Below are 72,089 nucleotides of genomic sequence, written 5' to 3'. Positions count from 1 at the left end.
GCCAGCGTGATCTTTATAGATGTAGGTGTCCAAAAACTGTATTTTTGTTTGATTGTATGTCATGGTGAAATACATGTTGAATTGATTTCGATTAATTTGGTTTAAGCATTCTAATAAGAGTGTCTCTGATCCGGTCCATATGAGGAAAACATCATCGATGTATCTTTGCCATAAAATGATGTAACTAGTGTATTTGTTGTAGTGTTCTGATGATAGGAAGTCCTCTTCCCATTCGCCTAGGTAGATATTGGCGTATGTGGGCGCACAACTTGTGCCCATGGCAACTCCGCATGTTTGTGCGTAATACGTACCACAGAAAGAAAAGATGTTGTGATTTAATATAAACTTCAGCATCTGTAAGATAAAAGTGCTGAAGTTGGCATCATATCTGCTTTCTTGTTGAAGTATTTTCTCGACTACTTTTAGGCCTTTGGGATGAGGGATGTTATTATAGAGCGTTTCAACATCAATGGTGACAAGGAAGGCATCTGTTGGTATGGAGATGTTGTCCAGTATTTGAAGTAGATGTCCAGTGTCTTTGACATATGAAGCCAATTTGGTAACGAAAGGTTTGAGGTGAGCATCAATCACCTGACTGATGTATTCCGTGATACTCCCGTTTCCAGAGATAATGGGTCGTCCGGGCGGATTTAGTGGATCTTTGTGCACTTTGGGGAGTGCATAAAATGTTGGCACTCGTGGATGTTTCGTTCGAATGAATTCCCAAAGGGGTTGTGTAATAGTTCTGTTGTTGTATGCTTTGTCAACGAGGGTATAAAACTCCTCATTAAAGCTGTGTACCATTAGGGGGGAAATTTGTTTGTAGTATTTTTTGTTTTGCAAAATGTTGAAGCACATTTCTTTATATTTTTCGTTGCTCATTAAAACAACATTGCCCCCTTTGTCTGAGGGTTTTATTATAATGGATTCGTTATCTTGTAATTCTTTTAGTGCTTGTCTATGTTCCCGTGTAAGATTGGTTGGGTATGAGGTTTGGCGTAATTTTTCAATATCTTTTGTGGTTTGACGCACGAAGAGTGCGATGGCAGGGTTTGTGTTGAGCGAAGGGAAGATATGTGATTTTTTCTTGAATTGTATCTCTGTGGCGGGTCCTGTATTAGTGTCTTCTTCTTCGCTGTCTGTAAGTGGTTCCACTTCTTCCAAATCATCTAGTCCTCCTTCCTCTAACAGTAGATTGAGGTCTCTGATTGCTCGGAATTCGGCCGCTGTTAATGGTGTGGTTGTCGGTTCCGTTATAGGTTTTTTACTGTATGTAACTTTTAGAAGTAAATTCCGGGCGAATAAATTGATGTCTTTTATGACTTCAAATTTATCCATGCCTTGGTTAGGGCAGAATGAGAGTCCGAGGGAGAGTACTTCTTTTTGTGCTTTTGTTAAAATGTGTGAGGAAAGGTTAATGACGTTCAGTCCTTCTTGTCCTCCGGTCTCGTTTCCGTTGGGTCTTGATTCGGTGGGTTTTTGGTTTTGTTGTTGGGTTTCCCTAAAAAACCCCCTTTACTTTGGATCGGGTGAACATTTCATGAGGTTTAAGATTTTTATTGATTGCTGTGGTATCAGATATCTCAGTGTCGGAGGCGTGTGCGCCTCCTTGATCTTGGGGTGTTTCGCGTTCACGTCTGTCAAGGGGTTTCTGGGGGTGACTTCTGTCTCTCCCCCTGTTGGTTTCTGCGCCGGAATTATATGAAGACGAGTCAGAGGATTGTTGGTAGTACGGATTTCTTGGTGTGCGATTCCTGTTGCGATTTGGTCTAGTTTGGTTGGTCCATTTGTAAGCGCGGCCTTGTGTGAATGCGTTTTTGTCTCGCCAGTACTTTTTTTCTTTTTTAACAAGGATTTCTTTACTGTACTCTTCGAGATGGTCTTTCAGCTTTTTTTCTTGTTCACTGTATAAAGCGGCTGTTTTTAATGGAGCGAGTTGGTCATATATTTTTTTAATTTCTCCTTCCAAACTTTTGCTTTGTTTCAGGTATTCTTCTTGCAGTAATAGCATAAGATTTTTTGAACATTGGTTAAGTATTTCTTCCCAATCTTGTTTTAGCTGGGATGTAATGTTCTCAATTGTGGGAAATATTTGGACCCTTAGGCCGGCCAGGTTGATGTTTTCCTTAATATATCTATCGAACGTGCGGACATGCCAATGTAGGGCTGATTTCCTTTCCAGGTGCTTTTTGAGAGTAGCAAAAAGTGCAAATATATCTGAGTTTAGTTGTTCTTTTTCCTTGAAAGTAGACTGTATGTTTAACATGAGGGAGTCCCATTCAGTGCCCACAAGGTCCCCCATGGTGTCCCTCTTTTCTCTTGGAGGTGCCTCCAGCTTGAGTTTAAGTGACAAAGGTAGCTGGAGAGAAGGAGTGAAGATCCTGCAGCTGCTTGGCTGTGAGTGTCAGCTCTCAGTCAAGGGAGGCTGGGATTTATACTAATCACGAAATAATGATGTGTTTTTGCCTTGCTGTTCAGCAGAAACAGGACAGTATATGAAGGTATTAGGTCAGGGGTCTGGGAGGACGCGGATGTGTTATCCATCCAAAACTGATGAGTAATAGGTTTGAGAGGTGAGAGAGGGCAGCCTTGTCTGACCCCAGAGAGTACAGGGAAAGGGTCAGTTTTTCAGCCACTCACCAACATCGTACTACAAATGTCATGGTACATTACATTCACATACGAACAAAACATTTCCCCAAGACCAAACCTGCGCAGAGCTCTGCACATAAACTCATGGGAGACACAGTCAAAGGTCTTTTCCTGGTTAAGACTGACCAGGGCCACGTGTACACGGTGGCCTTGAATGTACTGGACCGTGTCCCGGACAAGCGCGAGGCTGTCCGCAATCCTGCGGCCAGGAATGCCACAAGTCTGATCCGGGTGGATGATCTGTCCGATGACAGATTTCAGCCTGTTGGCCAGAACCTTGGTGAGGATTTTGTAGTCCACGTTCAAGAGAGAGATGGGACGCCAATTTTTCAGATCCCATCTCTCCCCCTTCCGCTTATACAAAATCGTGATCATCCCCTCCCTCAACGAAGGAGGCATTGTGCCCTCCACCACCATCTCCTCGTACAGCTCGAGCAGGTCCGGGCCAAGGAGATCCCACAGCGCTACATAGAGCTCTGCTGGGAGACCAGCACAGCCCGGGGTCCTGCCTTGCCTAAAGGATCTGACGGCAGAGTGCAGCTCCTCCAATGCCAACGGGGCGTTGATGGCCGACGAACCTGCAGGATCAATTTGGTTAGTGATACCTGACAAGAACCTGTCGGCCTCAGCCGTGTCTGTTTCTTTCGGGGAGTACAGGTTGGTCCCTTCTGGAGTGTTCCGGACTCGTTGCGTAGCTGTGACAAGGGTGTGTGTCCTGAGTGGAGTTTCCTGAAAAAGAAAGAATTACACTTCTCACCTTTCTCAAGATTCTCCACCTTGGCATGGAAGACAAGGTGCCTGGATTCTTCCTCGAAGTGTCCTTTCAGGCTCTTCTTGGTGTCCTCCAGGTCCTGCCTAACGTCCCAGCCGCAGTGGTGAAGGTCCTGCAGGGACTGCAACTGACGTTGCAGTCTCCTGTGTTCCCTCTTCCTGGCACACACTTGCTGGCGTCCCCTTGCCTGAAAGAAGCTATGCAGCTTAACTTTCACAAACTCCCAATAATCGCTTACCTTTCCGAAGAACCTCTTGTCCTCCTTCCAGGTAGTGTAGGCCTCCCTGAGTTTCTCCAGCAGTTCCTCATTTTCCAGTAGGGTACTATTCAGCTTCCAGGACCCCGGGCGGGGGCAAAGCCCTCGCCCAGGTCACCCAGAAAGTGAATGGCCCTGTGGTCAGAGAAAAAGCAGGGGAACATGGAGAACCCGTGGTGTCTGACTGCCTTGGAGGTGAGCACGAAGTCTATCCTGGAACGCACAGATCCATCAGGACGGCACCACGAATAGTTCACGGAACCTTTCCCTATGGATCCCACGGCGTCCTGCAAGGAAGTCTCCGCGATCATCTCCCTGAGCAGCCTAGACGTGATGTCGAGCTTTGCGTACATGCTGGAGCTGCGCCCATCCTCAATCTGACAGTTAAAATCACCGCCGATTACTACTACCCTGGTGGTGACGAGTTGGGTCCGCAGGGTCTGGAAAAGCTCCAGTCGCTCATTCTTATCTGGGGAGGCATACACATTGATGAGCCTAACTGGCTCTCCCGCCCACGAGCCGTCCACAACCAAAAGACGGCCACAGACGAGCTCCTGGATGGAGTCAACCGTGAAACGACCACCCCTGACAAGAATGGCTACCCCTGCAGACTTACAATCAACACCCCGGACCAGTAGGAGGGACCAAGGATCCACTGGGAGGACAGATGAGTGTACCTCCTTGAGAAGGGTAGGGCACACTCCTGGAGCATGTAGACGTCACTCTGCTGGGTGGAAAGAAAGGTCAGCGCCGCCTGCCTTCTAGACGCATCCTTGATGCTCCTAACATTAATGGAAAAGATGGAGATCTCTGCCATCATGTAAAGGAGATGAAGGGCTAGTTAGCAGGGGGGCCGAACTTACCTCCCCTGAGGGGGGGGGGGGTGGATCCTCCACTGCCTCCGGTGCCTGTCCGGTGTCCTGGTTCAGACCGTACTCCTCGAGGACACTTTCCATCAGGTCTATGGTGAGGGCAGTCCCTGGGTGGGTCATATCCTTACCTTCCTGCACTTCTCCTTCGTCTTCCTCTTCCCTGGCAGACTCGAGGTCCTCCACCACTGGGTCCAGTCCAGCGATGTCATTTTGCTGGGCCACGGTGGGCCGCTTGGTGGGTTCTTCTGCTGTCGGACTGTCTGGCTTCCGTTTCCGGCCTTTGCTGGTGGGGGTGGCGGAAGGCAGGGCGGGGAAGTCCTCCATGGAGGACAGGTCGGGGAGGGGCTGGCAGGGGGGGAGGGGCAGGTGAGGTCACCTCCAACTCAGACAGAGTGGGGTGGGACGGGTCGGAGGTGGGGGTGGGGACCTGGGGAGCGGGCGGGGAGGGGGGACTCACCAGTGGCCTTCTGGGGTTCCTTCTGTGTCTTTTCCTCCGGCTTCCTTGGTCAAGGCTCCAGCGTAGGACCGGGATCTCTGGGGGCAGTCTCTGTAGATGTGCTCCGCCAATCCGCAGAGGTTGCAGGCCTTGGACCTTGGGCAATCCTTGGTCTGGTGGCCTGCAACCCGACAGAACCTACAGGCAGGTTCTTGACATCCGAAACTTACGTGACCATGCTTGCCACACCTGCGACAGGTCTGGGGCATGTCAGTGTAGTAAAGGAGTCCTGCGGAGGCTCCCAGAGAGAAGCAGGGCTGCAGGTGCTGGAGATCCAGATGTAAAACTTCTGGCGGTAGGTAGCGATGTCTTTTCCTGGGGTATGGGGGTTCCGTTACCCGCCTTTCATCCTGTTGAATGGGAGTGTTCGCAACAAAGTTGCGGAAAGGGGATTCCGGGCCACAATTCCTCACCATCTCCCTATATCTTCTGCAGACCTGTAGAGACATAAAGGTGATAAAAAATATACCTTTCATGAAGGTCTGTACGGACAGTGTCTCCGCCTTGCTGAACCCCTGATCAAGGATCATCTTCTTGCCAAAGATCTCCGGGGTCATGTCGGGGACTCTTCCGTCCACCTCCTTCAGCTGCAGCATCACTGTCTGCTTTATCCAGGGTAGGAAGCCCGTCTGCGGACCTGGTTGGTCTTGCTGAGCCCGACTGGCTGACGTCGGCCGGTGTTCCGTGAAAAATCCATACCCGTGAGAAAACCATACCCTCGTCACTTCCGGTTCAGCTACGGAGGGTATGGATTTCTCACGGTAGTTAAACTTGCGGCGCTTACATTAAAACAGCTCCTCTGAAACGTAAATCATCTCCGCTCTTCGCCCTGTCACTGCCCTCATCTCCGGTAATAAATATAAAAGCGGATCACGGAGCCGCGATCGCCGTCACATTTACATCTCATACACCCGCCGCCGCTTTTATATTTATTACCGGAGATGAGGGCAGTGACAGGGCGAAGAGCGGAGATGATTTACGTTTCAGAGGAGCTGTTTTAATGTAAGCGCCGCAAGTTTTACATTAGACACAGTGCCGTGAGAATTTCATGCCCACCGAGCATGCGCACTTGTCTAATTCTTTAATGTTCAATCACGTATCCGGGGCTCTGAGCATGCGCACTGCTGCGCTGCTCAGCTGTTTCAGCCCGGAAGTGACGAGGGTATGGTTTCTCCACGGGGTATGGTTTTTTAACGTTACACCGGGTTGGGGGTGGAAGTTGAGGCGACTTCCCTCTGAGTCTTGGCTGAAGTGGCGGGGTCGTTGTTTTTTTTTCCGGTGCTCTTCCCCATGACGGAGGAGTTTGTCGGGAGTCGCTTCAGGTGAGCTTCGGCGGCTTCCTTCTTGCTCCTCTGCGTCTTCATTCTCTTGTAGCCTTTAAAAAGGCCCTTTTTGCGCCTACTGCCCGAGAGTAGTAGCGCGGAGTGGGGGGGAGGACGGATGATCGCAGTCTCGTTCCCCGTGGGGGCTAAGCCTCTAACCCAATAGGTAGGTGAAGCCGAACTTAATCGACGATCCTACAAGGCCGAGCAGAGGGTACCCCACAAGGACCAAATGGCTTGGATAGAAACAAGTGGCTCTCAATGTCCTAGCTGTAAAGCAGAGACACCCCTAAGAGCTAAAGTCGATACTACACTTGATCTTAGCCAAAAGGCCGAGAAGTGGCTGATCACTGTGATAGCCAATGAGAGGATATCACAGCAATCAGGTGATGGGGAACCAGACCTCCCGTTTCCTGATTGTTAGTACAAGATCTGTGGATCTTGGAAGGAGGAGGAGGAGGAGTTATATGCCCTGTCATGGTTGGCAGGTGTAGCACCTGCAAGCATGACCCATTCAAGTGAATGAGGCCACTCTGCAAGTGCCCTAGAACCTTGTGCAGCACAGCAAACAAGGGGTAAAGTAGGCAGCGTTGTGTTTCTTTCTCACCACCTACTTTAACCCTTTTGGACCCCACAGAAGCATGCAGTCGCAGGGCGCTTGCAGAGTGACCCAATTTACTTGATTTGCAGGTGGTAGCACCCACCAAAAGAAACAAGGTTCATGCTGCAGCATGTGTACACCTTTGGCTGCTGCCTCAGCAGCTAAAGGGGGTAGGGATTAAGGGTGGTAAAACCATGACTCAACTCCCCAACTTTGCATATGAAGGAGCCTCAAGGTTGCCGCTGCCAAATGCAACTAAGGGTTCATTCATAAGTGCAGCAGGCACAGCTGCTCCTCTGAAGAGTGATCCAAGTGTGTTTGACAGGTGGTGACGGGGAGATATGTTGCCTCCTTACCACCTGATTTAAAGCCATGATTGCCGTGCAATGCACGTGATTGCGACACGGTAGTACGCCAATTCGAGGTTTAAATCAGGTGAGGGGGCGACACTGGCCAGTGATCTTTGGCTTCTCCCATGTTGTTCAGGTAGATCTCCACCTCTTTAAGGTTGTCTGCCCCTGGTCTATCTAACTTGCTACAGTTTCTACTGCACTCTGTGAGAAGCCTACTGTATGCAGTGAAATCAAAGTAAGCAACTTCAATGCCTTGCAGATACACTTGAGCAAGACTGATGATAAGGCTAGAGTTTGGCTTGAACAGTAACTTTTATTACTCCCTTAACTTTGCAGCTTCTGCATTCTATTTCTTCTGCATGATTTAGAACTTTGACCGAGGGCTGTTGGCGACAGCTTGGTTTGTTGGCTGTAAGTGTACTCTCAGCATACAAACCATGGACACATACACTATGTTGTAAAAAGTATTGGGACACCTGCCTTTACACGCACATGAACTTTAAGGGCATCCCAATCTTAGTCCATAGGGTTCAATATTGAGTTGGCCCACCCTTTGCAGCTATAACAGCTTCAACTCTTCTGGTTTGTTACAGTGTCTATGAGAATGTTTGACCATTCTTCCAGGAGCGCATTTGTGAGGTCAGGCACTGATATAGACGGGAAGAGCTGGTTTGCAGTCTCCGCTCTAACTTATCCCAAAGGTATTCTATCGGGTTGAGATCAGGACTCTGTGCAGGCCAGTCAAGTTCTTCCACCCCAAACTCTCTCATCCATGTCTTTATGGACCTTGCTTTGTGCACCTGTGCGCAGTCATGTTGGGACAGGAAGGGGCCATCCCCAAACTGTTCCCATAAAGTTAGGAGCATTAAATTGTCCAAAATGTCTTGGTATGCTGACACCTTAAGAGTTCCCTTCACTGGAACTAAGGGGCCAAGCCCAACTCCTGAAAAACAACCCCACACCATAATCCCCCCTTTACCAAATGATCTGGACCAGTGCACAAAGCAAAGTCCATAAAGACATGGATGAGCAAGTTTGGGGTGAAGAAAATTGACTCGGCTGCACAGGATCCTGAGCTCAACCCGATAAAACACGGGTGAAGTCTGCAAGCCAGGCCTTCTTATCCACATCAGTGCCTGACCTCACAAATGCGCTTCTGGAAGAATGATCAAGCATTCCCTTAGACACACTCCTAAACCTTGTGGACAGCCTTTCCAGATGTGTTAAAGCTGTTATAGCTGCAAAGGGTGGGCCAACTCAATATTGAACCCTACGGACTAAGACTGGGATGCCATTAAAGTTCATGTGTGTGTAAAGGCAGGCGTCCCATTACTTTTTACAATATAGTGTATGTTAAAACACACTTTTTTTCAGGGGCGTAACTACAGGGGTTGCAGGGGTTGCAATTGCTACCGGGCCCCATGCTCCAGGGGGCCCGGTAGCAAACCAGTGGGTGAACTTCTAGGATCTCAAAGGTCACACTTGCGACCAGGCCCTGGCATTTCACCACTGTGGGGAGGCCCCAAGATTGCAGGAAGGGGGCCCACTGCAGAACTTGTGAAAGGATCCTGATGCGGGACCATAATAAAAGGCCATGCAATGAGATTAAAGAGCCCCAGGATTAGTGGGAAGAGCCCCGGGCTTGAAGGCAAGGGCCCCCGGCCAGGGGTCTGGGGGGCCCTTCATGGTTTCTTGCATCGGGGCCCTGAAGGTTCTAGTTACGCCTCTGCTTTTTTTGATGCTGCATAATGCCTTACACTGTCAGCAGGTTAAATACCTTTGAAACGTACAGCAACATTTGAAGATCTGCACATAGCAATCAGTCAGGTTTCACTCCATCTTTATATAAAAGTTTTAGTCAGATTAGGCAACGTCTTCACTTTTCCTATGGCCTTCTTTGCTCTGGTTATTTTTAAGCATCTCTGTGATTTTTCATTTTACAAAACAAAACAGAAAAACTGTCCCAACTAACCATTTCTGAAAAAAGGGAACCGTAAAGTTCTGAGTTCTATGCAATTATGAATCAGCAAATTGTAAATGCAAGAAATATGCTTTACATCCAGATAATAATTTGCAGTTTTCTGCAGCTGATCTTCACATTTACAAATGTTTTATGTACATTCACAAACCAGTTTCATGTTTTTTGCGGTACCTGTGTGTTTTGGAATGATCTGGATGATCATGCCTTGTCTTATCAGACAATAGATATATGGTATGCTTGTAAACACTGCTGAGGTTATTCCCTTGTGTGACCTTACAGGATGGGTTGTGGTGTGACTGTACAGAAGTAGAAAACATTACAATCCACTTAGCACGAACAGCTCAGCTTTGAAGAAGACATACTGTATATACAGTATATTACAATTTTCAACAACACAGTTTATTCATAAAGTAATTTTCAGTGGAGACAATTGAGTTGAGTCTGGTGTGTAAACACCACTCACCTTATTAGCAAAATGACACGTTAGTTAAAAGTTAAATACACCTTAAGCCTAATACACGTGCCCGGAATGTCCTCGGGCATCAGCCAGTTCAGAAGAAACCGTCTAACATTTGGGCCGTGTGTATGGCAGTCGGTCCGACAGTAGCTGGCCATTCGCCATCTTCTGTCGAACGTTAATGACCGAAAAAGGTCTGCCAACTGACTTCCGATCAGCTTTCTCAGCCAATGGCTGAGACCGCTGACCAGAGTTTCCTGGCGAGGGGGCTGTTACCTTCAGAATACAATAGCAGAGCAGGCGAGATCGGTGCACTAACATCGGATTGTTAGTACAGCGTGTCCGACCTGAGCTGTCAGTTTTTTTTCCGTTCAACCTTCTGGGTGTGTACTAGGCTGAAGGGTTCGTTTACACTTGCTTAAAAACATGGCTTCGGACACACTTTGTAAAAGATCTGTGAACATGAGTCAAAGCACCTGTCACTAAATAGAATGGTTAGTTTACAGTCCTGTTTACACCTTGCGTTTGCTTTTCTTCAGCTTCCATTCAAAAATTGTACCCCATGTCGCTTTAGCAGTGCTTCAAAACGCCTTCAAAGCCTCTATAGAAGTCTATGGCAAAGCTCACTTGAAGCACCAGAGGCTTTAATTTAGCTTTAGCTTCACTTTGTTTTTGGTAAAATTGCAGGTATGAGATATCAGCACACACATAGGGCATCTCCCAAGCTTCATTGGGGCTAGTTTACACTTGTTTCCAAACAAGGCTTCGGACATGCTTTGTTAAAGCTCTCTGAATGCCAGTCGCTTTAGTGGTGCTTCAAAGCCTCCATAGAAGTCTATGACAAAGCTCGCTTAAAGCACCACCGAAACATCATCGAAGCACCTCTGAAGCATCATCGAAGTCCCACCGAAGCATCAAAAACACATAAAAAAAGCATGTTGAAGGGTTAAGCGCTTTAATGGTGTTGAAACCAAAGCAAGTAAATGAGCCCTTAAAGCTTCAATAAAGTACCAGAAGCATCATCGAAGTACCACCGTAGCATCGCAGAAGCATCAAAAACACATCAAAAAAGCATGTTGAAGTGGTAAGCGCTTTAATGTGTGTTGAAGTTGAAGAGTAAATGAGACCTTAGAGTCCTATCATGCTACAGCATTTTCCCTGAAAGTGTCCTGTCCAGGACAGTTCCAAACCTGAAGAGGTGGTAGAGCACAGGACTCTGGAGTTAGAAAGTATTCCAATCTGGTGCGAAAGTTTTTTTTTTTTTTTTTTAACCACTTTCCACCCAAGGGCGTGCCCGTATGTCCTTGAGTTTCAGTGGGTAAACCGGGATGATGCCGGCGATTCTCTGCAAATCAGAAGTGATATGAGTGGCTAATTAGCCACTCAATCACTTCTGTGGGTGGTGGAAGGGGGTCCCACCCCCCTCTCGCCGTCGCTGCCTCTCCTGGGCTCTCCAGTCCCATCGCTGAGGCCGGGAGCAATGCAGCCGGCAGCGATGGCTGCCTGGGACAGAGAGAGAGGAACTGACCTCATTCCCCTCTGGACTGGAACCCTGGAAACCGGAAGCGAAAGTATTCATCTCTTCTGGTTCCTCCTCTTTTTTTACCTTGCCACTAGTGGCCAGAGAACCAGCTGATCGGACTAATTTCCATCCGATCAGCTGCATAGGGGGCCAGAGGGGACCCCAAATCTCTCCATAAAGAAGACCAACCCATGTTACAAACCATGCTATCACAAGAGATGTTGTTTATCCCTTGTGATAGCAATAACATTTGTACAAAAAAAAAATATATAAAAAACATTTTTTTTAATATAAAATAAATAATAAAATAATAATAATAAAGCGCCCGTCCCACCATGCTTACGCTCAAATGCGAACGCATACGTTACTCCCGCACGCATATGTAAACGATAATCGCTCCACACATGTGAGGTATTGTCACGAGCGTCAGAGCGAGAGAAATAACTCTAGCACCAGACCTCCTGTGCCACTCTAAACTGGTAAACTGTAAAGGCATTTAAAGTGTTGCCTATGGGGAATTTTAAGCATCGTAGTTTGCTGCTATTACACAGGCAGACACAATTTTAAAGCGTGACATGTTAGATCTCTATTTATTTGATGTAACATCATCTTTCACATTATACAAAAAATTTGGGCTAACTTTACTGTATTGTTTTTTTTTTTATTCATTAATGTGTTTTTTTTTCCAAAAAAATTGCGTGTGAAAAACCACCATGCAAATACCATGTGACATAAAAAATTGCAATACACCCCATTGCATTCTCTGGGGTCTCTGATAAAAAAAATAAAATATAATGTTTGGGGGTTCAAAGTTATTTTCTAGGAAAATAAAATAGATTTTTACATGTAGGAGCAAAGTGTCCAAATAGGCTTGGGAAGGAGGTGGTTAAATTGATTCCTCAGCACAAAATGGGCTTTGACGTGGCCCTTAGGGAAATGTCTCAAAGTTCATAGAAAAAGAGAACAGCCAGGTTTTGTTGACAGTCTATATCAGCCTTTCTCAACCTTTTCAACACAGAGGAACCCTTGAAATAAATGTCTGGTTTTGGGAAACCCGTGCTAAATATTACAAATCTACAACTCATGACACAATAATGTGACAGTCTGTGGAAAGAATGCTCCTTACTCTTGTCATCATTGGGAGGAATTACCCCCTTACAGATAGCTAAACAGAACAATGGTGTCATTGGGAACTTATCCGAGAGGCAGAAATTGCCCATTGCTCAAGGAACCCCTAGCAACCTCAGGAGGAACCCTAGGGTTCCACGGAACCCTTGTTGAGAAACCCTGGTCTATATGAAGTTTATTTATCACAGTAATTTAAAAGCAGCCAATGCATTTTGGAGGTTCCCAGGAGTTATGGCTGCTGCTACAACAGCAATTAAAGCTGACTTTTTTTCTGTTTTCAAAACGATTTCAAGGATTCCCAACCTTTTTTGCAGACCTTCCTTCCCAACCCTCTATTACCAAGCCTTGTTAAAGGGGCTGCTTGAAAATCATGAAATGCATTAGAGTTTTTAAATTATTACAGTGGCAAAACAAATCTTTATTTGGGTTGTCAACCTTATCTTGGCACTCTTTTGCAAGTTTCTAGAAGTTTCAACTCTGTGTCAAATGTCAGTGGTGCATAGGAATGGATTAAAACCATATTGGTAGGGTAAATGGATCCAGTCCAAATTGGCCCTACTATGTGTATGTATGAATGTGAGTTAGCGACGTTAGATTGTAAGCTCCTTGAGGGCAGGGACTGATGTGAATGTACAATGTATATGTAAAGCGCTGCATAAACTGACAACGCAATATAAGTACCTGAAATAAATGAGTAAATATTCTGTTGGACATATTGGAAACAGTGAATCTAAGCTGGTGGTGCCAAGTGAAAGCTCAGCTCCCTAAAGCAATAGTCAGAACTCCACAAGTTCATCTAACACTACCTTCCCCCCAGATCACCAATGCTGCTGTCCACTGTGCTCCTTCATCCAGAGTTGGGGCACTCTAATACAGGAAGTGTGTTACTGGCCGGATCTCCTGGTAAAAACAGAGGGAAAAAACCTAAAAAGAAAAAAAAACGAATGCAGCCACCACATATGATACAATATAATACATTTTTTGTTTTTGGTTTATTATCACCCCTAAGGCTACATTCAGATGGATGATTAGCACAGGAACCTGCAGATTCCTGTGTTTGGAATGACAGGTTTGTGAAAATAGCATAAATGTTTGCACGGCCAGCAACTAACTGCAGTGATGGTGGTTGGACGCACGCAAAAGGCAGCTTTTCACATACAGATTCCTGCCGCTGAAAATTGCAGGGTATGCTAATCACCCCTTTTGAATGTATCCTGACTATTAGCTATTGCTGTTTGCACCTTTTTTTTTTTTTTATACAGTTGCTATAATTAGTTTATAATAAACAATAGATCAAAGTGGACATTATATATCACACTTATGACACTGATCCATACAGCAAAGCCTGCAGGCACGGTACATTGTTCTGCCATCAAGATTTATTGCTTTGCCTTCTGCTTTACTTAAATATTGCTTTGCAGTGCTCTTTATGTTTTCTTAGGAAAATAAACCAGTTGCATGCTTTGATAGGCATGAACACAAATTTCAGTCTGATAATGACCTCTGTTTTCTGGAAGGCATATGCTTGAACAAGGAAAGCTATTCAATGAATTGTGCAAAAGTTCACATAAGTGCTCATCTTGGTTAAAGCTAAGGAATTATGCAGAGATATGAATTATAGCATATAGTATGACAAAATCATTTTTATGCAGTATAAACAGTAAAATCTCAAGTAAAATAAGAATCTCAGTAAGAACGTCTGTCTGATCAATGCCATATGCTTTTCTATGTAGATCAGATGAGGTCAGGACCTTCTAAAGAAAAGCAGGTGACAAGATCTGATCTCTGAGAATCGAGCCATCACCTTCTTCATCAACTGGAAGCCTGGACTGCCAATTCTTCCATTTTGACATCTGTCCAAGAAGCTGGGGTGGTTTCTTGAATGTCTGTGGAGAATCATGGACTGTTTAGCCTCTTTATTTGGCAGGCCATAGATGATGCAATTTTCTTTCTCAGGTTGCAGGAAAGAAAGTCGCTTGATTCCCCCATCAACACTGGCTGAAATCCCTCTCATGGAGCTATTGTGTTCTCCTAGTGGGGAAACGGGTGATGAGAAGCCATCCCTGCAAGGACAACACAGTGATTATTGCTAACATGCTTGTTCTACCCAAGTTGATTGGTTGATCGACTTGGGGTTCAATCTGCCTGCCCATATATGGTTCAGATCTTGGCCAGTCCCTGCTGAACTGGCCAAGATTTGAAGTGTCTATGTCCGGCGTTAGTGAGGACCCAATTTAACAACTGCATGTAAGAATTACGTTAACTATGTCTATAGTTGCCATTTACACATACTGAATATACGATTGTAGCACAACCCCCTCGAGGGCTGCTGAGTATGTTCATTTCCTCCGCACTCCCTGGATCCTGAGGTAGCTCCAACCCGCTAGGCACTATTGGTTCTGACATTTTAGTCCAAAGACACCAATGACACTTAAGTTTCAGTATATTAGTTTACTGAATTCAAACAGAAAATGAACATTAATTCTTTCAACACAACTGGAAAAGCAATTAAAAGATATAGTGAGGTTTTGAATCTTTAGGTCCGAAATACAGATATGAGACCCGAGGCCCAAAATCTAGCAACAACAATATGACAGAAAAATGAATAGATATGGAATAAGTGCACATGCAAATAGGTCATATACCTTACTCAAAGACTTGTGAGAGTGACTATCAGACAAACTTGTCTACACTAACTGTGTGCAGAATAGATGGATCTAATAAACTCAACTGTATATGTGCATATGTGTATATATATATATACTGTATATATATATATATATATTTGATTGAATTGCCTCTTAACCTTTAACTTGTCATCTAAAAGAATACACTCTAACACCTATAGGGGGCCCCCTTTAGCAGTGAATTACTAGAGTCCCTTTCCTAGCAAGGCCTTGCAATTCTTCGCCGGCAGCTGGAGCTCTGGTCATTTAAATAAATGACATTTGTAATCCACAGGGAAGGGGATATCAGTAAATCCAGATTCTGCTTTAAATATGATCAGTGTATGGGTGAATATCACTTTTAATATACTTGCGGTTCTCCGGCTCACCATGCACTGCAGAGTTTCAGGAGTGTCCAATGGCGACCATCTCATCTATTCAGGACTCTTTCTTTTTCTATGCTGCGTCACAGGCTCTCCCTCGATCTTCCACTCCGAACAATTAGGCCTCTCCCACCCAACTCTCCGTCACTTCTGTCATCAGGCCTTCGCACAGGGCTAGTCACCTCACCGCAACCTCCGGTGTCTCCCCTCCTGGCTCAGGCCTCAGCCTCCGATCGCTCCACTCTTGGTAGTGGCTCCGCTCTCCTCTCTGACCCTCTGCTCTTCACGAGGTCCCCGAAGCAAGAGCGCACATCCGACTCCGCCCCCTATTTATCTTCTCTCTCACAATCCTCCGCGGATCCATCGGCTCCCTGGAAATGTAGTTCAGTAAAGTCCATCCTGCACAGTCTTTTATCCTTCCTCCAACTACATCTCCCATAATCCAATTCGCCGCTCTTGCAGAAGAACCCACACTGATCGCCAGTCTAAAAGGAACAATACATCAGCCTAAATTATACCGTATACCATTTTTTCATTTGGCTACACAATATTTGTGCTGGCAGGTAGCCCCCTTCTCAGCACTTTATACTTGAAATCTAGGCAGATTTAGTCTACATTCACACCAGTGATTAAAGTGTTATTAAACCCAGGAGCCTGCATTCACTATATCTGATCTCCCACAGTACACAGAACACAGAACATGGAAATGCAATTATTTTAGTAAATATAAACTGCTAAATACCTTTTCTCATCAGCTGTATGTAGCAGTCTTGTAACTTCTATCAGTGTCTGGTTAAAACTTGTAGGAGGAGTTTTCATTCTCTTATGACTGTCCTATGACCCCTGACCCTCTGTCTAGACAGTGCTGATCACATGCACTCTCCCAAGAAAAAAAAATCTCTAGCAATACACACAAAAGTGAGCATGTGCAGCTTGACCCCAAGGATCTGTTTGTGGCAGGCGCAGCACTACAAAGTGCCTTATGCGCTGTGGCATTAGAAGAATTGGATCTCTCTGACTTCAGTCTAACCAGACTGTCTGTTACTCTATAAATTCCTCTAATACCGTTCTATGGAAAGCAGTAAGTTTAAAGAGCACACCAAACGCTTAAAGTGGAGTTCCACCCTATTTTTATACTTACCTCCATCTTCTCGCTCCGGGTCACCTGAAAAAGAAATGGATAATCGCATATTTTTTTTTTTTTTACTTACCTCGTAGCGAAGAAAATATACTTACCTTACTTCCTTCTTCCTCCTTCCTCGGCCGCGGCCCGTCGTCACTTCCTGGCTCTGCAATGATTCCTGGGAGCTGGACGTCATAGCTCCCAGGAATCATTGCGCCTGCACCGGCCCGACATCAGTTCCGGGTCGCGCGCGTCATCCCCTTCTAAACAGCTTCTGGGCATGCCTAGAAGCTGTGGAGGGATGACGCGCGCGACCCGGAAGTGACGTCGGGGCCGGCGCAGAGCATCGTGGGACCAAAGAAGGCGGAAGAAGACGCCGAAGAGGACGCGCTGGCTTCAAGCTGCCCACATCTGAGATGGCAGCGCTGGACAAGACGTTTGCAAGGTAAGTATTTGTCCTAACAGGTAAGTGCAACCCGGGACAGATCAGAGGCTAGCCATTGTGGAATGCACTAGCCCTGACTGTCCCGGGGGTATTAAAAAAAAAAAAAAAAAATCCAGGGTGGAACTCCGCTTTAAGATATCTTCTTTATTAACTTCAACATTTCTTCATAGATAACAGTGACACTTTTGCAGCAGACAGTCCATGTACAACATGTGCTGAATACAGTATAACAAATGGTGGATATATTTCTCTCTCTATTGCTGTTTGCTGTTTGTTTGTTTGCTTGGGTTTGGTTTTGAGTTGTTAGAGTTGTTTGGGTTTGTTCGATAGTTTGAATTCGATATAACTTTTGAAGTTTGATAGTTTGTTTGTTTGGTGGAACTACAAGTGAACACATAACTAGTTCACTATACGGCTCTAATCACATTACTAACAATAGGAACATGTATAACTGTTAATTACCTATTTTTGGCCACTTGCTTCCATAAAACTGCTCTGTGGGTCTGTGTGTCTATTCAGTTCTCTTGCTCTGTAGTGGAATGAGAAGGTTGGCTGAAAGCATGAGGCTTCAGAGAAAAAATGGGTATAAGGCTGGCTGTGATTGGCCAAGACTGTTGCTGAGTGTGAGATTGGCTGTGATTGACCACAAACTCCTTATGGGTAATAAAGTTTAACTCTGTGCTTTCTGGTTTAAATTCTGCTGTGTCTGAGCTTACCTTACAGGCATATAAATGAATCTTACAGGCAAATTTCCTTTTGCTTCTGTGAACACAATATATAACTGTTATATGACATCCAAACATGAAATCACAGTAAATAACTCTGCTTTTGTCTCTCACATATAAACATATGCACCGTATTGAGGTTATTAACAGGTCTAGCTGTATATGCATGTAGGTCATATTAGCAACCCAGGACAGGTTCTAGCTGGCCAGCTACACTGTTCTATAAGGAGATGGGTTGGGGACAGTTGAAGAAGGGGAGGATCAGAGAAGACAGGATCAAACTGCCTTTTTACACAATGCAGAGGATTACCCCTTAGTTCACATAGTGAGTATAACAAGAGTGCTTTACTGCATATGCAGACTGATTTTACCGTTGTAGGTTTAGTAACACTTTAAGGCTGGTGCAAATTGTAGCAGGAGGAATCTTCTGACTCCTACTATGGCTCTCAGCGGCTATGTGAGGCCGCTGGCCCTGTTTACTATAATGACAGGTTGCCGGTGGCCGCAGGTATTCGCAGCTTTGGAGCATGACTCAGCAGAACCTGTTAACTCTCTACATACCAGGGGCAACCACGTGTAGTATATAAGCAATACAAAAAAAGCATTACTTTTATAACATACAACAGAGACATATGCCACATTACTGTGTAATCACCTGTCTAAACATAGAAGAGTGAACTTTGGTCTACAAGGGATTTAATGTTCCATAAGTATAGTAAAAAGTGAGAAGATATCAGTCCAGTATTGCTAGGCCACCAGGCAGGTCTTCCAAATATAATAAAAGGTTCAAAATTGTCTACATCCCTGAAGGTATAAAGAAGAATAACTATGTATGTAGCAGTGATACCAACTGGAACCAGACACCATCTATCGAGTGCCAAGTTTCTTCACACATTTTAGGAACTGGATTACACTGTGTCCCAAACTTGGTTCCATTCATCGTCATTCGTCATCTATAGCTGTCCTTTTTTCGTTTGTCGATTGTTGAGTGTATGCTGGAATCTGGGATATCGAGGGAGAAGACAGTAATGTATATATGAGTGATATCAGGCCAGGCAAGTGTGGGTTATCTCCACATAGTTGCTCAAAGGGTCAGCTTATTTTCAAACTCTGTCTTGGACTGAGGTTTGCTTGTAGTTGTTGCCGTTTAGGAACAAGACTTTCAGGTTTAGTAAAAAGTTTATTTAGATGGAAACAATAATGGAGAAGGCACAATACTTCTTTCCGATTAGTTTGTTTACTGTAGTTCTTAAAGGAAATCTGTCCAATAAAAAACTTTGGAAAGATGCCTCAGGTGGAAGCTGCCAATATTTACCTGTTCCAGAACAATGAAGCCAATTATTTTATCACCAAGGAGATCTCTCACACAAATGAGGCCTAAATTGAGTCTTTGATTTCTACAACACATTGCTCAGTTCTTATAACTATGAAGGGCAAATCTGAAATAAATAAAAAAAAGTCAAGTTCTCCAGGCCATTGAAGCAGGGTTCTCTGGGGAAAAATGGTGGATAATCCCCTCCTGTTGTTTGGTAATAGTACAAAGCTGGTCTTTAACCTCCCTGGCGGTATGATTATGTCAGGAATTCTGTACCAAAAGCGGTACAATTTTTTGCATGGAAATTTGGCGTTATGTATTATAGGCCTACAATTCTTAGTAATTACTGACTTAAACCTGACCAAAACAAGAGTCTAGTAGACATCCCAGATGTGATAAATTTGAAACACAAACGCATGAATTATAATCTAATCAACAATATAATTTTATTATATAATATAATATATATATATATATATATATATATATATATATATATATTATATTATATAATAAAATTATATTATTGATTAGATTATAATTCATGCGTTATATATTATAATTATAAATGTTGTGTGTTTGTGTTTTGTGCAACGTTTGAATTTCCCTCCCAGTTCCGCTCCCATGCAGCATTGCTGCTGCAGGGAACGGAACCAGGAAGTCATCACACCGACAGAGGAGCGGCGGGGTTCTCGGCTGGCGATCACAGCAATGGGAGATCATCGCTGGATCGCCAGGAGAAGGTAAGGGACAGCGCTGCAGGCTCTGCTCATCTACCCCGAGCGTGACTCAGGGATACTGATAGTAGCATGAAAAATCCACCCCGAGTCACGCTCGGGGATACCGATAAGGGGTTTAAGGCCTCATGCACACATGGACTTTAGAAAAACACCAGCAGAAAGCTGTGGCTGTGGAGGAAGTTTTTTTGCAGTAGCCTTTTTTTACATTTTTTTTTTTTAGCTGCAGTGTTTTTAGATTTTTTCAGCAAAATTATACTCCCACAAAAGCTTATGGCTCAAAAATGTTGATAAACGCCGAATAGCTGCGTTTTTTGGCGTTTTTCAGCTTTTATCAGAGTTAGAGCGTTTTTACAGCTGAAAAGCTCCTCTCAAAACCCACTAGTTCTGGGTTTTTTTTCCAGCCAGAAAACACCCCTGCTAAAAACTGCTGATAACAGCCTATGGGTCCTTTCACACAGGCTCTCCGCCCGACGGACTCCGTTTTTCTCAGTGGGGATCGACCCGCCGATCCCCCCTGAGCAGGCGGATGACAAGCCCTGTCTCCGCTTACTTTGCAGAGACAGACCTGTCAGATCCCCGCTCCCCTCTATGGGAGATCGGATGAAAACAGACCGCCTTTCCTGATCCTATCCTCCAGACGGATGGAAAATAGGGTTTCAATCCGTCTGGATTTCATGGACCACATCAGATTAGAGGTGCATGGAGCATCCGATCAGGTCAGGTGAAAAACTCACAGGCTGACCTGATCGGAAAGCCCGTGTGAAAGGGGCCTATGTGTGCATGAACACATAGGATAACATGCTGGAGAGTTTACTGGCTGCAGAAAAAAACGCCTGACGGTAAATCCAGTAGCTGTAAAAATGTCCAGTGTGCATGAGGCCTAAAAGTTTAGGAAAGGACACATAATTCCAATCCTTAGTTTGAATTTTATTAATTAAAATCTATATTCTCTGAGGAGGACAATAGAAGGGACAATGGTGAAGTTTAAGGCTGGGTGCACACTGATGCAAATTGGATGCGGGTTTCCACACATCCAATTCGCATGACAGGAGAATGTGACTGGCTCTCAATGAAGCCAGCTCACAAATCTCTGGGGAGGCCGCGGAGCGCATTGCACAAGGGTCCTGTGCATCTTTGGCTCTGATTCAGGAACGATTCAGGCCTGATTCGTCCCTGTAATGGAGAACAGGGACGCACAGGACCCCTGCTGTGAGCCGCGGCTGCACACAACGTGAACCCAGTCTTAAACAAAAGCCACAGAGAGAGTTATCCATTTCCAAACCTACTGGAGATCTTCCAGGATCCAATACAATGTATTTTCTGACTTGGCTGAAGTACACATGCAGTTACATGTTACTACATAAAAAAGAGATTGATTAGCATTCATTCTTCTGTACTGTAGATGTTCAGTGCTTTCCTGGGGTCTTTTTCATTAGGTGCTCCATATGGCTGATTCTGCTAGACAAAAGACAGGCCACCGGCTTTGCATCCTGGCACAAGTTGCTTTTCATTTTGTCTGCTTGTTGCCTCAAGTGATATACACTACCTCCTTATAAGAAAGGAATGCAGCGTGACTGCTACATCATTGTCCAGGAATAAACTGGGAATGAAATCCACAAATACCATGACTATTTGCTTCTAGATTAAAAGAGTGAGGTGGGAGAAACACAGGGTATATGGGGAGATCCGTATTAAAGTGAACTTGTTGCTTTAGTCAAATAACAGATTCTCTGTAAGTATACTTGGAAACAGTTCGTCTATGGCCACCCTTTTAGGGTAAATGTAGATGGCCATTTCAAAGTTGATGCAAAATTCACCTGCACTTGGCTGCCTAAGTGCACTCATAGAAGCCCCCATGTGTTGTTTGTAGGGTTCATCTAACTGCATTAGCAGTGGTCCCGCAGTGTGCACAAGTGTTTGGCTGTTTTACCAAGCACTGTACAAGGCATCTTAATATTTATACATTTTGTACTACTTTCAGAAAAACAGCCAAGTGCAGGCATGTGTAGCCTGGCTACAGGATTCATCTAAATCTGTTCGGGGTTGTTCGGTCTCTTTATTATTAAAGCTTCTGTAAAGTAGTGAAACAATGGACTGTGGGAAACGTAGTCCTGGAGAGAATGGAAACTGTGGATCACCTGTTTGATTGGACTATCCTCCCAGGGAGCATTGAAATTTGCGGAGGCAGATTGGAAGTGTCTATAAAAAGGGGGTAGGAACAAGATCCGCTCTCTGCCTCGAGGACAGCACACTGTGAGGAGGAAAAGAGCTGCTGCGGAGTGCAGAGAGAATAGGCCGGAGGCCTAGCGGAGAGACACCGGAGTGAGAGAGCGATGTGCGGATGCAGCTCGATGACGGACCGGGTGGAAGGACACTGAGAGAGATTGTGGGTGCCCCTGAGGAGAGCTGGATGCTGGTGACATGGACAGCGGGACACAGATTTCATCATATTGGGTGTGAGAGATCCAGTTGAAGTGGATATGGCAGTTATTGGACGGAGTCAGAGCAAGCCTGTGACACAGATTAGTTTGAACAGAGAACTGCACTGGTCATAGAACGGTTGCCACAGGACACTGTAGTGCTGATTTGTACATGGCAGATTATAAAGCCTCACCTCATATCTTCGGTTTCCCTAGATCTATACTATTTAGTCAGAAGCCTATTCTTCCCTCTAGTTGGATTACAGTTAATCGTTACCTTACAGTGGATTACAAGTGATTGTTACCTTTACAGTGGATTACAAATACTATTCCTTGGATGACTAAGGATCCCTTTGCCGGCGAAGACTAGCAAGGCCATGCTCATTCAGGAGACTCTTGCAATCTAAAGTAAAGGGGGCCCCCATAGATAGATAGTCTATAGTGTTGAGCGAACACGGACTGTATTATTCGTGTTCGTACCGAATAATTGGATTTTTTTTACCCGAACACGGACACGGACACTTTACTGTATGTTCGGGTAAAAATCCGTGTTCGGTCGTTTTATTTCCGGGTTTTGCATGCTTTGGCGCTCTTTTCATGGCGGGCTTTCAACAGCCAATCAACAATCGTTTAACTGGTGTGCCTTAAGCCATCCCAGCCATGCCTGCAAATGTCTTAGTAGCTGTGATTGGCCGTCTGAAGCATGTGACCAAGTCTTTATAAGTTCGAGGCAGCCGCCGCAGCAGCGTCATTCTGCTGCTTAGCTAAGGGACAGAGCACACATCAATGTGCTGGCTGCTGATTAGGGAAAGATAGGCAGGAAAAAACCATTTGTGTCCGGATAGAATTGAGGGACAGGTCGGAGTGTTTAGGCAGGGCGAGTTGTAGGCATTTTAGGGATAGAGTCTGCTGAATTATAGGGTCAGTGTCTTCTACAAACTACAATCGATATTGCTGTGTGGGGGGTGGGGTGAATCTGCACTCAATCCTGATCTACGATCTCTTCTCAATCCTGTTAGGGACAGAGTCTGCTGAATTTTAGGGAAACTGTGTTCTACAAACTACAATCGATATTGCTGTGTGGTGTGGGATTGGAGATAGGCAGGTGTCAGTGATCCACATCCATTTTTCTGTGTGTGAGCTGCAGTGAACACAATCTTTTTGGGCTGCAGTGAACACAATCTTTTTGGGCTGCAGTGAACACAATCTTTTTGGGCTGCAGTGAACACAATCTTTTTGGGCTGCAGTGAACACAATCTTTTTGGGGTGCAGTGAACAAAATCTTTTTGGGGTGCAGTGAACACAATCCTTTTTGGTGTGCAGTGAACACAATCTTTGTGGGGTGCAGTGAACAAAATCCTTTGTGGGGTGCAGTGAACACAATCTTTTTGGGGTGCAGTGAACAAAATCCTTTTTGGGGTGCAGTGAACAACATCCTTTTTGGGGTGCAGTGAACACAATCTTTTTGGGGTGCAGTGAACAAAATCCTTTGTGGGGTGCAGTGAACACAATCTTTTTGGGGTGCAGTGAACACAATCTTTTTGGGGTGGAGTGAACAACATCCTTTTTGGGGTGCAGTGAACAAAATCCTTTTTGGGGTGCAGTGAACAAAATCATTTTTGGGGTGCAGTGAACACAATCTTTTTGGGGTGCAGTGAACACAATCTTTGTGGGGTGCAGTGAACACAATCTTTTTGGGGTGGAGTGAACAACATCCTTTTTGGGGTGCAGTGAACAACATCCTTTTTGGGGTGCAGTGAACACAATCTTTTTGGGGTGCAGTGAACACAATCTTTGTGGGGTACAGTGAACAGAATCTTTGTGGGGTGCAGTGAACACAATCTTTGGGGGGTACAGTGAACACAATCTTTTTGGGGTGCAGTGAACACAATCTTTGTGGGGTGCAGTGAACACAATCTTTTTGGGGTGGAGTGAACAAAATCATTTTTGGGGTGCAGTGAACAACATCCTTTTTGGGGTGCAGTGATCAAAATCCTTTTTGGGGTGCAGTGAACACAATCTTTTTGGGGTGCAGTGAACAAAATCCTTTGTGGGGTGCAGTGAACAGAATCTTTGTGGGGTGCAGTGAACACAATCTTTGGGGGGGTACAGTGAACACAATCTTTTTGGGGTGCAGTGAACACAATCTTTGTGGGGTACAGTGAACAGAATCTTTGTGGGGTGCAGTGAACACAATCTTTGGGGGGTACAGTGAACACAATCTTTTTGGGGTGCAGTGAACACAATCTTTGGGGGGTACAGTGAACACAATCTTTTTGGGGTGCAGTGAACACAATCTTTGTGGGGTGCAGTGAACACAATCTTTGGGGGGGTACAGTGAACACAATCTTTTTGGGGTGCAGTGAACAACATCCTTTTAGGGTGCAGTGAACACAATCTTTGTGGGGTGCAGTGAACAACATCCTTTTAGGGTGCAGTGAACACAATCTTTGTGGGGTACAGTGAACAGAATCTTTGTGGGGTGCAGTGAACACAATCTTTGGGGGGTACAGTGAACACAATCTTTGTGAGGTGCAGTGAACACAATCTTTGTGGGGTGCAGTGAACACAATCATTGTGGGGTGCAGTGAACTCAATCTTTGTGGGGTACAGTGAACACAATCTCATACTTCTGAAGATTTGAGGGTGCTGCCTGTTCCATACTCCCCCTACTCCTCATCTAGCCTTTTAGGGGTACAAACAATAGTAATTGGGGCCTAGTGTGGTTGTGTACGTGTGATATACATACACTTTTTTTGGATCATATTTTCTATTCCGCTATTTAATCAAAAACCTTTGGGGATCAGTTAAATTGGGGGATAGTCTGTGTTGGTACGTGTGAGAGAGATCCACCTTTCCAAGTTGTTGGGGTTCATCTCATACTTCTGAAGGTTTGAGGGTGCTGCCTGTTCCATACTCCCCCTACTCCTAGCCTTTTAGGGGTACAAACAATAGTAATTGGGGCCTAGTGTGGTTGTGCACGTGTGATATACATACACTTTTTTTGGATCATATTTTCTATTCCGCTATTTAATCAAAAACCTTTGGGGATCAGTTAAATTGGGGGATAGTCTGTGTTGGTACGTGTGAGAGAGATCCACCTTTCCAAGTTGTTGGGGTTCATCTCATACTTCTGAAGGTTTGAGGGTGCTGCCTGTTCCATACCCCCCCTACTCCTCATCTAGCCTTTTAGGGGTACAAACAATAGTAATTGGGGCCTAGTGTGGTTGTGTACGTGTGATATACATACACTTTTTTTGGATCATATTTTCTATTCCGCTATTTAATCAAAAACCTTTGGGGATCAGTTAAATTGGGGGATAGTCTGTGTTGGTACGTGTGAGAGAGATCCACCTTTCCAAGTTGTTGGGGTTCATCTCATACTTCTGAAGGTTTGAGGGTGCTGCCTGTTCCATACTCCCCCTACTCCTCATCTAGCCTTTTAGGGGTACAAACAATAGTAATTGGGGCCCAGTGTGGTTGTGTACGTGTGATATACATACACTTTTTTTGGATCATATTTTCTATTCCGCTATTTAATCAAAAACCTTTGGGGATCAGTTAAATTGGGGGATAGTCTGTGTTGGTACGTGTGAGAGAGATCCACCTTTCCAAGTTGTTGGGGTTCATCTCATACTTCTGAAGGTTTGAGGGTGCTGCCTGTTCCATACTCCCCCTACTCCTCATCTAGCCTTTTAGGGGTACAAACAATAGTAATTGGGGCCTAGTGTGGTTGTGTACGTGTGATATACATACACTTTTTTTGGATCATATTTTCTATTCCGCTATTTAATCAAAAACCTTTGGGGATCAGTTAAATTGGGGGATAGTCTGTGTTGGTACGTGTGAGAGAGATCCACCTTTCCAAGTTGTTGGGGTTCATCTCATACTTCTGAAGGTTTGAGGGTGCTGCCTGTTCCATACCCCCCCTACTCCTCATCTAGCCTTTTAGGGGTACAAACAATAGTAATTGGGGCCTAGTGTGGTTGTGTACGTGTGATATACATACACTTTTTTTGGATCATATTTTCTATTCCGCTATTTAATCAAAAACCTTTGGGGATCAGTTAAATTGGGGGATAGTCTGTGTTGGTACGTGTGAGAGAGATCCACCTTTCCAAGTTGTTGGGGTTCATCTCATACTTCTGAAGGTTTGAGGGTGCTGCCTGTTCCATACCCCCCCTACTCCTCATCTAGCCTTTTAGGGGTACAAACAATAGTAATTGGGGCCTAGTGTGGTTGTGTACGTGTGATATACATACACTTTTTTTGGATCATATTTTCTATTCCGCTATTTAATCAAAAACCTTTGGGGATCAGTTAAATTGGGGGATAGTCTGTGTTGGTACGTGTGAGAGAGATCCACCTTTCCAAGTTGTTGGGGTTCATCTCATACTTCTGAAGGTTTGAGGGTGCTGCCTGTTCCATACCCCCCCTACTCCTCATCTAGCCTTTTAGGGGTACAAACAATAGTAATTGGGGCCTAGTGTGGTTGTGTACGTGTGATATACATACACTTTTTTTGGATCATATTTTCTATTCCGCTATTTAATCAAAAACCTTTGGGGATCAGTTAAATTGGGGGATAGTCTGTGTTGGTACGTGTGAGAGAGATCCACCTTTCCAAGTTGTTGGGGTTCATCTCATACTTCTGAAGGTTTGAGGGTGCTGCCTGTTCCATACTCCCCCTACTCCTCATCTAGCCTTTTAGGGGTACAAACAATAGTAATTGGGGCCTAGTGTGGTTGTGTACGTGTGATATACATACACTTTTTTTGGATCATATTTTCTATTCCGCTATTTAATCAAAAACCTTTGGGGATCAGTTAAATTGGGGGATAGTCTGTGTTGGTACGTGTGAGAGAGATCCACCTTTCCAAGTTGTTGGGGTTCATCTCATACTTCTGAAGGTTTGAGGGTGCTGCCTGTTCCATACTCCCCCTACTCCTAGCCTTTTAGGGGTACAAACAATAGTAATTGGGGCCTAGTGTGGTTGTGTACGTGTGATATACATACACTTTTTTTGGATCATATTTTCTATTCCGCTATTTAATCAAAAACCTTTGGGGATCAGTTAAATTGGGGGATAGTCTGTGTTGGTACGTGTGAGAGAGATCCACCTTTCCAAGTTGTTGGGGTTCATCTCATACTTCTGAAGGTTTGAGGGTGCTGCCTGTTCCATACTCCCCCTACTCCTAGCCTTTTAGGGGTACAAACAATAGTAATTGGGGCCTAGTGTGGTTGTGTACGTGTGATATACATACACTTTTTTTGGATCATATTTTCTATTCCGCTATTTAATCAAAAACCTTTGGGGATCAGTTAAATTGGGGGATAGTCTGTGTTGGTACGTGTGAGAGAGATCCACCTTTCCAAGTTGTTGGGGTTCATCTCATACTTCTGAAGGTTTGAGGGTGCTGCCTGTTCCATACCCCCCCTACTCCTCATCTAGCCTTTTAGGGGTACAAACAATAGTAATTGGGGCCTAGTGTGGTTGTGTACGTGTGATATACATACACTTTTTTTGGATCATATTTTCTATTCCGCTATTTAATCAAAAACCTTTGGGGATCAGTTAAATTGGGGGATAGTCTGTGTTGGTACGTGTGAGAGAGATCCACCTTTCCAAGTTGTTGGGGTTCATCTCATACTTCTGAAGGTTTGAGGGTGCTGCCTGTTCCATACTCCCCCTACTCCTCATCTAGCCTTTTAGGGGTACAAACAATAGTAATTGGGGCCCAGTGTGGTTGTGTACGTGTGATATACATACACTTTTTTTGGATCATATTTTCTATTCCGCTATTTAATCAAAAACCTTTGGGGATCAGTTAAATTGGGGGATAGTCTGTGTTGGTACGTGTGAGAGAGATCCACCTTTCCAAGTTGTTGGGGTTCATCTCATACTTCTGAAGGTTTGAGGGTGCTGCCTGTTCCATACTCCCCCTACTCCTCATCTAGCCTTTTAGGGGTACAAACAATAGTAATTGGGGCCTAGTGTGGTTGTGTACGTGTGATATACATACACTTTTTTTGGATCATATTTTCTATTCCGCTATTTAATCAAAAACCTTTGGGGATCAGTTAAATTGGGGGATAGTCTGTGTTGGTACGTGTGAGAGAGATCCACCTTTCCAAGTTTTTGGGGTTCATCTCATACTTCTGAAGGTTTGAGGGTGCTGCCTGTTCCATACCCCCCCTACTCCTCATCTAGCCTTTTAGGGGTACAAACAATAGTAATTGGGGCCTAGTGTGGTTGTGTACGTGTGATATACATACACTTTTTTTGGATCATATTTTCTATTCCGCTATTTAATCAAAAACCTTTGGGGATCAGTTAAATTGGGGGATAGTCTGTGTTGGTACGTGTGAGAGAGATCCACCTTTCCAAGTTGTTGGGGTTCATCTCATACTTCTGAAGGTTTGAGGGTGCTGCCTGTTCCATACCCCCCCTACTCCTCATCTAGCCTTTTAGGGGTACAAACAATAGTAATTGGGGCCTAGTGTGGTTGTGTACGTGTGATATACATACACTTTTTTTGGATCATATTTTCTATTCCGCTATTTAATCAAAAACCTTTGGGGATCAGTTAAATTGGGGGATAGTCTGTGTTGGTACGTGTGAGAGAGATCCACCTTTCCAAGTTGTTGGGGTTCATCTCATACTTCTGAAGGTTTGAGGGTGCTGCCTGTTCCATACCCCCCCTACTCCTCATCTAGCCTTTTAGGGGTACAAACAATAGTAATTGGGGCCTAGTGTGGTTGTGTACGTGTGATATACATACACTTTTTTTGGATCATATTTTCTATTCCGCTATTTAATCAAAAACCTTTGGGGATCAGTTAAATTGGGGGATAGTCTGTGTTGGTACGTGTGAGAGAGATCCACCTTTCCAAGTTGTTGGGGTTCATCTCATACTTCTGAAGGTTTGAGGGTGCTGCCTGTTCCATACTCCCCCTACTCCTCATCTAGCCTTTTAGGGGTACAAACAATAGTAATTGGGGCCTAGTGTGGTTGTGTACGTGTGATATACATACACTTTTTTTGGATCATATTTTCTATTCCGCTATTTAATCAAAAACCTTTGGGGATCAGTTAAATTGGGGGATAGTCTGTGTTGGTACGTGTGAGAGAGATCCACCTTTCCAAGTTGTTGGGGTTCATCTCATACTTCTGAAGGTTTGAGGGTGCTGCCTGTTCCATACTCCCCCTACTCCTAGCCTTTTAGGGGTACAAACAATAGTAATTGGGGCCTAGTGTGGTTGTGTACGTGTGATATACATACACTTTTTTTGGATCATATTTTCTATTCCGCTATTTAATCAAAAACCTTTGGGGATCAGTTAAATTGGGGGATAGTCTGTGTTGGTACGTGTGAGAGAGATCCACCTTTCCAAGTTGTTGGGGTTCATCTCATACTTCTGAAGGTTTGAGGGTGCTGCCTGTTCCATACTCCCCCTACTCCTCATCTAGCCTTTTAGGGGTACAAACAATAGTAATTGGGGCCCAGTGTGGTTGTGTACGTGTGATATACATACACTTTTTTTGGATCATATTTTCTATTCCGCTATTTAATCAAAAACCTTTGGGGATCAGTTAAATTGGGGGATAGTCTGTGTTGGTACGTGTGAGAGAGATCCACCTTTCCAAGTTGTTGGGGCTCATCTCATACTTCTGAAGGTTTGAGGGTGCTGCCTGTTCCATACCCCCCCTACTCCTCATCTAGCCTTTTAGGGGTACAAACAATAGTAATTGGGGCCTAGTGTGGTTGTGTACGTGTGATATACATACACTTTTTTTGGATCATATTTTCTATTCCGCTATTTAATCAAAAACCTTTGGGGATCAGTTAAATTGGGGGATAGTCTGTGTTGGTACGTGTGAGAGAGATCCACCTTTCCAAGTTGTTGGGGTTCATCTCATACTTCTGAAGGTTTGAGGGTGCTGCCTGTTCCATACCCCCCCTACTCCTCATCTAGCCTTTTAGGGGTACAAACAATAGTAATTGGGGCCTAGTGTGGTTGTGTACGTGTGATATACATACACTTTTTTTGGATCATATTTTCTATTCCGCTATTTAATCAAAAACCTTTGGGGATCAGTTAAATTGGGGGATAGTCTGTGTTGGTACGTGTGAGAGAGATCCACCTTTCCAAGTTGTTGGGGTTCATCTCATACTTCTGAAGGTTTGAGGGTGCTGCCTGTTCCATACTCCCCCTACTCCTCATCTAGCCTTTTAGGGGTACAAACAATAGTAATTGGGGCCTAGTGTGGTTGTGTACGTGTGATATACATACACTTTTTTTGGATCATATTTTCTATTCCGCTATTTAATCAAAAACCTTTGGGGATCAGTTAAATTGGGGGATAGTCTGTGTTGGTACGTGTGAGAGAGATCCACCTTTCCAAGTTGTTGGGGTTCATCTCATACTTCTGAAGGTTTGAGGGTGCTGCCTGTTCCATACTCCCCCTACTCCTAGCCTTTTAGGGGTACAAACAATAGTAATTGGGGCCTAGTGTGGTTGTGTACGTGTGATATACATACACTTTTTTTGGATCATATTTTCTATTCCGCTATTTAATCAAAAACCTTTGGGGATCAGTTAAATTGGGGGATAGTCTGTGTTGGTACGTGTGAGAGAGATCCACCTTTCCAAGTTGTTGGGGTTCATCTCATACTTCTGAAGGTTTGAGGGTGCTGCCTGTTCCATACCCCCCCTACTCCTCATCTAGCCTTTTAGGGGTACAAACAATAGTAATTGGGGCCTAGTGTGGTTGTGTACGTGTGATATACATACACTTTTTTTGGATCATATTTTCTATTCCGCTATTTAATCAAAAACCTTTGGGGATCAGTTAAATTGGGGGATAGTCTGTGTTGGTACGTGTGAGAGAGATCCACCTTTCCAAGTTGTTGGGGTTCATCTCATACTTCTGAAGGTTTGAGGGTGCTGCCTGTTCCATACCCCCCCTACTCCTCATCTAGCCTTTTAGGGGTACAAACAATAGTAATTGGGGCCTAGTGTGGTTGTGTACGTGTGATATACATACACTTTTTTTGGATCATATTTTCTATTCCGCTATTTAATCAAAAACCTTTGGGGATCAGTTAAATTGGGGGATAGTCTGTGTTGGTACGTGTGAGAGAGATCCACCTTTCCAAGTTGTTGGGGTTCATCTCATACTTCTGAAGGTTTGAGGGTGCTGCCTGTTCCATACTCCCCCTACTCCTCATCTAGCCTTTTAGGGGTACAAACAATAGTAATTGGGGCCTAGTGTGGTTGTGTACGTGTGATATACATACACTTTTTTTGGATCATATTTTCTATTCCGCTATTTAATCAAAAACCTTTGGGGATCAGTTAAATTGGGGGATAGTCTGTGTTGGTACGTGTGAGAGAGATCCACCTTTCCAAGTTTTTGGGGTTCATCTCATACTACTGAAGATTTGAGGGTGCTGCCTGTTCCATACTCCTCCTCCTACTGCTCAACCATCCTTTTAGGGGTACAAACAATAGTAGTTGGGGCCTAGTGTGGTGGTGTACGTGCGAGATACATACACTTTCTTTTTGATCATATTTTCTATTCCGCTATTCAATTAAAACCTTTGGGGATCAATTCAATTGCGAGATAGTCTGTGTCGGTACGTGTGAGATCCACCTTTCCAAGTTGTTGGGGTTCATCTCATACTTCTGAAGATTTGAGGGTGCTGCCTGTTCCATACTCCTGCTCCTACTGCTCAACCATCCTTTTAGGGGTACAAACAATAGTAATTGGGGCCTAGTGTGGTTGTGTACGTGCGAGATACATACACTTTTTTTGATCATATTTCCTATTCCGCTATTCAATAAAAACCTTTGAGGATCAATTGAATTGCGGGATAGTCTGTGTCGGTACGTGTGAGATCCACCTTTCCAAGTTTTTGGGGTTCATCTCATACTTCTGAAGATTTGAGGGTGCTGCCTGTTCCATACTCCTCCTCCTACTCCTCATCCATCCTTTTAGGGGTACAAACAATAGTAATTGGGGCCTAGTGTGGTTGTGTACGTGCGAGATACATACACTTTTTTTGATCATATTTCCTATTCCGCTATTCAATAAAAACCTTTGAGGATCAATTGAATTGCGGGATAGTCTGTGTCGGTACGTGTGAGATCCACCTTTCCAAGTTTTTGGGGTTCATCTCATACTTCTGAAGATTTGAGGGTGCTGCCTGTTCCATACTCCTCCTCCTACTCCTCATCCATCCTTTTAGGGGTACAAACAATAGTAATTGGGTTGCAAAGGTGTATAATGAAAACCAAAAGAGGATCACATACACTAGCAGCGCTAAATAAAAAACCCTAGTAGAATATGCAGAAATAATGCATCCAATGTTAATCCTCAAGGATGCAAACAAATGTCCATTTTGAGTGAGTGATAACCACAAAAGCTGTATAATGTTGAAAAGTTCGTATGGTATATTTGATCCTGGAATGAGAACCTATAAACCACCAGTGATGTTCACTGCCGAGATGGACCACCGTCACCACACCTCCAAACGTGTCCCCCTAGGTAGTAAAAACTCACCAAAACCTGGGAAAGAGACCGCCTTGAGAAGGATTTGAATCCAAATATGGTATACGGATCACAGGTAAACAATCTCCGGTTTCACCAGTAGCTGATACTTGCATAAAAACTTCAACGTGACATAAACAGCAATATAATCCTCGGAACATGAGAGGAAAAGAAAGGGGGAGGACCAATAGTGTAATTCCGTAAAATACACTTTATTTAAAATTCCCAATCCCCCATATAAATACACTCACAAAAATGCGACTTGATAGTAGCATGTAAAATATATAGGTTGTCTGTCGTGTGCCGGTCACTCACCGCTACCTCTAATAGCCAAGGGAACCCGAGCTCCGGAAACACCGACTCTGTGTGACAGCTAATGGATGCGTGCTCGCGCCCTTACATGTTTCGTCACACGGACTTCTACGGAGGGCGCGAGCACGCACCATCAAGCCTCTCTGATATACCTTAATGGGCCGGAAGGAGAGCGGGACATTGTCCAATCAACGGCCCGCGTCAGTGAACGCCCATTCCGGACCCGCGGACCAATCCTAGGCTTTACGCCAAGGCTCGGACCAACCCAGCTCACCTCCGACCCGGAAAGTAAACAAGCTTAACTCTTTGCATAGGATATGGCTCATACGCAAATTATGTGTCCTCTCCTCACTGGTGTAAACAATCCTCGGGAATGTATAAACCCCTCCCGCAATAATGCAGAAGCCAGATCAAAGGAGATTCATTCACATACATCAAATTTGTCCAAAAAATTATTATTTATTCCCACGGGACACCTTATCCAGGTTTTCCCGCTGGTATACATTCCTTTTGACAGAGAACTATATGGACACTGAGATCAATGCTGATACATTATTTCACATGCTACTTTACATTTTACAAATACAATTTAAGATACATATAAAATAATGATAAAAATCTGGAAAAGATAAGACTATGTAATCCTCTTATATAGGGGACATACATATCACAAAATTATTAAATACCAATTACAACGTCATAAAAAGAAGGCAAAAAGAAAATTACAAATGCAGGTAAATGAACGTAAAGAAAGGGGATTATAAAACACCACCTAAGGATGGCCCTCATCATCACAGTCCATTAAAGCCAGTTAGAAAAAACGCCCTAACAAAGGACAGTTTGCATTTACAAATACCTAAATGTAGACAATGGTGCAAAACACAAAGGCTCGCAGAAGTTAAATATTACCATTTATAAACTACTTTAGTAATTGCTAATGAAGCAGTTTATGTCTAACTCCACGTTTAACCCATTAGGGTGCAAAGCGTTCGTGAGGTAGATCCAGTGAGTCTCTCTCTTCGAGAGTTCTCGCACTCGATTAGAGCCCCTCCAAACTGGATCCACTCTCTCGATACCCCAAAATTTGAGATTTGTTGGGTCTTTGTTGTGGTGGCGTTTGAAGTGTAATGGAACACTGTGGTGTTTATACCCCTTTCTAATGTTAGTGAGGTGTTCAGCTATACGGACACACAATTTTCTCTTGGTGCGGCCTATGTAAATATAGCCGCATGGACACTCCATACCATAAACTACGTGTGTGGTATGGCACGTGATGAGATCTTTGATCTCAAAACTTTGGTTGTTGGCAGAAGAGAAGAAGGAGGTGAAATTACGTAGGTGTGTCCGTACTTGTCTGCAGGCCCTACAATGTCGGCATGCATAAAAGCCACTTCTTTCCTCCCAAAACATTCTTGGTTTAACTGGGGGATCCAACACCTTTTGGACTACCTGGTCCCCAAAGGTTGGACCCCTTCTGTAGATGAAAGAAGGGGATGCTGGTAAAACTTTACCCAAGATACGGACCGTATCTTGGGTAAAGTTTTACCAGCATCCCCTTCTTTCATCTACAGAAGGGGTCCAACCTTTGGGGACCAGGTAGTCCAAAAGGTGTTGGATCCCCCAGTTAAACCAAGAATGTTTTGGGAGGAAAGAAGTGGCTTTTATGCATGCCGACATTGTAGGGCCTGCAGACAAGTACGGACACACCTACGTAATTTCACCTCCTTCTTCTCTTCTGCCAACAACCAAAGTTTTGAGATCAAAGATCTCATCACGTGCCATACCACACACGTAGTTTATGGTATGGAGTGTCCATGCGGCTATATTTACATAGGCCGCACCAAGAGAAAATTGTGTGTCCGTATAGCTGAACACCTCACTAACATTAGAAAGGGGTATAAACACCACAGTGTTCCATTACACTTCAAACGCCACCACAACAAAGACCCAACAAATCTCAAATTTTGGGGTATCGAGAGAGTGGATCCAGTTTGGAGGGGCTCTAATCGAGTGCGAGAACTCTCGAAGAGAGAGACTCACTGGATCTACCTCACGAACGCTTTGCACCCTAATGGGTTAAACGTGGAGTTAGACATAAACTGCTTCATTAGCAATTACTAAAGTAGTTTATAAATGGTAATATTTAACTTCTGCGAGCCTTTGTGTTTTGCACCATTGTCTACATTTAGGTATTTGTAAATGCAAACTGTCCTTTGTTAGGGCGTTTTTTCTAACTGGCTTTAATGGACTGTGATGATGAGGGCCATCCTTAGGTGGTGTTTTATAATCCCCTTTCTTTACGTTCATTTACCTGCATTTGTAATTTTCTTTTTGCCTTCTTTTTATGACGTTGTAATTGGTATTTAATAATTTTGTGATATGTATGTCCCCTATATAAGAGGATTACATAGTCTTATCTTTTCCAGATTTTTATCATTATTTTATATGTATCTTAAATTGTATTTGTAAAATGTAAAGTAGCATGTGAAATAATGTATCAGCATTGATCTCAGTGTCCATATAGTTCTCTGTCAAAAGGAATGTATACCAGCGGGAAAACCTGGATAAGGTGTCCCGTGGGAATAAATAATAATTTTTTGGACAAATTTGATGTATGTGAATGAATCTCCTTTGATCTGGCTTCTGCATTATTGCGGGAGGGGTTTATACACTCCCGAGGATTGTTTACACCAGTGAGGAGAGGACACATAATTTGCGTATGAGCCATATCCTATGCAAAGAGTTAAGCTTGTTTACTTTCCGGGTCGGAGGTGAGCTGGGTTGGTCCGAGCCTTGGCGTAAAGCCTAGGATTGGTCCGCGGGTCCGGAATGGGCGGTCACTGACGCGGGCCGTTGATTGGACAATGTCCCGCTCTCCTTCCGGCCCATTAAGGTATATCAGAGAGGCTTGATGGTGCGTGCTCGCGCCCTCCGTAGAAGTCCGTGTGACGAAACATGTAAGGGCGCGAGCACGCATCCATTAGCTGTCACACAGAGTCGGTGTTTCCGGAGCTCGGGTTCCCTTGGCTATTAGAGGTAGCGGTGAGTGACCGGCACACGACAGACAACCTATATATTTTACATGCTACTATCAAGTCGCATTTTTGTGAGTGTATTTATATGGGGGATTGGGAATTTTAAATAAAGTGTATTTTACGGAATTACACTATTGGTCCTCCCCCTTTCTTTTCCTCTCATGTTCCGAGGATTATATTGCTGTTTATGTCACGTTGAAGTTTTTATGCAAGTATCAGCTACTGGTGAAACCGGAGATTGTTTACCTGTGATCCGTATACCATATTTGGATTCAAATCCTTCTCAAGGCGGTCTCTTTCCCAGGTTTTGGTGAGTTTTTACTACCTAGGGGGACACGTTTGGAGGTGTGGTGACGGTGGTCCATCTCGGCAGTGAACATCACTGGTGGTTTATAGGTTCTCATTCCAGGATCAAATATACCATACGAACTTTTCAACATTATACAGCTGTTCCATACTCCTCCTACTCCTCATCCATCCTTTTAGGGGTAGAAACAATAGTAATTGGGGCCTAGTGTGGTTTTGTACGTGCGAGATACATACACTTTTTTGGATCATATTTCCTATTCCGCTATTCAATAAAAACCTTTCTAGGGCAAGATCTTAAATTACAGAAATATGAGGAGACCGTCAAATAAGGGCCGTGGCCTGGGTCGTGGTGCTGCTGGTAGAGCTCCTGTTGCAAGGAGAGGACGTGGTCGATCTGTGCCAGCTACACGCACAAGTGAAACACCTTCCTCAAGTGTGAGTAGGCGACAGAACCTGCATCAGTATTTGGTAGGGCATCAAACGCCCCTAGAAGTGATGAGGCCAGAACAAGTTGAGGCGATAGTAGATTGGTTTGCTGCTGACAGTGCCTCCAGTTCCTTCACATTGTCTCCCACCCAGTCTACTGCAGAAAGGTCAGAGTTGGCACCTGCAGCCAATGTCCAACCGTCTTTCACCTCACCCCCTTGCAAATCAGGCCAGCAGTCTGAGCCCCAAGCCATACAGCAGTCTCTTATTCTTTTTGAGGACTCTGTCAGCAGGGTTTCCCAGGGCCATCCACCTAGTCCTGCCCCAGAAGTGGAAGAGATTGAGTGCAGCGATGCCCAACCACTTATTTCTCAAGATGAGTACATGCAAGGATCATCGCAGCACGTCTCCGATGATGACGAAACGCAGGTGCCAACTGCTGCGGCGTTCAGCATTGTGGAGACCGACAAGGAGGGCAGGGGTGAAGACTGGGTGGAAGATGATGTGGAGGACGATGAGGTCCTCGACCCCACATGGAATGAACGTCATGCAGGTGACCTGAGTAGTTTGGAGGAAGAGGCGGTGGTCGCACAGAGCCACCAGCACAGCAGAAGAGGGAGCAGGGTGCAGAAGCGGAGCGGCCGTGCCCTAGACACTACGCCCGCTACTGCCCAACGCAGCAAGGGAACGAGCGCACCAAAGTCAGCTCAAAGGAGTTCTCTAGCGTGGAAGTTCTTTAGAAAATGTGCTGATGACAGGACACGAGTGGTTTGCACCCTGTGCAATCAGAGCTTGAAGCGAGGCATAAACCTTCTCAACCTGAGCACAACCTGCATGATCAGGCATCTAAGTGCAAAGCACGAGCTGCAGTGGAGTACACACCTTCAAAACCAAGAAACGTCTCTGGCTCATCCTGCTTCCTCTTCTGCTGCAGTCTCGGCCGCTCCAGCCACATCTGTAGTGATACCGGCACCTGCCACCCCGCAAACAGACGATCTGTCAGCAACACCACCACCTGGGTCACCAACAACCATCTCCACAATGTCCCGTGGAAGCGTTCAGCTTTCCATCTCCCAAACACTTGAGAGGAAGAGGAAGTACCCCCCTACCCACCTGCGATCCCTGGCCCTGAATGCCAGCATTTCAAAATTATTGGCCTTTGAAATGCTGTCATTCCGTCTGGTGGAGACGCACAGTTTTAAAAACCTTATGTCGGTGGCTGTCCCACAGTACGTCGTGCCCAGCCGCCACTACTTTTCCAGGCAAGCCATCCCTTCCCTGCACAACCAAGTGGGGGAAAATATCAGGTGTGCACTGCGCAACGCCATCTGTGCCAAGGTCCACCTAACTACGGATACGTGGACCAGTAAGCACGGTCAGGGGCGTTATATCTCCCTAACGGCACACTGGGTAAATGCAGTGGCGGATGGGCCTGAGGCGGATAGCAATTTGGCGCATGTCCTTCCACCACCAAGGATTGCAGGGCGCTTCAGTTTGCCTCCTGTTCCTAACTCCTCCTACTCCGCTTCCTCATCCTCTACCGCCTCCTCATCCGGACAGCGTAACACCTTCACCACCAACTTCAGCACGGCCAGGGGTAAACGACAGCAGGCAGTTTTACAACTTGCCTGTTTGGGGGACAAACCACACACCGCGCAGGAGTTGTGGAGGAGCATGGAACAGCAGACAAATGAGTGGTTGCTGCCAGCGAGCCTCAAGCCCGGCCTGGTGGTGTGCGATAACGGGCGAAATCTCATAGCAGCTCTGGGCCTAGCCAGTTTGACGCACATCCCTTGCCTGGCGCATGTGCTGAATTTGGTGGTGCAGAGGTTCCTTAAAAACTACCCCGATATGTCAGAGCTGCTGCAGAAAGTGCGGGCCGTTTGTGCGCACTTTCGGCGTTCTCACCCTGCTGCTGCTCGCCTGGCAGCGCTGCAGCGTAACTTCGGCCTTCCCGCTCACCGCCTCATATGTGACGTGCCCACAAGGTGGAACTCCACCTTGCACATGCTGGAAAGACTGTGCGAGCAGCAGCAGGCCATAGTGGAGTTTCAGCTGCAGCACGCACGCGTGAGTCGCTCTGCGGAACAGCACCACTTCACCACCAATAACTGGGCCTCCATGCGAGACCTGTGTGCCTTGTTGCGCTGTTTTGAGTACTCCACCAACATGGCCAGTGGCAATGACGCCGTTCTCAGCTTAACTATCCCACTTCTATGCCTCCTTGAAAAAACAATTCGGGCGATGATGGAAGAGGATGTGGCACAGGATGAGGAGGAGGAGGAGGATGAAGAGGTAACATTTCCAAGGCTTTCAGGGCAGTCATTCGCAAGGGGCTCCGAGGGTGGGTTCCTGCACACGCAAACGCCAGGGACGCAATTGTCCAGCAGGGGCACAGTTCTGGAGGATGAGGAGGATGAGGAGGAGGAGGAGCTGGAGGAGGAGATGGAACCATGTTCACAGCAGGGTGGCACCCAGGCCAGCTCATGGCCATCACTGGTGCGTGGCTGGGGGGATACAGAGGACACGGACGATACACCTCCCACAGAGGACAGCCTTTCGTTGCCTCTGGGCAGCCTGGCACACATGAGCGATTACATGCTGCAGTGTCTCCACAACGACCGCCGAGTTGCCCACATTCTAACTTGTGCTGATTACTGGGTGGCCACGCTGCTGGATCCCCGTTACAAGGACAACGTACCGTCCTTAATTCACTCACTGGAGCGCGATCGCAAGATGCGCGACTACAAGCGCACGCTGGTAGACGCCATGCTGCTGGCATTCCCATCTGACAGCGGGGCCACAGTGGAAGCACAAGGCAGAGGAGGAGGAGGAGGAGGTCGCCAACGCAACCAGGGCACCGCCAGCACCTCAGAAGGCAGGGTTAGCATGGCCGAAATGTGGAAAAGCTTTGTCAGCACGCCACAACAAACAGCAGCACCAGCAGCTCAGATGGAACGTCTTAGCAGGAGGCAGCATTTTACCAACATGGTGGAGCAGTATGTGTGCACACGCCTACATGTAGTGAATGACGGGTCTGCCCCCTTCAACTTCTGGGTCTCCAAATTGGGCACATGGCCTGAGCTTGCCCTTTACACCTTGGAGGTGCTGGCGTGCCCTGCAGCCAGTGTATTATCTGAACGGGTATTTAGCACGGCTGGGGGCGTTATAACAGACAAGCGCAGCCGCCTGTCCAGAGACAATGTGGACAAGCTCACGTTCATTAAAATGAACCAGGCATGGATCCCACGGGACTTTTCCGTACCTTATGCAGAATAGCAATGGATACCGACCTTACCCACCCATTGTTCCATTTTTGCTCTTTCTCACTCTTTTGGGGTGTACCCTCATTTAAAATTTTTGAAAAGAAGCAGTGTTGGCTACCTCGTCCTCCTCCTCAGGGCCAGATTAATGTAGGGGCTATTGGAGCTGCAGCTCCAGGCCCCTACCTTTTATATAGGCCCCGGGTTGGCCATATTCACTGTTACCGCTCTTCTGTCACTTGTAAACACAGAAGTCTGGCTTCTATGCTCGCTTCCCCAGGCAGCACCCTCAGAACCTCCCCACACAGCGTGAAGGCCGGACAAGGAGGGACAGTTGGCGATGCATGGATGTGTTTATGGGCTTCAGAGACAGCATCCCATGTTGAATTAGGCATGCATGGCTGCACCCTTCCTCCTCTGGGTGCATGGCAAGGCACGGCCCTTAAGGCCCTTCAAAATCCTCAGCACCAAGCCCATGATGCTGTTAATCCGGCCCTGGTCCTCCTCCACCGCCGCTTCCACCTACACCGCCCATAGGTGTGCGCAGCCTATTGCATTAAGGTGTGCACCCCAAAGTTGAAATACACATGCATGTGTTTGCCAGCAGGGAGAGTAATGTATCGGGGCCATGTACCTGTAGGCAAGGAGAAATAGAGCAGAGCAGGTCCCAGGGAGATCTTTCCCATCTCCTCACTGGCAATGCTATGTGCCCTAGGTGATTAGGGTGTGCCCAGGCGCACCCAGCACACCCTGTGCGTACGCCTATGTCACCGCCACATCCACCACCACCTCAACCTCCCTCCTACTCCATATGGGCCTCGTCCTTCAGAGATGAAGAAGAACATTGTTTTATTTTTCTGTTTTTTTTTGTTGTTTTAAGTTATTTCCCTATCCACATTTGTTTGCAGAGCACTTGCCATGCTCTTAATTACGTTTTGCTGCCATTTGCAGCACTCTAGCCCTTTCCTTTGGTGTTTTAGAGCCATTTTAGTGCCTTAAAGTTCGGGTCCCCATTGACTTCAATGGGGTTCGGTGTCCGGGAAAAGTTCGGTAAAAGTCCGGGACACGGACCCGGACTTTTTTTTAAAGTTCGGCCGAACCCGTCGAACACGGACATCTAGGTGTCCGCTCAACCCTAATAGTCTAGCATTAGAATAATAGAGTCACTGATATAAGTTAGATAAGTTAGATAAATTGCAGTGCTATTGTTCCGCACAGTTAAACACCTTTTCTGTGGTCACTCTCATCATTCATCTGAGGGATGGTTTATTGACAAATTATTGATACATCAGCCCTCAATTATAATAGCATGACATATATGTGCATTGGTGTTTGCTTTATTAGATCCTGAGTGCTGAATCCTATACAACTCTGGGTTGAGGATTCAGGATCTTTCTTGTGTTCCTGATTATTGCATTGTTTATATTATTGAACCCTGTTTGTTCATTTTTCTAAGAACAGTAAACCTAATCTTTTATTGGAACCTGATCGTGTCTAATCATTCAACATGAATGAACCTATAGTGTCAGGTGGGTTGGACAATGTTCAGGGCAACAGAAGTGAGGAGGATGTGATTACACTTGGCCACTCCCCAGGGGGCAGGGCTACACATGCATAGTGGGTCTGCTACTCCCTGATTTCAACTAACAATATTCTAATATCAAATATAAGCCTAAGGCCCCATTTACAGGGCCAAGTAGGCAATGGGGCAGCAAGTAACTTGCATAAAAGATTCCTAATTGCCATCACCTAGGCACCTCAGGGTGTCTGAGTTAAGCTGATCATAGATGTATTGAAATTTGGCAAGTTTAGGAAGGAAAGGCTGAACTTCGATCAGTTTGTATAGTCCTCCCTGTCTGATGGGTGCCACTGTCAAAATACAACATTCTGCCATGAGGGATTCATTCATCAACCTAACTTGTGTGGATATTTTTCATTCAGTCTGGCAGCTGAATGAAAAATAAAAATGAACTGTCTATTAGGGATGATCGAACGGTTCGGGTCCACCATCGGTTCGGCCCGAACATTGGGTGTTCGAGGTTCGGCCGAATTTAGAACTTTTTGCCCAAAAAGTTCGGAATTCGGCAACCAGAACCGACCAAAATGCAATGCTTCAGGATATGGGCTTTAAAAGCCCGTGATTGGACCAGAACCATTAGCAAAAGCCAATTGAGGGGGCAGGAGAATGCTAGGAATGTGATTGGAGTGACTAGGGGGTCCCTAGACCAATCATTAGTGAATACGCCCCCCAGTATATAAGATCGCCCCGGCCATATTCCTAGCATTGTTATACTGGACATGGAAGAGAGTAGAAGCAGTTCTGTTAATTTTACTTTAAAAGTGTCATTTAGCATTTATTAGTGTGAGGAAAGGGATATCTAGTGTAGTTAGAGTGCTCCTTTACACTTAAGTTAGCTTCAAAAATTTAGTTTCTGTAGGGAAAGTGTTAAGTGTAAAGGGGCCGTAGTGTAGTGTAGGGTTAACTGACAGTGACTGCTATGGAAGGGTGACAAAACCCTTCCATAGCAGGGTGACCGCTATAGAGAAATGATCATTTCTCTGAATTGCTTCGGGACAGGCATATGGCTTCTCACCAGCCAAGCATTTTTCATGCTGCAGGGGCTGCCACTGCCAGTGCTTTTTTGAGGACATGTTTGATGTCAGACATGACATCTGAACATGTGTATAGGGGGTATATATACACATATATGTCTGTATATATACCCCTAGACATATATAGGTGTGATAGTAGCAGAAATATATGCTTGCGCTAATGAAATCATTTACAGTAATATATTTCTGCTACTATCACACCTATATATGGCTAGGTGTCTATATACATATAATTATGTGTGTATATATACCACTATACACAAGTTCAGATGTTTTGCCTGCCTCAAAAGAACCCCAAAAAATGCCAAAAAAAAACGCTAGCGTCAAAAAAAAAATGCCCAGGTGTGTTTTTGCTGGCATTTTTTGGGAGTTTTTGGAGGCAGGCAAAACATCAGAACTTGTGCACAGTACCACTATACACAAGTTCAGATGTTTTTCCTGACTGCAAAGAACCCAAAAAAATGCCTGCTTTGAAACCGGCAAGGTGTGAAAACCGAGGAGAGAAGCTAACCCCCTGAGCTGAAAGTTTTCTAATACAAACAATCCTTTTTTTTTCTGGTTCTGGACATGCTACAGAGCTGAAACTTCACAGGTACACCTTTTAGACCCCCCAGACACAAAATCACACAAAAAAAAGTTCTTAAAAATTGTCATTTTTGATAAAAAGCCAATTATTGAAAAAATTAAAAAAAAAAAGAGATTTTTTGATTTTTACTTTGGATTTCAGATCTAGGGGGTCTAAAAAGTGTACATGTGAAGTTTCAGCTCTGTAGCATGTCCAGAACCATAAAAAAAAGATTGTTTGTATTAGAAAACTTTCAGCACAGGAGTATGGCTTCGCTGCTGTAACACCTTGCCGGTTTAATAGAAGGCATTTTTTTGGGTTCTTTGCAGTCAGGAAAAACATCTGAACTTGTGTATAGTGGTACTGTGCACAAGTTCTGATGTTTTGCCTGCCTCCAAAAACCCCCAAAAAATGCCAGCAAAAACACACCTGGACATTTTTTTTTTGACGCTAGCGTTTATTGGGTTTTAGGGCTTAAAAATGGTGTTTTTTGATTACCGAAGTTCGGGTCCCATTGATTTCAATGGGGTTCTGAAATCCGGGCCGAACTTTCGGGAAGTTCGGATGTTCTGGCCGAACCGAACTTTTCAAAAGTTCGATCATCCCTACTGTCTATGGCCAGCTTTAGCGGCCTTGTCTTATAAAGAACCTTTTCTTATTCTACAATAAGCAAAGTTGTCTTAAGACCCAGAGGCTCTTTTCTCCCTAAGGTCTTTGTATCCTTTTCACCTAAACCAGAACATCCATCTCTTTGTCTTTGTCCACCTCTACATTCCAAGGAGACCTCCTATATTGTTTGGATGTGGTGAGAGCTGTTCATGTTAATCTTACAGCTACAACTTCCTTCAGACTGTTTCTCCTTTTTATCATTTCCCTACAAAAGGGAAGCTTATTCTCGTTCCAAAATTTCTCATTGGCTCTGACAGATCATCATTCAATCCCATAGACTAAATGATAAAGTTCCACCCTTTTCTGTCAAGGCACACTCTACTAGCTCAGTATGTTCTGCTTGGGTCTTTTAGCATTATGCACCTGTTTCTTATATTTGCAAATCCACCAGTGGCGTCACTCGGGTTGGTGTCACCTGGTGCAGTATAAAATAATTATTGGATTCCCTAGGCCTGTCTCTTCTGTTGGATGAGAGAGCTGGCTATAGCCGCAGCCATGGTTGGTGCGGGGAATAGAGTCTCCCTATATGAAGAACTGCGTGTCAATGGGAAAGGAGCGCTAACAGCTAGAGGTGAGCTCGGCTGCAGGTGTGCTGAATCCTCCAAATACTCTTCTCCAGGATGATGGAGGGTATCAGGACTTCCCCATGACTCCCAGTCCTGGGAGATACCAACAGGTCACCACAGGCTGGAAGACATCCTGGAAGATCCCAGAGAGAGAGAGAGAGGTCACAGCGTATTATTACTGTAGGGAGAGGAGAGCATGTGTTGTATGGCAGCACATTTCTTAACCAGGCATCCTACATTCTTCTCCTATGTGGGGTGGGGGAAAACATCCCGGGTCACTCAGATAATAACCCCCTGAGATCCATGTCAGCTGTGTCAATGTCAGATAAGGAGGACTAATGGAGGGGGTCCCAGGTAGGGAGCAGTGAGGATCATGCACACAGCGCAGACCTCCTCTGCTGTCCTGGGATCTCATTGGGAATGACATCACTGGGAATGACATTAAAGTGTAAGTTTACCTTCACAGAAAATATGTAAGGTGACGTTACACTGGACCACCACCACCAGCCCCCCCCCCCCCCAAATTTTGTATCTTCTGGTTTCAGTTTGTTGTTTACGAGCCTATACAGGCTTGTAAAGCATCTAATCAAATTGATTCCAGTTTGAACAGATGCTTTTGAGAGCAGTGGAGAGATCTGGGGTTTGATAGACCTCAGATCTTTTAGTAAAGAGTACTTGCCACTGCCCCAGCTATCACAAGGGATGTTGTTCATCCCTTGTAAAAGTAATAAAGTTGTTACAAAAAAAGTAAAGACATTGTAAGAAAAGCACATTTATGGGACAGATTAAATGCTTAAGGAGACTATTCCACTAAAACGTCCCCCTTGGCTCCTCTTGGGGGATTCTCATGGTTTGCTCCTGGAGAGGATTCACGTTTTTTCCACACCCGGGGGGGGGGGCTGACGGGAAAATGTTTTGCGCTAAATTTGCGCCAGATAGACGATTGCTGTCCTTGGACACCCTCTGGTCCTGGTACGGAGAGTTTCAGATGTCAGCGTGGCGTTATAGACAACTGACTGATTTTTTAAATAAACTACGGTCACCCCCACGATCTATAGATTCGCTATACACTTTTGAATCTTGGTGTGTGCGGCCTCCAGAATCTAGGCATTTCCTGTCCCACATGTACAAACTGGTGCTCGGAGTGCTCTCGGGCTTGATGCCCTACTACATTAAGGAGTGGGAAAGGGAGTTAGGGGTAGAATTCCAACCACAACAAGTAATGAAAATTATGCATTTAGCCCATGTATCGTCTATTAGTACTCGGATCCAGGAATTCTCTTACAAATTCCTTACCCGACAGTATAGGACACACTCCCGTCTGGTACAAATGTTTCCAAGAGCTGATCCCAACTGCTCTCGAGCTGTGGTCAACAAGATACGTTCCTCCACATTTGGTGGGACTGCCCAGGGATTAGGGTCTTTTGGGACTCGATTTCTGCCTGGATTTAAAAGCTGTCTATCAGACCAGTCAGATATACTCCACTTCAATACCTCTTTCATGATGTTAAGTCCTCGATTAAACTGTATAAACGTAGTGTTATTCCATATTTATTGAATGCTGTCAAATGCCTGATCCTGAGACACTGGAAACAAGCCTCCTGTCCTACAGTGGCTGAATGGAAAAAAAGAGGTAAACTGTATCATAGGAGCGGAGCGTTGGGTTTATACTGTTAAAGACCAATGGATTGTTTTCAGGACATCTGGATGTTCTATTCTGATAAGATCCCTGATGCATAATTACACCAATGTCAGGGAAGTGTTTACCTTTTCGATATTTCACCCCGATCACGGCAAACGTTACTAGGTGCACTGATAGTTTTAGACAAGATGATGACCTCCATGATGCTATAGAGATTTATTGTCCTTACTCACAGCCGTATTACTATACTTATATGTGTGGTGGCTCTCCAATCTCTCTCCCACCTCAGTTCTCCCTCTCTAACCTTACGTTTTCTTCCTTCTGTTTCTGTGTTCTGTGACAGGAAGTCAGGTAAATCTGTGGGTGTTGTCACAGACGGGAGATACATTTCTGCCTTGTGTAGACAATTCACCAATTACTATAGGGTGTCGGCTGCAGAGGTAGCCAGAAAGGTGTAAGGACGTTGAAAAAGCTTCAGCTATTCAGGATGAGGCAATTAAGGCCTCTATAATTTATCCAGAGGATGACTACTGATTTAATGCCTCCTGGAGCTGTGTGCGTTAAGGAGAGCAGTGAGTTGAATGCCTCCTGGAGCTGTGTGCATTAAGAAGAGCAGTGAGTTGAATGCCTTCTGGAGCTGTGTGCGTTAAGGAGAGCAGTGAGTTGAACGCCTCCTGGAGCTGTGTGCGTTAAGGAGAGCAGTGGGTTGAATGCCTCCTGGAGCTGTGTGCGTTAAGGAGAGCAGTGAGCTGAATGCCTCCTGGAGCTGTGTGCGTTAAGGAGAGCAGTGAGCTGAGAGCCTCCTGAAGGTGAAGTGTTGGATTTTTTCTGTGTGAAAAGAAAACGAAGACTAATGGTTTTCTGCTGTATGACCAGCAGTGTCTGCCCAGCAGTAGGTTGGGACAGACACCATAGGTAGGTTCCTGTGTGTGAAGGTAGACGCCCCAAGTGGCCAGGGTTTATTTTATGTTTGTTTTTTAATTATGCTGTTTTGGATGCTTGCACTTGTTTGAAGAAAATTGGAAGAATAAACCATAGACTGTTGTTTTCATCCACTCCTCGGCTGTCTCTCTGTGTAATGAACCCCGCTATCGAGCTAACCCCTCACAGTTCTTTTTTTTCTCTTTTTCTTCTTCTACTTCCTGTTCTTGAATACCTACTAATGTTTATTGCCTGCCATCCAACATCTTGTACCTGTGTATATGCTACCACACCTTTGGACTGGTGCGGGTACTTATTTCTGGGAAGACGAGTCCAATCTAAAGGTTAAATCAAGATGAGGTTACACTCTGTTTGGCTTATGGGCAAAATCTATCTGATATGCATTCATGCCTGTTGTTTTGGTGAATTAACAACTGTTAGGACTTTTGCCATATGTATTTTACTCATGGAACCTTTTTCTGTTCTATTTTGTTCTGTATACATTTTTTATTCTTAAATACAAATTATTAAAAAAAAAACAAAAAAAGCACATCTAAATAAAATAAATAATAAATTATTATAAAAAAAATGTTTTTTCTTGTGCTCATTTGCATATGCGAACGTGTATGTAGGTCTCGCAAACATATGTAAATGAGGATCACACCACATGTGTGAGATATCGCCACAAATGTCAGAATGAGAACAATAATTATAGTGTCAGACCTCCTCTTTAAATCTAAACTAGTAACCTGTAAAGTGTAGATAACGAATGTACCATAGTTTTTTGCCGTTTCATGGGATGTACAATTTTAAAGCATGACAAGTTAGGTATCTATTTACTCAGCGTAACATCAAATTTATTGAAAAATATGCCTTCAGACAGCAGCAATCTGGGCACATATATTATATTCTGGGTGGTGCCCATATCCTAATTGATTATTCAAAATGGAAGGATTGGGAAGACAAGGATTTCGGGCACACTATGTCTATAAAATCAATTTTTATTTTAGATTCAATTAAAATCAAGAAATCATACATACATACATGTGTTGGATAAGAAAAAGGACCTATACAGGGTCCATAGAATAATGCATACACGGTTCACAGTAGATGAAATCACAGTTTTCATACAGAGTAGTATATAGAATATGTTGACAGTTTAAACAATCAAAACGTTATACTTCACATCAGGAGATTCCTGCTGACGGATACCCGAAAGCACGAGGTGCCGGCCAACCGGGTCAACTGATGTCCTATTCAAATGTTCACCATAATAAGTTTAATATTTTGCTCAACATGTTTTTTTTTTAACAGAAACGTTTTATTAATTTAAAACAAGTTATAAATTAACAGTGCCAACAAGGTATGGTTACACCATGAGCAAAAATGATAACAGACAATCCAAAGAGAGCAAATGCACATAAATATCAAACATAGTGATGAAACAGACTGTAAGGTTCTGGCACTCTCAGTGCCTCCTATCACATTTTTTCCGGGTGATTTCCATCTACCTAGACAGAAGAAACACATATAGGTGTGTTTCCCTTTAAGGCTGAAGCTGTCATCACCCAGCGCCGGACTAGATGGCTATTTAGGGCGTCGGTTCTCACTCACATGTGTTCGTTCAAACACCAGTACCTGGATACTAATCTTGCTTGAAGCTTCCATGCTTGCAAGCTCTCCTCGCTGACGAACCTCGCTGCGCTGATCCCTGCATCCTGCTACTGGATCATCCGCATCTCCTGAGCGATCCTTCGGCTATCGCTATTAGTGCTAAGTACCCCACAGGGGAAATCTCTATAGACTTGTACTAGGCTTACACTATTTAGCTCTGCATAGCAAGGACTGTCTTTTACATCTGCATAACTAGATTGCTAGCTCTTGAGGCTACTGCTACTATTTCCTGCACTGGGTTGATCTCTCCTGTATGCACCTGCTACTCTGTCATCTGTTATCATACATGATCGCTAACCCTTCCTGCATCCATCTGCACTGTCTCACCTCAAGTGTCTGTCACCTACCACTTCCACTCAAACCTATCCCTAAGACCTTTTATCATTGTCTTACCACATGTATATAAAGTCACACTAGGAACCAGCTTAATTACTGTGTGTATTTACTTGCTGAAATAAGACCTTCCATACATGATGAGTCATTGAGGTTGGGATTGGTATCTCAGCATATCTCCTACATGACTACTGACGTGGAACTACTTCTGCAGCTGAAAATCCACACCTTATAAGAAACGCAAGGAGCGTTACAGATTGAACGAACCCAAAAAATGGATTCAGCAGAAGTAGCCACTCAGGTGACACAATTAAAACAGCAGGTATCTGCGTTAATACACGCACTTGCTGAATTGAAAAACGACAATCAGGCTCTGTCGCAGCAGGTAATTAGACTGACACAACTTACCTCTGCACAGTCTCCTGAACCCAAGATAAATCCCCCTTTGGTATTTACAGGCGATCGCAAAAAATTTCGCGAATTTAAAAACGCATGTGAGTTACTTTTTTTGCTAAAACCTCGTACCTACCTTACTGATCACATTAAGGTTTGTACTATCATTTCTTACCTATCAGGCGATCCTCGAGCCTGGGCAGATTTTCTTTTTGAAAAAAACGACCAGCTTCTCAACTCCTATGCCTTGTTCCTGGCAGAGCTCACTAGCCTATATGATGACCCCAATAGGCAGAGTACTGCCGATCTTCAATTAAGATCCTTGAAACAAGGAAAAAGGCCTGTAGAAGACTTTGTCGCAGAATTCAAGAGATGGACCCTTGATTCAGGATGGAATGATGCATCTCTGAAAACCCAATTTAGGCTTGGCCTATCAGAAGCCGTCAAGGACGAGCTCGCCCGTGCAGAGATGCCAAAAACCCTGGATACATTGATACAACTCAGTATCACCATAGATAGAAGACTACGAGAAAGGAAGTCTGAAAAAATGGAAATGCCATTATCCAGTTCTTCTCAGAATTCAGCTATTGACCCCACTCCTAAACCCGCTCCAGGTAACCACAGACCCCGGCTACCTAAGGAAAAAAGGAGACCTATTAGATATGGTGATCCTGCCTGGTCATGGTCCGAGCCTGCCTCAAACAGTCGACCTTGTCACTCTGACACATCCCATTTGGACCCTGATCCTACAGAGATGGATGAGGAGCCTATGAAGATTGGTGCCATACATGCTAGGTTGTCCTCACAAGAAAAAAGAGATCACAGGAGAATCTGTGGCCTTTGTTTTTATTGTGGTGAAGGGGGACATTTCATTACATTCTGCCCAACCAGACCCCATAGGCCTAAGGCTCTCCCAATGGAGGCCAGGCGAATCCGAAGGGTCTTCCCTGAAAAACAGCCTGGAAATTATCAAGGCTGTTGCCAGCCCTGTCCCCGTTCTATATCAGTGAAGGACACCCAGAAATTAACAAATATTGGAATAGATATTCCTTCAACTCCAGTGAACTTTATACCACGTTCAAAAAACCCTCCTGTACCACCTCCTGAGGATACTCCTATTTTTGCAAGCACATTTCTGGCTTCCGATGAAAATACAGAGATTCTTGCACCTGACTGCGTACGTGCTTCTAATGGCACGGTGGTATGTAGGAAGGATCTGAGGATGTTTGAAGAAGCATTGGTTGCTAGGTCTACTAGGATTACTTCGGATGGTTATACGTCCGATTCTAGTGAGGGGTCCATGTAGCAGACACCCTAACAACAAGTGATCCGATTCTCATCGGTTACCAACCTGATCCGATTTTTATATCGGCAACAAGGGATCCGATTCTCATCGGCTACCAACCTGATCCGATTTTCATATCGGCAACAAGGGATCCGATTCTCATATCGGCAACCATTTTTTTTTTTTTCCGATTTTCATATCGGAGACCAGTCTTATCCGATTCTCGTATCGGCAACCAGTATTATCCGATTCTCATATCGGCAACCAATTTTTTTTTTTTTCTTCCCGATTTTCATATCGGCAACCAGTCTTATCCGATTCTCGCATCGGAGACCAGTCTCATTCCGATTCTCATATCCGATTTTCGCATCGGCAACCAGTCTCATGTGATTCTTATATCAACAACCAGCCTTAGAGGCCTTCCGGAGCCGGCCTTACGGGGGGGGTAATGTAAGGTTCTGGCACTCTCAGTGCCTCCTATCACATTTATTCCGGGTGATTTCCATCTACCTAGACAGAAGAAACACATATAGGTGTGTTTCCCTTTAAGGCTGAAGCTGTCATCACCCAGCGCCGGACTAGATGGCTATTTAGGGCGTCGGTTCTCACTCACATGTGTTCGTTCAAACACCAGTACCTGGATACTAATCTTGCTTGAAGCTTCCATGCTTGCAAGCTCTCCTCGCTGACGAACCTCGCTGCGCTGATCCCTGCATCCTGCTACTGGATCATCCGCATCTCCTGAGCGATCCTTCGGCTATCGCTATTAGTGCTAAGTACCCCACAGGGGAAATCTCTATAGACTTGTACTAGGCTTACACTATTTAGCTCTGCATAGCAAGGACTGTCTTTTACATCTGCATAACTAGATTGCTAGCTCTTGAGGCTACTGCTACTATTTCCTGCACTGGGTTGATCTCTCCTGTATGCACCTGCTACTCTGTCATCTGTTATCATACATGATCGCTAACCCTTCCTGCATCCATCTGCACTGTCTCACCTCAAGTGTCTGTCACCTACCACTTCCACTCAAACCTATCCCTAAGACCTTTTATCATTGTCTTACCACATGTATATAAAGTCACACTAGGAACCAGCTTAATTACTGTGTGTATTTACTTGCTGAAATAAGACCTTCCATACATGATGAGTCATTGAGGTTGGGATTGGTATCTCAGCATATCTCCTACATGACTACTGACGTGGAACTACTTCTGCAGCTGAAAATCCACACCTTATAAGAAACGCAAGGAGCGTTACACAGACAGAGATACTGGCCGACATCCAAAGAGACAGTATGAACCTCAGGGCCTCAATAATGCACAGTCCCCCAAGACCCCGAGTCCCCTGGGAGGGGGGAGGAGTCGGGGGAGCCCCAGGAGGTCGAGCCGCGGGGGAGCCGGGACGCAAAAAACGCCCCCGAACCCCCCACGTCCCACATTCACATGGTAACAACCCTGCCACCAGGGCCCCGGGAGTAACATCAACACACCAGGGTTGGGTTTACAGTGGTTTAGCTGCAATCCAAACATCCCATATCTTCCCAAACTTTTGAGGGCATTGACGCCCCATATAGGTCAGCCTGTATAGGGGCAGAGCCGCATCTACCAATGCCCTCCATTGTGCAACCATGGGGGGATCAGCCCCCTTCCATTTCAGCAGCAGCGCCTTCCGGGCATAGAAACAGAGGAAGAACAGCAGAAGCTTAGAATATTTCGCCTGGGTCACCAGCTCCCCCATCCCCAAAAGGAGGACCCTAGGGTCCAAGGGCACCGGTACCTGCAGCACCGCGCTGAGCTCCCGGACAACGCCCTTCCAATAATCCTGGAGGAGCTGGCATTCCCACGTAACATGGAGAAATGTGCCTACCGCCTGCTGGCATTTGGTGCATAAGTCAGAGTGGGTGCCGTATATCCTAGCCAAACGTTGCGGGGTGTAGTAAGCCCTATGCAAGAACTTCAGTTGGATAAATCTATCTCTGGCCGAGATTACCGTGGGGATATAATGGGGAAGACATTGATCCCAATCATCCTCCAACAATGTGGGGACATCCTGCCGCCACTGTCGGAGCAGATGGGGGTCATGAGCCAGCCGGCCACAAGTAAGTCTAAGGTAGATAGAGGACAGCAGTTTATCAGCATTACGCGTGGTCAAAAACCTCTCCACCACGTGGGGGGCAAGAGTGGGGGATGCCGGGAATTGAGCCTGGGCTGCATGTCTAAGTTGTAGAAACCTAAACAGCATCCGGGACGGGAGATGGAATTTGTCTCGCGGGGCCTGGAAGGTCAGCAGGGAACCCGAGGGCAATATATGTTGTATCATAGTCACTCCATACCGCGCCCACACTGCCGGATCAGAAATGGAGCGAAAATCAGGCTCGATTTGGACCAGTTGATCCTCACCCCAGAGTATCCGCCATGGCGATCAATTATACTCAAGGCCTCCACCAGAGAATCAGTGGTGTCATTCAAGTATAACAGAGTGTCATCGGCATATAAAGAGATCCGCTCCACTACGGGGCCAACCCGCAATCCCCCCACCTCGTCCGACGTCCATAGCAAAATGGCAAGGGGCTCAATAGCCAAGGCAAAGAGGCCCAGGGAGAGCGGGCAACCCTGCCTGGTACCCCTGTATAACTGAAAAGATGGGGAGAGAAGGCCGTTAGTGCGGACCCGGGCGACAGGGGCCTCATAGAGAAGGCGAACCCAGGATATAAAGCGCTGTCCAATACCAAAGCGGGACAACACCTGCCATAGGTACCCCCACTCTACGGAATCAAAAGCCTTCTCGGCATCAAGAGAGGCCACTGCCCCCCGGGAACCGCTGGCCACCCCGTGTGCCAGGTTAGTATGTAGGCGGCGAATGTTTATGTCCGTGCCCTTACCCGGCATAAAGCCAGTTTGGTCGCCGTGCACCAGAGACAGAATCACTGAGTTAAGGCGATCGGCCAATATTTTAGTAAGGATTTTTGCATCCACATTCAAAAGTGAAATAGGCCGGTAAGAGGCGCACAATTTGGGATCCTTCCCGGGTTTAGGCAGGACAACCAAAACAGCCTCCGACATAGAGGGCGGCAGAGCACCCGCCTCGAGCGTGTCGCGGAACGTCTCATGGAGGCGGGAGGCAACCATCTCCAGGTTCGTCTTGTAAAATTCCGTAGGGAGCCCATCAGGTCCAGGCGTCTTGCCCACAGGGAGAGATTTAATAGCCTTGCGAACCTCCTTCAAGGAGACGGGGGCTTCAAGGAGCAGGGCCTTGGCGGGAGCGAGTGAGGGAAAAGCTATACCCTCCAAGTATATTGACAACTCAGGGGGGAGTAAGTAACCCTGGACTCATACAGCTGAGCATAGTATTCCGCAAAGCGAGAGTTAATTAGTCCCGGATCCGATAGCAGGGTCCCGTCCCCTGCCCTAATATTGGCAATGCCCACCGTCCCCGAGCGCTCCGACGCCAACCACGCCAACAAGCGACCCGATCTCTTCCCCTGTTCAAACACTCGCTGGGACTGGGAGAGGAGAAATCTGCGGCAGGATTCCGCGCGGATCAGTGCCACCTCCCTATAGGCCGCCTGCATGTCAGCATAAACCCCACCATCCCGCGAGGCCAGGTATCCTGCCTCAAGGGATGCCGCCCTGGATTCCGTCAGGGAGAGGCGGGCCCGCGAATCCTTCCGAACCTTAGCTATCGTGTACTGGTAACGACCCCTGGCAAATGCCTTAAACACATCCCACACCATGGCCGGAGAGGCTGTGCCATCGTTGTGACCCCAATAGGCTTGCAACTCAGAGGATACCGGGGGCACCACATGCTCATCCGTGACCTAGAATCTAGACAGTCTCCACAGGCCCTGGCCCGCAGCCGTGCCCGTCATAAAACTCACCAATACCGGTGCGTGGTCAGAGATGCCCCGGGGCAAGATGGTAGCCTCCTCCACCCGCGACAATAAAGATGAGCCAACATAAACCACGTCTATGCGCAAAAAAGAGGCATGCGAGGCCGAGTGGCAAGTGTATTGTCGTAGAGTGGGATGCTTCCAACGCCACGCATCCCCCAACCCCAGGGCCTCCGCACAGCGGGCCAGGGCCGAGTCAGACGCCTGGTCACCACCCAGCCGGTCCATAGCCGGCTCTGGGGCCATATTGAAATCACCCGCAAAGATCACATTAGGGGTAGGATAGCCAGCAACCACACTCCGAAGCCTATGCAGAACGGACATAGCCACAGGCGGCGGCACATACAGACCAGCTATAACAAGTTCAAGGCGATCACACATAGCATGTAGAACCACGTACCTGCCCTCAGGGTCAAGATGGAGATCCAGCAGCGTGAAGGGCAGAGAGCGATGTACAAGGATACTGACACCCCGGGAGTAGGAGGAAAAGGTGGAATGATAGTAGGACCCAACCCATGATCTTTTTAAAGACAGAACCCGGGCCCCCGTGAGATGCGTCTCTTGTAGGATGCAAATGTGCGGGTGGTGCTTTTGTAGGAATGAAAACACAAGGGATCTCTTAAATTTAGAATTCAAACCCCGCACATTCCAGGTCAAGACCCTTAATGGAGCCATAGGACAAGCAGAGGAAATAATAACCGGGGGGCAGCTGCTGGATCACCTCTCGAGCCCGAGAGCACACACACCCCCCCACACACAGCACCCCCACATATAGGAGACAAGGCAGTAGCAACGCAGACATTGTGCACAATAGTAACCCAGTACCCTGGTGGCAAACCTAGGAAAAAAGAGATGGTTAAACAAAAGAACAGAACATTCCCAAGATAACTCCCCCCCCCTCCCCCCACCCTGCAACACCCCAATAACTCGGGTGAGCCTGAGACCCCAAAAAAAACATAACCATTGGTCAACGGGGGACCATGTACCAGGAAAGCGTCTTCTTCAACAAGTCCTGAGTCCACGAGCCTCCGCAATGTTGCCCGGAAAATAAACAAAAGAAACAGGAGAGACATAAAATGGGAAATATGCTATGATCATGGGAGAAAACAAAAAAGGGGGAACTAAGGCCACTAAACCCCATCTGAGCCCCCGCAACCCCCCACCCGCCCGTGTCCGGGAGAGGCAAAAACCAAAAAGGGGGGGGGAAAGGAAAGAGGACCGTCCATCCAACTGTGAAAATCAGGGCAAGAATCCAGAAGTCCCGGGGTCATCCAGTAGTCCTCCAGTCCAGGAATCAGGACAGCCAGAAGGCCAGCAAAGTCACCAAACATCCGGGTGAGCAGGGAGGCAGCGGGGGAGAACAGGAGTAGACAGGAAGTCCGTGGGGAAGTGGCCACAAAGCGGTAGAGACAGATCAGCAGAGAGTCAACGGCCCAAAACCAGACCACCCATCCCACTCAGCCCGGCAGGAATCCTAACGCCGGGGCAGCGACTCCAGCCAGGAAGAGGCCTCCTCCGGCGAGGTAAAAAACTTAAGGGACTCACCGTCCTGAACCCGAAGACGAGCCGGGAATAGCATGCTGTATTTCAGGCCCCGCTGGCGGAGAGCTGCCTTAACCTGATCGAAGGACTTTCGCTGCTTCTGCGTCTCAACAGAGAAGTCCGGAAATATCATCAGCCTGGACCCCTCGAACCGCAGAGATTCCAGCCGCCGACTCTCCCGGAGCACCAAATCCCGGTCCCTGAAGTTGAGCAGCCGCAGGATAAAGGTGCGTGGGGGGGAACCAGGGGGTCCTCGGCGCGCCGGCATCCGATGAGCACGCTCCACTACAAAGTGGGGGGAGAAGGCCGCCTGAGGGAGCAGGGTGCGGAGAAGCTTCTCCGTGAAGTCTGCAGGGTGTGGATCCTCAGCGCCCTCCGGGAGACCCAGGATCCTCAAATTGTTGCGCCGATTCCGGTTCTCCGAGTCCTCGGCTCGGAATTCCAGGGCTTTGACCTTGACCCGCAGGGTGTGTAGCGAGGCAGAGTGGTCTCGCAGCACGTCCTCAGTGTCGCTCACTCGGCGCTCCACCTCGGTCAGCCTGGTGCGGAATTTGTCCATATCTCGGCGGATCAAGCCGATGTCCATTTGGACCGAGTCTATCTTCCCCGTCAGCGTCGTTTGGCAGGAGGTGATGGCCTGCATAAGGGCATTGAAGTTGCTGGTCTCCCGCAGCGCCGGGTCATCCCCTTCGGTCTGAGTCGCCATATTGGACGGAGCACGAGGCCCCGCTTTCGCGCCGGCCGGGGTGGCCTGTTCCGTGGGTGGCTTGCGGCACACCGAAGACTGTCGGCCCCTGGTCATAGCAGTCCGGGGAGACTCACTGGCGAACACACGGCCGGCCAGCGGTCACAGGGCAGCAGGAAAACAGGATAATAAGCGGGCTACGCAGCGGAGCTCTGTCCCACACGTCCACTCAAGTCGCCATCTTGGACACGCCCCCCTTGCTCAACATGTTTCGCTTTGCTTCAGAAAGCTTTGTCTGGAGCTATTACTAGACTTTTCTGCGTAATAAATAAATATGTTTTAGAAAAAAAATATATATATTATATAGTAAATGGATATTATGCAGACAGATTATTAACATATTCAAAAAATTGTATATTATATTACACATTTTCTCCACTGTATCTCAACACATAAGACATTCTACCATTAGATATCTGATCATATCTGGGACCAAAACAGGCTAAAGGAAACACGATAGGGCAGCCTGCCTGTGATTATATGTGGGGATCCATCAGTGGCGGCTGGTGCTCAAAATTTTTTGGGGGGGGGGGGCGCAAAAAGAAAAATGTAATAGGTATTGCTTCGCGGCAAAAAACGAGGTAAAAAATTGCATGACTTTGAGGTCATGGTACAGGCATGGCACAGGTGAGGGTATAGGCATGGCACATGTGATGGTATAGGCATGGCACAGGTGATGGTACAGGCATGGCACAGGTGATGGCACAGGTGATGGTATAGGCATGGCACAGGTGATGGTATAGGCATGGCACAGGCATGGCACAGGTGATGGTATAGGCATGGCACAGGTGATGGTATAGGCATGGCACAGGTGATGGTATAGGCATGGTACAGGCATGGCACAGGTGATGGTAAAGGCATGGCACAGGTGATGGTACAGGCATGGCACAGGTGATGGTACAGGCATGGCACAGGTGATGGTATAGGCATGGCACAGGTGATGTTATCGGCATGGCACAGGCATGGCACAGGTGATGGTACAGGCATGGCACAGGCAATGGTACAGGCATGGCACAGGTGATGGTATAGGCATGCCACAGGTGATGGTATAGGCATGCCACAGGTGATGGTACAGGCATGGCACAGGTGATGGTATAGGCATGGCACAGGTGATGGTACAGGCATGGCACAGGTGATGGTATAGGCATGGCACAGGTGATAGTACAGGCATGGCACAGGTGATGGTACAGGCATGGCACAGGTATGGCACAGGTGATGGTATAGGAATGGCACAGGTGATGGTATAGGCATGGCACAGGTGATGGCATAGGCATGGCACAGGTGATGGTATAGGCATGGCACAGGCATGGCACAGGTATGGCACAGGTGATGGTATAGGCATGGCACAGGTGATGGCACAGGTGATGGCATAGGCATGGCACAGGTGATGGCACAGGTGATGGTATAGGCACGGCACAGGTGATGGTATAGGCATGGCACAGGTGATGGTATAGGCATGGCACAGGCATGGCACAGGTGATGGCACACAGGTGATGGCATAGGCATGGCACAGGTGATGGCATAGGCATGGCACAGGTGATGGTATAGGCATGGCACAGGCATGGCAAGGGTGATGGCACAGGTGATGGTATAGGCATGGCACAGGTGATGGCATAGGCATGGCACAGGTGATGGCATAGGCATGGCACAGGTGATGGCATAGGCATGGCACAGGTGATGGCATAGGCATGGCACAGGTTATGGCACAGGTGATGGCATAGGCATGGCACAGGTGATGGCATAGGCATGGCACAGGCGATGGCACAGGTGATGGCATAGGCATGGCACAGGTGATGGCACAGGTGATGGTACAGGCATGGCACAGGTGAGGGCACAGGTCGGCTTCAATCACTTACCTTCTGACGGCGGCGGGATGGCGGGATTCCGGGAACGGAGACGAGCAGCGCCGTGGATGTCCTCCTCTTCAGTCTTCTGTCTTCCGGTCCGGGCGGCGGGAAGGAGATCGGGCGGTGACGGTGCGTGACTGACGCACGCACCGGCACCGCCGACATTGCGAGTCAGCGATGTCCTGGATGATGATTGGTCCAGGCTGGAGACTGGACCAATCACAGCCAGGATATCACGAAGGTGGGGGTGGCTCAGCGCTTTTTCCTGCGCCCAGGTTACGCCCCCAGAAGGCAGCCAATTGGCGCCTCTTCTGGGTCGTAACCCCCCCCCCCCCCCCCAGAGCCACCAGGCCTAGCGCATAGGCCTGCGAACATGATTTTTTTTTTTCAAAACTTTATTTGTTCTTTTTGTTATTTTTTTCTCTTTTTTTTTTAGGGGGGGCGGTGCTCTGGCGCCCCCTATGCACGGGCCGCCACTGGGATCCATACCGTAAATTACATTGTTTGATAGTACATATATGTAATCCATTTATTTAGTATACGTACCTGTATACTATATGATGAGACAAAGTCTCAGCATCCTTGATACATAACGAGGAGGATTGTTGTGGGTTTACAGGAGACTCATATAATAGTGGATAGTCCTTTTGCAAAACGATAGGAGTGATCTGATTTTAATTAGTATCTAGACAGGATATAAAGGTATGTTTGTTTTAAGCAGGATAAATATGATAATTGGGTGAATCAGGCACCTGGTGTTAGTGAATAGATAGCCTTGAGAATACATGCATGTGAGCTACATACTGATGCAAACAAAGGGTCTATAGATATAGTATCCCCAAAGGGTGACCTGAGGTAACGCACCGTGTTATAAAGTAGATATAAACAGAGGATTCACACAGTACCCCAAGATATAAGGAAAATGTGTGGATGAATTGATGGAAATCAAAGGTGCACATATCTCAGCCAAAGCCTCGGGATCGCTTACTCAAGAGCCAATCAGCTTAAAAGGTATGTAACATCCACAGTAATTGTGGTATGGCATAGCCAGCCTGCTAAACATTATACAATGTTTTGGCTGGAGCAATATTTTTTGTTTATTTTATATATCCCTTGAGGCATATAGATAGTGATGCTGAAGCATACTGTGTAACCCAGACATCCATATGCAGCATAGAGACACTAGGGCAGTTTACAAGTCGGCTTACCAGTAGCCATAGAGCTGAGTGCCTGCTGTGTTTGTAGTCACAGCCAGTAAGACCCAGCAATTTATGTTCTGTAGAGATAATAATGTATATGATAGAATAAGAGAAACTGAATAGGCTGATTAAAGGCAGAAATAGCGGAAAAGAGGACATAAACACTCACCCCACGTTGAGCTCCTGTTCACAAACAACTGTTTCCTCCCCGGATGGGGAACCGCCACCATACCAGGGCATGTACAACGCGCCCTTAAATGGCGTGGATCCCGGGCGGTTCGTCAATGGCGTCACCGCCCCGGCCACTCCCCCGGATATGACGCCGTGCCGTCGGGCGGGCACCCATCCTCGGTCGGCCTTCAGTATCGATGGGGGCGAGTGGACATGATAGGCAGGAACTGCCCACATATCACACTCGAGTATTATATATATATATATATTATATATATATTTTTTCTAAAACATATTTATTTATTACGTAGAAAAGTCTAGTAATTGCTCCAGACGAAGCTTTCTGAAGCAAAGCGAAACATGTTGAGCAAAATACTAAACTTATTATGGTGAACATTTGAATACGACATCAGTTGACCCGGTTGGCCGACACCTCGTGATTTCGGGTATCCGTCAGCAGGAATCTCCTGATGTAAGTATAATGTTTTGATTGTTTAAACTATCAACATATTCTATATACTACTCTGTATTAAAACTGTGATTTCATCTACTGTGAACCGTGTATGCATTATCCTATGGACCCTTTATAGGTCCTTTTTCTTATCCAACACATGTATGTATGTATGATTTCTTGATTTTAATTAAATCTAAAATAAAAATTGATTTTATAGACATAATGTGCCCGAAATCCTTGTCTTCCCAATCCTTCCATTTTGAATCAGCGTAACATCATCTTTTATATTTTACAAAAAATTGGGTATTATATTGTATTCATGTGCGCTAAAAATCATTAAAGTGTAAATTGTAAGTGTAAAGTGTAAATATGCGTTTCATAAACCACTGAAAAATAATGTGTGACATAAAAAAATTGGAACAACCACCATTTTATTCTCCAGGGTCTTTTCATTCAGCAAATATATAATGTTTGGAGGTTCTAAGTATTTTTCTAGCAAAAAAAAAAATGCTGATTTTTAAATGTATGTGATAAATATCAGAATTGGCTCAGTAATCAAGTGGATAATGTTGGCCATATACCGGATGATATATGGAAAATGTATAGTGTTACTAAACCCACAACAGTAAAATCTGTATGTGTAGTAATACATGCTTGTTATACTCATGTCAGGGTGCCAGGAAACCAGACCACACGAAGATGCAAGTAAAATAACTGGATTTTTTACTTACCATAAAATCCTATTCTCTTAGGTTCAGTGACAGACGCAGTATTCTGATGCATATCAGTAGGGTAATACTGCCCCCTACATGAGTAGGACACTAGGCAGAAAGAATTTCTGGCTACGTCTATGGGCAGTCCCTGGGGGTATACCCTCTCTCTTCCTGCATAGGATGTAAGTTTTGTATCAAAGCAGTGTCAGAGAAAAGCCCACCAACCCACTCAAAAAATGGCATGCTGATGCATATCAGTAGGGACGTCCCAAAGCAGTACCAAAATGAGGGGTGGGAACCAGAACAAAGAGAAAACAGTCCCCATGGCCAACCAGGCAACACAGGACACATCAGAACAACCAGATGAGGTCCACCTGAAAACAAACAGAAAAAAAACACCCTCAAGGAAGGCCAAGAGGCCCCCTAAACCACAGCCTGCAAAACCTTGCGGCCAAAGGAAGCATCCGTAGATGCCATCACATCCACCTTATAAAATTTGGTAAAGGTGTGAACAGACGACCAGGCCGCCGCCTTGCACACCTGAAGCACAGACGCCTGATGGCGAAAAGCCCAGGAAGCACTAAGCGCCCGAGTAGAGTGCGCCTTGACAGGGAAGGGTGGAACCTTACACCTAATGGAATAAGCCTGCGCCACTGTCTGTCTGATCCATCTGGAAATAGTCACAGCAGACGCAGGCAGCCCCTTCTTTTGGCCATCCGTGAGCACAATGAGCGAGCCAGACTTGCGAAAAGACTCAGTAGATGGCAAATACACCTTGAGAGCCCGAACAACATCCAGGGTATGCAGGGCAAATTCTTTAGGATGTTTTGAATTAGGAAATAAGGAAGGTAACATGATGTCCTCATTTAAGTGGAAGCTGGAAACCACCTTCGGCAGGAAGGACGGATCCGGCCGAAGTACCACCTTGTTCCTGTGAACCACTAGATAGGGAGAACGACAGGATAGCGCCGCCAGTTTCGACACCCTGCACGCAGAAGTGATAGCCACCAAGAAGACCACCTTTTGAGACAAGGTAAGCAGGGGGACCTCCCAAATATTCTCAAAGGGAGGCCTCTAGAGAACCGACAGCACCAAATTAAGATCCCATGGCTGTAACGGAGGTCGCACCGGAGGTACCAAGTGTCGCACCCCCTGGATGAAACTACGCACCAGGGAATGGGCGGCCAATGGCCTCTGGAGGAAAATTAAATAGCCAAGTCCGAGACCTGACCCTTGATGGTACTCAAGGCCAACTTTTGATCAACTCCCCGTTGAAGGAAAGCCAGGATCCGAGCCACCGAATAGGAACGAGGGTGGGTCCCAAGGGACTCACACCACGCAATGCACGACTTCCACATATGATGACATCCTTCAGCACCTGGCTTTCAACAGGCAAGCCGTCAAAGCCAGCAACTGCAAAGCAGCATGGAAGATTGTCCCCTGAGACAGCAGATCCACCCTGAGAGGAAGTCTCCACGGGGCGTCTGCGACAAGCCTGACTAGGTCGGCGTACCAGGTGCGACGAGGCCAGTCCAGAGCCACAAGAATGACCGTAATCCCTTCCGCTTCTATCCTGTGAAGAAGTCTTGTCAGCAACTTGAAAGGAGGAAAGGCATATATCAGCCGGTACTGGCCCCAGGGGGCCACCAGTGCGTCTGCGGCGTCTGCCAGAGGGTCCCGGGGGCAGGCCACAAACCTCTGTACCTTCCTGTTGATTCGGGAGCCAACAGATCCACATCCGGAGTGCCCGAGCAAAGGCACAGTTGTTGAAACACCTCCGGATGCAGGGACCACTCCCCTGCATTAAAGGCCTGGCGGCTGAGGTAATCTGCCTGCCAATTCTCCACTCCCGGAATGTGGACTGCGGAGAGAGCCAGAACATGGCGCTCCCCCCGATGTGTCCGCCACTTCCAGGGCCGCAAGGACACTCTTTGTGATTGAGGTAAGCCACGGCCGTGGCATTGTCCCATTGAATGCGCACTGGACCTTTCCATTTGATCAGTGCTGCAGCTGATTGGCAGGGGAGTACCACTGTCAGAATACAATGGCACAGTGGGAAGGTGCTTTTTTAAAACTTACAAATGCAGCAATTTAGACTTTGGAAGAAAGGTTTAGCACTGGGAAACACTTTTTGAAAGATAAAAAGTGCATTTTATATACAACCATAAAGATCAGATGAAAATGAGGAACACATGTGGAGGAAAGAGGGGCAGTCCCTCGAAATCAGGGACAGTTGGGAGCAATGTTTAAAGCGGAACTAAAGGAAGGATACTCACCTTCCCAACGCTCCTTTTCTGGCGCCAGTATGTTCTCGTGTGTGTCAAGTTTCAGCCATCTTTATTGGCCAGGGCACGAGGACATCACTGGTCAGGAGCTACTGTGTGTACAGGAGCTACTCATCCCGGCACACCGTATTGGCCTGGCCGCTGTAGGCATGGGCAGCTCGATTTATAGTCTGGGGATCGCTGTGAGCAGGCAGGTACTTATATTTTATTGCAGAAGAGACGCTGCTTGCTAACAGTGTATCATGGCGAAACTTTAGTTCTGCTTTTAAAAAAAGGAATATTCTATTCTACAATAATTGCATTTTTTATGTAATTTGTATGTGACTTGTGACAATATTATGTAGCACCCTCCTAGATAGGTGCTAAAGTGTAGATAGTTCATAGTGTGGTCTCCTGCTTAACAGGAGCTCAATAGGTAAAACATATTAGCTTGCCTGCTTAACCACTTGGCGACTGTCGCACGACTATGTACTACGGCAGTCAGCCTCTCCTGGGCAAAGTGACGTATGGGTACGTCACGCACCCACGAGCCTGTAGGGGGCGAACGCGCGCCACCCCCGACACGCTCCCGCCCCCGCTCGTTCCTTGCCTTCCCCGCGTGTGTGACAGGCGGCTCCGATGTCCGCTGGCCACTCGCGATCTCGCTGAGGAGAGGGAGAAAGACAGACGGCTGATGTAAACACAGTCGTCTGTCATTCTCCCTTCGATCATCACTGAGGCTATGCGATCCTGCTATGTAGGATCGTATGTCTCTGTGATGATCTAACAAGCCACGCCCCCTGATAGTTAGAATCACGCTTAAACCCTTGATCACCAATAAAGTTATCCCCTTCCCTGCCAGTGTCATTTTGACAGTAACAGTGCATATATATAGCACTGATTACAGTAGTAATGTCACTGGTACCCCCAAAAGTGTCAAAAATGTCAGTCAAGGGTCCGATCTGTCTGCCGCAATGTCGCAGTCCCACAAAAAAAATTGCAGATCGCCACCATTACTAGTTAAAAAAAAAAATAGTAAAAATTACATAAATCTTTCCCGTAGTTAGTAAACGCAATAACTTTTGCGCAAATCAAAATACGCTTATTGCGGGTTTTTCTTACCAAAAATATGTAGCAGAAAACAAATTGGCCTAAAATGTTAAAAAAATTTAGATTTTTACATTCTTTTTTTTTTTGAGAATTTCATATAAAAAAAATTTGAAAAATATTGTTATTTTTTTTAAATTGCCGCTCTTTCTTTGATTATAGTGCAAAAAGTAAAAATCGCACAGGTGATCAAATACCACCAAAAGAAAGCTCTGTTTGTGGGGAAAAAAAAGACATCAATTTCATTTGGGTACAGCGTCACAGGACCGCGCAATTGCGCGTTACACTCACGCAGTGCAGAATTGCAAAATAGGGCCTGGTCTTTGAGCAGCCAAATCCTTCGAGGCTTAAGTGGTTAACAGAAAGCTGTAATTGTTTAGTGGAGGTTTCCTGTGTGACTCAGTGTTGCTGCTGCTGAGATTGGCTCCTCTGTATCCGGGCAGCTTTGGAAAGTGCTGAATGAACAAGAGTGACCCATTCAGAGCAGCAGCATGAATATGAATGCACTCTTAGCCAATCACAGGAAGTGGTGCCCCTAAGCATGCTGGGTGCTGGTATTTATATTTGGTAAACACATGGGATACAGGTCTTCCTCCAGAGGAGAGGCCTAGGTGGGTAGGGGGCTTGCTGCACAGGCTGCCATTTGGCCTCAGGTGGACTACCTGAGGGTCTAAACACTGAATGCTGAAACCCAGGGTTCTCCTGAGAGCTGACTGAGGAAGGATGTCCATGGATCCTGTCTGCTATAACAGAGGAAAGGGACCTGCGATCAGTAGTGTTGCCACCCGTCCAGTATTCCCCCGGAAAGTCCAGGTTTAAATCCTTTGTCTATGTTTCAAACCACTTGAAACTTGGACACAATATTCAGAATTCACAATATTCCAAGTAACCAAGTACCACAACCGCCGAGTGCTTAGGTGTGCTCAAGGGCCCCACCCCCATACACAGACAAGAGAGGAGAGAGGGCTTGATTTGCTCTTCCTCCTCCCGCCCCTACCCCTCTGTCTGCTCACCTACAATCCAATCCTTGGCATTCTGTGCCTCAGGAAAGGGATGTGTGGGCTGGAAGTTTGAAGCTCAGCAACCGGCAGATACATTGTAGATGGAAGGTGTCGATGCCTGGGCCTCCTTACTCGTGTGAGTGAGCTTACCATTCAGTATCTCTGACTGAAGTCTCTGCCCTTCCTCCCTTTTCTCTCTTCTGCCTCCAAGTGAGTGAGTACACTGAAGTAAGGGGGACCCTGTGTGAACTGATGTAAGGGGGGCTTTTGGAAACCTAATGTAAGGGGGAATGCTGGGAACTTTTATGTAAGTTGGAGGGTTGGTGAGCAGAAGCCCTCTTACATCAGAGGTCCCCTTTACACCAGAGCCCACAGTGTTCTCCCTTAAAAATAAATCTTTGCCATGCATGGCTAAAGTGTTTGGGTTTGGCTTGAAGAAAAGGTGGCAACCCTAGCGACCAGGGCCTTCTAAATACAGACCCCTGAAGGGATCATAGGGATTGGTGCTGGTAAATCCCCCTCTGGGTGCCATAAGTCAGCTGCTGGATGTAGGCTAAAGTAGTGTCTCTAACTTGTACCTATAGGTAAGCCTATAATAGGGCTTACCTATAAATACAGTAAATATCTCCTAAACTTTCACCGTTTAGGAGATATTTACTGTACACTATGCCAATGACATCATCGGTGCATGCACACTGAAGGAACAGCTGCCTGTGCCGTTTCTTCTGAGCCCTGTGCTGTGACCAGTGGCTCCCGCGCGCATGCACAGAAGTGACGTCACGTGGCTCCGGCCAGTAGCACATCCGGAGTCCGCAAACCCGGAAGGAAGACGGGTGAAGATGGATGCGGCCTCCAGTGGGGACGACGAGGGCTTCGTTTGGAGGTAAGTGTCAAATAATGTGCTAGTATTCGATGCTTACTAGCACATAAAATCACTGGCTTTACTTCCTCTTTAAAGCGGAGTTCCGGCCACAAAATCGACATAGTTGATTTTGGGCCATCCGCTTCCTATTTGTCACCTGAAAAAGAAATGGGTAGTTACGACTTTTTATTTTTTTTACTTACCTTGTAATTGGAGAAAAATATACTCACCTTTCTACCACTTCCTCCCTCGGCCGCGCGGCCCGCCCCGTCACTTCCGCTTTGCAATGATTCCTGGGAGCTGAACGTCATTGCTCCCAGGAATCAATGCGCCTGCACCGACCCCGACGTCAGTTCCGGTTCAGACGCGTCATTCCTTGCTAAACAGCTTCTGGGCATGCCCAGAAGCTGTGCAGGGATGACACTGCGACTCCGGAAGTGACGGCGGGGGTGGCGCAGTGCATAATGGGACTGAAGAGGACGGAAGAGGACGCAGAAGAGGATCGCGCTGGCTTCAAGATGCCCACACCTGAGATGGCAGCGCTGGAGAAGAAATTTTCAAGGTAAGCATTTCTTCTAAAAGGTAAGTGCGACCCGGGACAGATCAGAGGCTATCCATTGTGGAATGTACTAGCCCTGACTCTCCCGGGGGTATTTTCATTGAAATTTTTTTTTTTGTGGCCGGAACTCCACTTTAAAGAGCAAGGTTCTTCTAAATCCTTTTACTAGCAAGAGGCTTTGCTCCAATCTGTACAGTCTGCTACACTTTTCTACTGAGAAAGCTGTTCTTAATTGTGTATAGTTCATTTGGAGTATCTCACTATACAGTACTCCCTTCTCCTATCCAAGTTCTTAACCAGTTCTGGACCGGAAGGATTTGCCCCCTTAATGACCAGGCCTTTTTTTGCGATTCGGCACTGCTTTACTTTAACGGTAAATTGCGTGGTCGTGCGACTCTGTACCCAAATAAAATTGATGTCCCTTTTTTCCTACAAATAGAGCTTTCTTTTGGTGGCATTTGATCACCTGTGTGATTTTTATTTTTTGTGCTATAAACAAAAAAAGAGCAACATTTCTGAAAAAAAAAAATATATACTGTATATATTTTTCACATTCTGCTATATAACATTACCAAAAAAAAAAAAATGTAAAAAATCATATTTTTTTATCCTTTTAGGCCAATATGTAATCTGCTATATATTTTTGGTATACAAAATAGCTATGAGCGTATTTTGATTGGTTTGCGCAAAAGTTATCACGTATTACAAACTAGGGGAAAGATTTATGTCATATTTTTTTTTTTTTTTTACTAGTAATGGCGGTGATCTGTGATTTTTAGCAGGACTGCGACATTGCGGCGGACAGATCGGACCCCTAACTGACATTTTTGTTTACACTTTTGGGGGGACCAGTGACATTACTACAGTAATCAGTGCTAAATATTATGCACTGTTACTGTAATAATGACACTGGCAGGGAAGGAGTTAACCTAGGGGGTGATCAAAGGGTTAAGTGTGAGCCTAGGGGAGTGTTTACTAACTGTATGGGGGTTGGGCTTGTGAAATGATCATAGAGACCTGTGGTCCTATATAGAAAGATCACAGGCGCTCTGTGATCATTTCAGAGAAAACGGTCAGCTGTGTTTACAACAGCTGACTGTCCTTCTCTCTCAGCGGGGAGCGATCGCGGATGGCCGGCGGCAATCAGTGCCGCTGGTCCCGTGCATTGGCATCCCTGTTGCCTAGCGGGGGCGAGAGCGCGCGTTTGCCCCTCAGCCCCACGCGCGCGACTGACGTAGGGCTACATCGGTTTGCGCAGGTGGCTGCGGTGGCTGGTGTTAATGTGGTAAACTAAAATAAAACAGCAAAAAAAAGCAACAACCCCTAGACCGATCATTGAAGTAACGAGCGAAAGTTGTGCACCTGGCTGTGGGAAATTCTGTGTGTCTTGCTAAAACAAGAAAAGATCCAGGAGAATAGCAGGGTGACGCTACAAGCTTATAAAAAAGTATTTGCTGTATTTTTGCTCCTGATGTTCTATAACAGACAATTCTAATAGAAATGAAGATAAACCTTGCCCGTTTGGCAGTAGAAGCCACAAAGTACTGTATGTGCTGTACATAGAATGTGTGTGTACACTCACAGAGCTTTCCTGGTGAACTGGATTAAACAGGCCCGAGTCACATGACTAACACTTCCTGTAAGCATGAAATGAGGTCAGACTTGTGAAGCGCTGACCTGTTAAAACAAGCAGCCTATTGTGCAATCAAACAGAGCAGCCCAGCTCCTATCTTTAGATTTAAACATTTGTAGAAAGGAAATGTTGTCAGTTACTGCTCATTTTCCCACCCAGCTGCCCAGTCACTAGTGTAATCCTTTTCCTTCAAGGAAATCATATTAATGTACTATAAGTGTGTTTTTTTATGGGCAAGGCTACATGAAACAAAGTGTGCTCCTAAGCCCATCGATAACCATCAAAAGGTGGAAACAGCGCCTCATTTAACCACTTAAAGACTAGGCCTATTTCTGACATTACTTACAAGTTAAAATCAGTATTTTTTGCTAGAAAATTACTTAGAACCCCCAAACACTCTATATATTTTTTTTAGCAGAGGCTCTGGAGAATAAAATGTTTCTTGTATCAGTTTATGTCACACAGTATTTGTGCAGCTGTCTTTAAGTGCTCGGTCACATATATGCAACGATTGACATCACATGCGATTCACAACACAGTGCTCTGCACACCACATGCGATGTCTGTGTGATGCGAATTCAGCCATACAGATTGTATGGCTGAATTCGCATTGGATTCGGAGACAACTCACCCCCTGGGAGTAGTCGCCCTAGGGGTGCTCTTAGTAACACTTGGGTGTGGGACCCCACGGTGTGAAAAGGCACATGGTTACAGCCACCAAATTTGCTTTCCTTTTGCACTACGCCTTTTAGGGCCCGGGGGCAATTTTTGTCTAAAAGGCCTCAGGGCCTAGGCCAATGCACATTCGGCACAGCCACTTTTTTTATTTACTATTTATTTTTTCCCACATTTTGTCACTCTTTCACTTTTGTGCGTGTTTTTCTCATGGATGAAGAGTGTGAGTCCTCGGGCTTACCCTGACGTCTAAGGGGAGGATGTGTGGCCCTCAGGTTTCTTCCTCCCCTACCTCTGAGGCATCTCTCTTCGGGAGAGCCCCTCGACCAAGTATTCAGGGTTGGCTTCGGCTGCCCAGAAGCACGGGGTCTGCCAGGCCTTTTGGCTAGGCAGACCATGTAAACCCTTTGTCCCTGTCAGGGTAGAGGTCCTACCCCTTCGGGGGGGTGGAAAAAAAACACACCCTTAAGTGCATTTTTTAGTGTGTGTTCACATGCACATTTTTTGTTCACTTACGGGTTCTTTCATGGTAGGTTTCGGTGTATCACCGCGGACTAAAAAAAAAAGGTTGTTTTAGGATTGAGAGCAGGGGAAGGGGCCGGTAAATATTTCATTTACTAACCCCTTCCTTTTATGAATGAACACAGTAAGTGATCAATACCGATCACTCCTTTGTTCATTCTTAACTGAAGCATAGTAAACTATGCCACTCAGCACAATGCACTTTCTTCACTGTCCAGTGCAGCTGGGGAAGCTCTGTCATCAGTCGCTTTCTTTGTCTCAAAAGTGAGACCTCAGGGGTCAGTTTAGACCCTTGATATTTCACCAAAACCCCCCAACAGGGCTCTTCAGAAAATTGTAAACAATTAATAAAAAATAATATTGTAAAAAATAATTAAAAAAACAAAATTGTGAAAAATAATTAAAAAAAACGACTGACACTGTTTATGTCCCACTAACACCAATCACTGCTCTACTGATACCATCCACTACTCTGCTAATATACATATACTGTATGTGTGTTATTGCTCTGGGGTGCACACCCTAATGCAATAGGCTGTGCATACCAATGCATGTAGCATTTACTTCTTGCACAGCATCTGCCCTTAGCTCCATCATGCAGGCAGGAGGGTGTGCTTAGCTGAGAAGACCCTTCCTAACTTCCTGAAGACTGCTCGGACGTATGGCATCATTTGCTCTGCCATGGAAACCAGGTAATAACTGAAGAAATGTAAAAAAAAAAAAAAAAAGTATAAAACAAGTAGTTATGATATATTATTATACAGCATTGCGTTATTTTACCGGACAATTGCGCTGTCGTGCGGCGCCAGAGTTGTATAAAGTACTCAAAACCCATATTTGAGTAAAAGTACAAGTGCTCGATCAAAAAGTGACTTGAGTAGAAGTGGAAGTGCTCGATCAAAAAGTGACTTGAGTAGAAGTACTAAAGTATTCAACATTTTTTGTACTTAAGTATTGCAAGTAGTTTTTTTAAAAATTTTGCTACTCAAGTACTGAAAGTAAAAGTACCAGTAGTTTCGAAAAAAATTGCTACTCAAGTACTGAAAGTAAAAGTACAAGTACTGTGTAGTTATTAAAGAAAGAAGTCAAAAGTTTGAACATCATATTGTTTTTTATTATTTCAAATGCAGCTTTTATTTATACATACAGTAGCTTTTATTTTCGTATGCGCTGATAATACACGTTTTGAGCTTCATGAAACCTGCCATCTACTGTTCTGGCAGTGTTAATTTTTATAATTGTAACGAGTAACTATGCAGCACAAAAAAAAAAAAAAATATCGGAGTAGAAGTATTGAAATCATTGAAAAAATGTAGTAAAGTAAAAGTGGAAGTAGGAGAAAAAAATTCTACTCTAGAAAAGTACAGATACCGCCTTTCGGTACTTAAGTACAGTAATGAAGTAGTTCTACTTAGTTACTATACATCTCTGTGCGGCGCTGTACCCAAATATAATTGATGTCCTTTTTTTCCCACAAATAGAGATTTGTGGGTATTTGTTCACATGTGTGATTTTTATTTTTTGCGCTATAAACAAAAAAACAGCAACAATTCTGAAAAAAAAAATATTTTTCACTTTCTGCTATATAACATCCCCCCCCCCCCCCCCCCCAAAAAATGAAAAATCTAATTTTTGTCATCTTTTTAGGCCAATTTGTATTCTGCTACATATTTTTGGTAAAAAAAAATCCCAAAAAGCGGTATTTTGACTGGTTTGCGCAAAAGTTATCGCGTCTGCAAACTAGGGGAAAGATTAATGTCATTTTTATTTGTTTTATTTTTTTACTAGTAATGCAGCGATCTGTGATTTTTAGCGGGACTGCGACATAGCGGCGGACAGATCAGACCCCTAATTGACCCTTTTGACACTTTTGGGGGAACCAGAGACATTACTACAGTAATCAGTGCTAAAAATATGTGCTGTTTCTGTACTAATGACACTGGCAGGGAAGGGGTTAACCCAGGGGCGAGCAAAGGGTTAGGTGTGAGCCTAGGGGGTGCTGTATGGGGTAGGGATTTGTGGAATCAACACACTCTTGATGAACATTGAGACCTGTGTTCCTAAATAGGAGGAACACAGGATCCTTGTGTTCATCATTGACAGAATAGCGGTG

Source organism: Pelophylax lessonae (genome assembly GCF_965119305.1).
Source record: "Pelophylax lessonae genome assembly, chromosome: 2".
Lineage (NCBI taxonomy): Eukaryota > Metazoa > Chordata > Amphibia > Anura > Ranidae > Pelophylax > Pelophylax lessonae.
This window is presented reverse-complemented; position numbering follows the sequence as displayed.